Below are 60,948 nucleotides of genomic sequence, written 5' to 3' on the forward strand. Positions count from 1 at the left end.
GAAATGCAGAAGCAATTGGTAAAACATCAGCCGTTGGCACACAGATGCTAGAGCTGAGAGCTTCCACCCACAGGGGAAGTGGGGACTAAAAAAGACTTCAGGAAATCCTTATGGAGAAGAAGAAGAGAAAAGAGGAAGATAGGACAAAACCATGAGTGAATTCAATGCAAAGGTTCAAGGAACAGAAGAACAAGCAGATTAGATAAAGAAGAAGGATTCTAGTTTATGTTGCAAATAGATCATTTCTCTCACAAGTCAATGCTAGAAAAATATACTGCTGATTCACAGGCACTACAATCAGCAATTTTAAGAAGGTGCAATTTTTTTTCTGTTTGAGGTGCTGTGGCTAACACTTTGTGAGAGATACCTCAAGACATTAATTTGCTTTCTGTTAAGGTCATCCAATAAATATAGAAGTCCTACGTAAAGCTCACCTCTCACCATTTGTTTCTGTATCACAAAGAATTACCTGTTTATTTTCCCTATAATATTGTTTTAAGGATAGACATGAAACCATATACTAACGAGAGGAAAAATAATGGTGCCCAACCCCCAAACCCAAACAAATCCCTTCTTGAAACTTTGGACATTACAAGTCTAGATCATTGTATAAATGTATTTCAAATTCACACACAAGCATACTGCGCTTATGTATTTAACAGTGTTTTCCTATACAAAACCTGCTTTCTGCCTTACAATCTGAATCACTAGCTGAAATGTACCTCCTGGCCACATTTAAATTTTTTATTTTAATCATTGATGAAACAGGGAAGCGAACAATCTTTGTATTTAATCAGAATAAATTAAACTAATGAGCTTTCCTGGCAGGTTTATTACTTTTCTTAGGGATGAAATTCCACTGGCTGATCATAAGCTAGCCAAAACAAAATAAAATAAGATCCTATATAAGGGGTGGGTGCTGTAATTTTTTAATTGAAAATAATACATCTCAGATACATGCTAAAGTAAAACTGGGTAAGTACTTTTTTTCATGCTGGTATGAAGACCAGAAAGAAGAGTTCAAGGCAAAGTTCAGAGCTGACACTCAATAATGACGTAGAGAGCTGCAGAATAGTGCTGGGGCAGATGCAGCTAATAGCAGTGCTACCCAACAACAGGACATCTCCCATTTTAGTTCTTTGCCACTGCATTCACACAGTGCCAGAGATTGATTCTTTTGTCATCATCATGAAATATATTCCCTCAGAAGTTTTTTGCACACTCATGTTTAGAGGTGTACATACAAAAAGTATAATGGTTTCTATTTATTTCGTATTTGGTATAACAACAGTAGGAGGGTCCTAGATGCTGAGACAACTCTTCTTTGTAGCACACTTAGCACACTACCTGAGCCCCTTTTCTATCTCTGTCCATTACCTTGTTTCCTAAGCCACAGATATAAAGAACAAAAACCGTGGTTTTCTGTGCCAGTTCTAAAAACAACAACAAAAAAAGAACTTCTGGAATAAGCACAGTTGCTGAAGAATGATGTTCAATAGCAGCTCAGAGCTACCTGATAGCAGAACAGAAGAAGGCATTTCCCAGTGTGAGGGGCAGACAGTCCAGGAGTGTTTTGATCATGCATTAACTTTGATGGGCAGTAGTTAGCAATGCATGTGCCACAGATAGAACTGCAGATGTTATAGCAATTAACTAAGTTCAAGTCATGAGAGGACATATATACATACATATATGCATACATCTGAGAAATACTCATTCTGGATTACAATTTTTTCTGCTTTCCTCTTTCTCCTGCCAGTGAGGTAAAGAGTGGGAGGCCAGTTGTCCATAGGGGGAAAGCTCTGCAGTCCTCAAAAGGTCACAGTGTACAGAGAATCACAGGTCTGAGCCGACTGCTGAAGGATTTATACACACTACACAGTTGGTTCTGTGTTCTGCTTGGGTCGGAAAGCATTTTGCAATGAGATTCTACAACTTTGCTTTCAGACTTCATTATCTTTTGGCTGTACTTTTAACGAAACAGAAAAATGTTGCTGATGAATACTTCTGATATTTCAGTCACTGATACTCAGTCCAGCTTTACTGTCACTTTAGACCAAATAATGCAGGTGCAAGGACATGGATAAACTGCTGACATGCCTTTTACACGTACTTAGGGTTGAGGGCACCTCAACTTAAAAGAAGTGACTAATGTTTTCTTCTATTGCAGGTAGCATTTACTCCAGATGCTGTCCTCCAGAAGTGAACCTGGGCATCAAAGGATTTCTGACCCAGGGGAGGCCTTGCAAGCCTGACCAGTAAACCAACTGGGCACTGCCTGGTAGGGCACTATCTCTGTAATTATTTTCTTCTGATTTTCTTCTCACCTCATGAAATACTCCTCTGATGACTACTCCTGGGTTCTCCTTAAGAAATACAAATGAAGGGGCTTTGAACACACTGTGCAAAGGCAAACCTAGTAGAAAAAGGAAGAGTAATGGTAATTTCATGGTTTTCCTACTTTCCTTACACCCAGGTGTGCTCTTTCTGGGTAACTATGGTTTCAATGTAACAAAAGCAGGAAATTTAGTTTTAAGAAGACCAAAGGAAGAAAATTCTCCCCTGCCCAGGACATGTATTCTGATTTCAGTTTTAGAAGCTCATTTGACTAATAAATGAAGCAGTTACACAGAAAAACAAAACTTGATTGTTCTTCATTCTCAGACCCTGTTTGATTACATCTGGTAAATATTGTGCCCTTAAGTCATTTAATCATTCATCTTTTCCATTTTGAACTAATATTACTGGTGTATGAAATGTTACCTGGAGGCCCTATTCTAATTACTGAATACATTCAGTATAAATGTTTGCCCACCAAAGCTTCCATAACGTTATTTTACAAGGGCAGTTTAACTGAGGTGCATCCATCTAGCTTCATTTATTTTTCTGATTTAAATGCTAGGCAACTGTAGTGGTGGATTTCTGGATTTCCCCAAACAGGTGGCTGTTAAACTACGTTCTGGTTGAGAGGATAGTATTAATCAATATATTGAAATTTGCAAGACACTTAAGGCTTGAATCTCCTATTAAATCCAAGTCTATCCTCACAAGACACTTATTATGGAAATGCATTCATATATTTCAGTATTACATCCAAATCTGCCTCAAACAGACAAGTGATAAATTACATCTCAAAGTTAAACATACGAAGGTCGATGCCACAGTGCAGCCTGCCAGCTATGGCAACAGAATTTCATGTACATACTATGAAGACAGTGCACAGTTCAGCAAAGTCATCTGAGAAAGGCTCTTGTGAGTTTTGGGAATGACTGATCAGACTGTGACAAAAGCACTTCAGTCAAATATAAACAGAGCTCACATTCATTCTAATTTGGTACAGCATTGATGGTTTTAAAGATAGAGGTTTCTGTCTTATAAAACAACAACAAAAAAAGTATCTGCATTGAAAGTCTTAAAAACCCTTACTTTTAGACAGATCAAAATAGATTTTCACCACACTATTTGGTCAGAAACTCCTGACAAATTAATGTTTCTATTCCACATTACAGAAGCACTTCCCTGCTCAACTTGCTAGGGCTTCACTTTTAGCATTGCAGTAATATAGGTGGATTGAACAGGAGATCATTTTCTTCACAGAAAAGAAGATCTGCTACTGCTCAAATCTCCTCTCAAAAAGTGACTTGACTGAAAACAAGCAGGGTTATAGCAGACTTAAATAGATCTTTCTGAATGAACATCATGTGCAGCCTTAATGTTGGCAGGAGTCTGCTGCAATAAATATATTTGCCCATTTCTTCAGTCTTCACAAGTGGGGCTGGCCCAGGGTACAGGAGCTGGTCTTAAGCTGAGGTGTCTGCCATCTAGAGGTGAGATCTGACTCACAGCTGAGTGTGAGCACTCTAAGACCCAAGATAACAAAGATAAAGTGGCCTCTAACAGAAATGTGCGCAGAATGTGAAACTAACCTTACTTTTGCTGTGATTTTTAACAAAAGGCATTGTATGTGAGGACTGTGTGGTGTGTTCTGCCTGACCTCAACTGTACCACTGCAACAGAAGATCCTGTTCTTCTTTGTGAATATACTGTTAAACTGCACACACCTGGTTCTGTCTACTTGCTGACCTTAAAATGTGCTATAGAAAATACTTGGTTTCCCACAGTTCACTGATGATCTCATCAGCTGAAGAAAATTTAAGCTCACATTTATAAGAAAGAGTAAGAAATAAGAGAGAGGGGAAAAAAATCTACACTTTTTGACTCTGAAATTAAATTTTCTAATGTGATTTAAGGTTGTTGAGCTTCCTGGTTAAAGGACAGACTTTCCCAGAGGTTTTTCTAGTGCCTGTTCTGAGAATACTCAGAATACCCTCATACATGAGGTACTATGGGAAAGGCATTCTCTAAATACATTTCCGCAGAAGACCAAAATGACCAGCATGCAATCTGGAACGGCCACATACACTTCTTCTGAAACACACCTTCTCATATTGACCCTCCCCTAAGTAAGGGACAGTGAAGGAGAATCTTCTGCCATCAGGAACTTCATGTTGGAACAACCTTCTAGCTTTGCAGACATGAGAGAAGACAAACTCTGGGCCTTCTGAGGCCAATCATTTGAAAACTGCATTTTGAAGACATGTGAAATGTCTTCATTGCTTTAAGGCTTCACCTAGGGAAATCAAAAGTAGACAGGGGATGAGAGTGAATAGTGCACTTTAGTGCCTGGGCAGTTTTGGAAGAGATTCCAAACACTCCTTTGTATACCTGAGGTTTGCCGCTGGCACCAAAATCTTGTTTCACAATGATGATGGTTTGCACCTACGCAGGTGAACATTCAGCTTCAGGACATCTAACTGTCTGACTGGTGAAGTTCTTTTTCTTCCAAACAAAGCCTTAGCTTGTGCTTTGATTTTGGTTTCGCTTTTTTTTCCTGAAGAATTTCAGCATGATGAATGTTGGCAGTGGAGGGCACATTAAATAATGCATGAAGAGAGGGATGGACACAAGAAGAGTCGGTTTTCCTTTTTATGCCCTATTCTCCTCTAGCCTCTGGAGCATATTTTATGCGGTTGCTTTATAAGCCGTACATATATATAAAGGCTAACCCTGCACATTAGGCTCTGATGAATATAGTACATACATTCATATGCAAAGCAGATGTAGCCTTCCGGCTATTGGCATATGCCCAGCTGCAAAAGAGGTACATGCAACATTTTGTCGTTTCTGGCAATCCCCCTGAACTCAAGTCATGAATTAAACTAAATGGAACAAACAAAGGCAATATATTTTACACTCTACACGAAAAGCACAAGCACAGATCAGTATTTCCTCTCGCTGGATTTTTAGCTGTCTCCAAAGTAAATAAAGCTTCTGTTGCTATTATTTCTTCCCTTCTAAAATATCCAAAGTTGTGTCGATTATTTGGAAGTAGCTATACAATAACACACTGTCTTAATAAGCCTCATTCCATATGGATAACAAATGACATTTATTACATATAACTTATATTACATATAATTAATACATATAATTACATATATCTTATATTACATTAACTTATATAACTTATGTACATTCGTATTTCTTGCTCAGAGCTGAACTACAAGAAAGTCTTCTTTCTATTAATATTCTTAGCATATACAAAGAAAATACATAAACATACTTAGAATCTGCTGTAATGCTAGTGTCAATTTGGAAGTTAAAAGAAGCGTTTTGAAAACATTTGTTATAGCATGATCCAAAGCAACTGCAATTGGAGACCTCCACAGTCTTTCCTGAACATAGTTCACTAATCCACTTAAGCAATTGCAGTCCATCCATCATTTGTTGGTACTCCCACCTAAATGAAGAAGCACTATTTGCACATCAGAAAACAATTAGTCTGAGAAAAGCAAGAACAAAATGATTCTTTCAAAGAACAGTTTCTCCTAAAAATGTAATATTAATATTTTACCAGTAGGCTAAAACACCAGAGGAAACAGTATATTATAACCCCGAATGCTGACATAAGAAATCCATTACAATCCTAATTAAAGTGGATTCTGCATAACGGCAATATAAGTCATCTATGAAACACTATGAAATGCATTTGAGATTTTGAAGAAACATGTGCAATGCTTTTTTTTTAGGGAAGATATAATTTAGTTCAAGAGATGAGGAAGATTCATAGCATTTGACTTGCCCAACATTTAAACTTTCTGGAAGATACCATTCATCATACAATCTGATCCTTATAAACATTATTGTTTATTCTACTACTATCAGGCTTGGGATCTCTATAGACTGATACTGTACAGACAAACCACAGCTATTTCCAGAAGAGTTTAACACTTGCAGCTCTGATCCCACAAATGCCTTCCACCATAATCTCTTTGGCATTAATAATTTATTATACTTAATGAGACTTCTAACATGCAGAAAATTAGACAAGTCATTATGTCTTCAATAGACCATTTCCTGTCAGGATAAAGAAGGAAGCAGCAGACACAACGTGGAGAAATGCCCATTCTGGCTCAGAAAAACAGATCATGAATTCTTTTTATGTCCCTGTACAACCACAGAATATCCCAAGTTAGCAGGGAACCAAAAGGATCATTGAGTCCAACCCCTCGGTTCCATATAGGACCGCCCAAAATGCAAACCCTAAGTCTGAGAGCATTATCCAAATGCCTGAACTCCAGCACTGTGCCCACAGCCCTGTGCAGCCCATCCCTTGCCCACCGCCCTGTGGTGCAGCACCTGTCCCTCACCCCCAACTGCCCTCCCCTGACGCAGCTCCATGCCCTCCTCCTCGGGTCCTATCGCTGTCACACACAGCAGAGCTCAGCGCTGCCCTCCGCTCCCTGCGAGGAGCTGCAGCCGCCATCAGGCCTCCCCTCAGCTCCTCTGCTCTGAGCAAACCCAGGGAATCGTTGAATGGTTTAGATTGGAAGGGACCTTTAAGATCATCTATTTCCAACCCCCCTGCTATAGGCAGGGACACCTCCCTCTAGACCAGGTTGCTCACAGCCACATCCAGCCTGGCCTTCAATGCTTCCAAGGATGGGGCATCCACAACCTCTCTGGGCAACCTGTTCCAGTGTCTCACCACTCTCATAGTAAAGAATTTCTTCCTAATATCTACTCTAAATTTACCTTTTCCAGTTTAAAGCCATTTCCTGTTGCTACCTGCCATTATAAAAAGCCCCTCCCCAGCTTTCCTGTACTGGAACACTGCTATAAGTTCTCCCCAGAGCCTTCTCTTCTCCAAGCTGAAAAGCCCCAACTCTTCACCATCTTTGTTGCTCTCCTATAGACGCTCTATAATCGTTTTAATCTTCTATGAATATGCATTAATCACCTTCAGTTACCTCTTACAATAACACTGTGATTTGATTTTTAAATACAGTTTTACCTCTCAAATACTTCATCAAGTGCGGAACGCCTGTCAATTAGCATTAATGTAACACAATACTGTTAAATGTTTGCTCAATAAATAGGCATTTCAAAAGCTGAAAGTAGTTAATTTCCTCAGGTTGCTCCTTAGTACCAACCTAAACTCCTCTCTCTCTTAAAGCGTCTTTCATTCATCTCTTTGTCAGCAGTAATTCTATTCCTTTACACAAAACCTTCGTATTTCTTACCACCACGACAGCCAACTCCCACAACAGTAAAATTATGGCCCTTGTTCTCTTCCACTGCTTCTTCCCTATTTACTGATTATACAAGCAACAGACTGGAGGTAGACTTCAAGAATTTTCACCAGAAAAGTTTTCCCCAAATACATTTCCAGGATAAAGTTGACTGGTTTAGATTAAAACCTCATATTGAGGCATGCTCAGAAAACTTCTTTTACATGACCCAGCACATCTTCGTCATGCATAATCAGAAAATGACATTGTTCTTTCCAAGCAATAAGGGCTATTTCACCATTGTGTAAGAACAAGGAAGTTGAAATGCATGACCAAAGTCAACACCTATGTATATAACCATGAATATAAATTTTCTTCAGGCTCCAAAAGGAGATGTTCCTAAAGGCTGGCAGAGAAGCAAGCACATGAGCTGCAAAGCCCACTCTTGACTTCAGATCATTCTTCCTCTGAAAAACAGAGAACTGAAGACATTCACACTATGGATAAAGCTGAGCCACAAGAGCTTCCACAACATCTCTGTAATCAGTAGATTATCCTTGCAGGACAGATCTGAAAGATATGCCGTCAAAGGATTCTGGGGGTGCTAACTTTAATGGTTTTGTAAATATATTCCTAAACCCATCTCTGCAAAAAGTAAATCAGCCTATGCATTCATCATGTTGTCTGGTTTTGGTTTTAGTCTTAAGCTAGAGTGCAGCATACATGATAAAAATGGAAAGGTGCCAGAGCTGAGGTCATGAAAGTGCAGAGACAGATGTGTGGATGCCCTGTCCCTGCAGGTGTTCAAGGCCAGATTGGATGGGGCCCTGGGCAGCCTGGTCTAGTATGAAATGGGGAGGTTGGTGGCCCTGCATGTGGCAGGGGGATTGGAGATTCATGATCCTTGAGGTCCCTTCCAACCCTGGCCATTCTGTGATTCTGTGATTCTGTAAGAGGGTAGACTAGTTCTGGAAATAACAGGATATGAATTAACACTAGGAAAATAGAGTACTGTGAGTTTAAATAAGGCAGACTGGTACAAGACTAAAGTGGATCGTAGATTTTTAGCCCTTCCTTACTCCCAAAAGTGTCTAATTTTCTGTTTTTTCATTCAAGTAGCACAGAACCCATATCCCACAGAATAGCGTCTGACGTGTGCATGAAGCAAAGATGCGTCAACGAATTCCTCCATGCAGAAAAAGTTGCCCCCACTGACATTCACTGACTTCAGCTGGATGTTTCTAGAGACCAAACAGTGAATGTGAGCACAGTGAGGTGGTGGGTAGTGCGTTTCAGCAATAGCAACGGCGGGTCACTTCTGATGGTGTAGATTGTTACACACACAGCATGCAGGCTCTTGCTTATTGCTGACAAAAATACATGGCTAATGGTGGTGACTATGCTGAAAAATAGTGTTTTGTAGCTGAGAATTTGCTCTATCAAATAGAGTTTTTGTATTCATTGTATCTGTTGTACTTTCTACAGAAAAAAAATAGGAAGCATTACTTTCAGAGCAACCCACTTGTGCATGTGTGTCTCGCTCCGATTTATAGGAGGGAGAGGAGGTTCTTTTATTATCTATATACCCGGCGTGAGATTAAGAAGCAACGGTTCAAATGTTGGTCCAACCAGTTTATTACAAATTTTAATCAGGGGGAATGGGGAAGGGGAGAACGGACACTATTATGATTAGGGTTATGGGGGAAGGGAAGGAGGGTGATAGAAAAGATAGAAAAGAAGAAGCAAGGAGTCTCTATAGGCAGCAAGAGGGAGATAGTCACCAGCATGGATCCAGCGAGGTTCGTAGTTCAGTCTTTTGATCCTCAGTAGCAGTGGGTCATCAGGCAGAGTTGTCCTGTTGCCAATGACGACGACGACCATGGTGATGATGGCCCTTTTTCAATGCTTCAAAGTGGTTGAGTCAGCTCTTTTTGGAGTGACAGCTCAAATCCAAAGTGGTCAAATCAGCTCTCCTTTGAGTGACAGCTCAAACCCAAGGTGGTTGAGTCAGTTCTCCTTGCGGTGGCAGCTTCTGGCTCTGGGATCTCAGCAGGAACCTCCTTTGTTCTTATCTTTCTGGCCTTGCCAGCAGATAAGAGGAAGCAGGGAGGCACCAACTTGCATCTTGCCTTCGCAAGATACAATGGTATCATCCCCCAACCTTCCATACTTAGCTGGAACGGTTTGGCCACAAGCCAGATCTTCCGCCAGTGAACACTGATGAGCACTCTCTTCCGCTCTTCTACAGAGCAAGCAGCTCTGGGGGAAGGGGCTTGCAAGTGTTCCCAAAGCGATATCGATTGTCACACAGTTAGCACCCATCAGTTGCCTCCTTGACAAGTCACTCAGAGTCTTATCTCAAGAAAAACCTCAGGAAGCAAGTTTTGAGCCAAAAAAAACTAAGAAGGATTCTCACAATGTGGGTGTACATATATATTTGGGAGTAGGTGTGTATTTAAGATCTGTGAAGTTTCAATTGTGTTTTGGTTTTTTAACTGCCACATTTTCAATGTATCAAATAGAATGCAAATATCAGTGCTTCTTGGGATTTCTTCCACATTTACCTTTTCTCATTAGAATTTATCTTAATAATTATACATTGCTTTAAAGCAGCAAAAACGTGTCTTTGCTTCTGTTAGAAACATTGCTTTTAGTATGCAAAGTTGTTTTTAATCTTCAGATTGGTCTGCATACATATAGATAATGCCTTACAGCATTGTTTTGGCAGTCTTAATGGGGGAAATGTACGCACTGGGGCAAAGTAATTGGATTTCAGCTGGGAAGCAGCATTTGAATGAAATCAATAAAGATTCTGTCATCTAATATTTTAAGTTTTGTACAATATGTATACTGCAGGTCAGTGTAAATTCATTAAAAAGATCAATGCGGTGGAATTTGTCTTGGGTGCCTCAAAGTATCCTAGGGTGACTCGAGAGGAGTTGCCTAGGAAACAAGAGATGCAACTCAGAGAAACAATTAGGTGTTTTAAGTTGATGGCTGAATTCTACCAAGTTTATAAGATATTACGGTATAGAAAGTTGTCATGGAAACAAAATCCAACAAATGGTTAATGAACAGCCAATCTGAGCAATTACTGCAGGTGCCAGTGTCAAAACAGTTTGGGCTAGAAAACTTAAAGTTAACTCTTCACAGGCTCTTGGGTTTTGTTTCTGGTTTGTTTTTATTATTTTCCTCAAATAAAAAGAGTAAATAATTCTTTGGTACCAAAATGGCAGCTGCATTAGTGAAACTATTAGAAGAAAGACATCTTTAAATCTAGGTTCATTATGGATGTTATAAATCATAACTCCTTGAGCAGTGGCTATAAGCACTTCCATAGATGATTAAACACCTTTGAATTTCAAATATGTTTCTTTGCATTATCGTTCACATTAAATGAAACATTTTAACTGGAAATACTTTTAAAACTCCATTTTTGCTTTGATTTGTATCTTTGCTATCTGTATTTTTTGCTTTGATTTTTATCTGTGGTGATGCATTGTTGTTTTTTTTTTTAATGGGTTTTATTCCCACATCTACTTTTCTTTAGTAATAAATCCTCAGTGAAGTTATTTTAATTTCTGTAACAGAACATAACAGTCATTTTCCAGAATCGTGCAGGCATCAATGTTTTTCTTCCCTCATCATTCTGTTTCAGCTTCTCAATTTCCTCTCTTTATTAGGAATGATGCATTTCTTTTTGTACAGTGCTTTAGGGTCTTAGCAATGATGTGAAAACTTTATAACTTTCAATCAAGCTGAAGAAAAAAAAACAACCAACCTATGAATGTATATACTAATATGCAATACATTTTATTTTTTTAAGCATTGAAGTGATCCATCATAAGTGATCCATTGAAGTGATCCATTATTGGCACTCTGAGGGACATTACCTGACACACATTGTAACTGAAGATGCAAACACTGTGCTTTGACTTATATATAGAAAAACCACATCTAACAGAGAATAGAAACATAAGGTAACAAGAAAAGTGTAGATGTGGCAATGAGGGACATGGGTTAGTGGGTTGATGGACTAGATGATCCTAGTGGTCTTTTCCAACCTTAATGATTTTATGACTTCTACGTGGAAATTCCTTTCCCACAGCTACTCATATTTTACAACAAATTTACTTCCTCAATTAAATACTTTTTCTAACCTCAAATATGTGTTCATGGGAAATTTTCCTTTCCAGCAGCCCCCTGAAGAACATCATGCTGTTTAAGTTGCTTATAAGCTCCTGGCTATTACGATATAGGATCAGCCTGCCGCTTATTAAAATAACAGTTTGCAGAATAAACATTTTTATCTGCCTTAAATAGCAAGGAATTGGGAAAGTAAATGCTGTTATACAGTAGTTATAACTTAAATCTATTGCCAAATACAATTACAAATTTCACACTGTCTTTTCCTCCAGCTTCCCCACATGCACAAATTGTGCACTTTTCAGTATCTATGCTTGCACAGAAATGGGGGTAAAAAAAAGTTTGTGCTGTTTGCTGGGCCAGTCAAGATGTTGTACATTGTTAATGAGATTTAGCAGTGTTTGCTTTTCAATGAACATGCAGAAACTTTCCAATTCATCCATCTACCCCTTCCTCACCATTGTACCCCCAAGAGTGTTGCCTACAGCACTACAGCAGCAGACAGGCTTTGCTCTGCACTAGAAGGTAGGGACTGGATACAGCACTTGTCTTCATTCCTAGCTCTCAGTACAAATTGGTGGAGCATCCACACACTGCAGTTCCTGTCTGCCCTCTGTCTGCTTCCCTAGGATGCCCCTTATTCAGCACTGATAGCTGGAAAAAAAAAACAAAAAACAAACAAACAAACAAAAAAAAAAACAGGAAATTCAGTCCAAAAATATTAAACTTTCTAGCCAGTGAAGACCTCTCTGGTTTTGTGTATTTTCACAAGATAGAGTGCTACTTTCACATTTGTCACATTCTTCTTCATTTGTCAGTCTTGCACAGGATAGGTGGATGCTTGGGTAGAAGCTCTCAACATTTCATTAAAATTTCAGCATTTCCCCAAAACTTTGAGTAACATTTTCCAGAAGAATCTCAGCTTTTACATAAACACTAAGTTTTTAGACATCATCATCACAGGGAAAAGGTGTTTAAAAGGCTTAGCAAGAAAGAACAACAAAAAATCCCTGTAAAAGGGTTTCTGTGATATTAAAAACATCACCACATTTTTGAGAGGCTTAAAGCATAAAATGTGAATTTTGGGACTGGTCAAGAAGCAGGGCTGTAAAATGCAGTCCATTTTTGCATGAACATGTGCCCTTGGAAAATACAATGTCCTTTCCTTCACTCCTCCAAGCAGATAAACTAAATACAATAAGGATTTTACTGAGCACCAGATGTTGTCCCTGAGATACAAAAGGTTCAGCAAGATAGAACCAAGCAAAAAAATTCATTGTCATTTGCAATGCTGTAGTTAAACTTACCTTGCCCTTAAATGTATTTTGCAACCAGTATGATTTAGTAATTGTACAGCTTTGTACTAAAGAGAATGCAATAGCCTTGAATTGTGCTTCATAGCAACAAAATTAACTGCTTACATGTGGACAAATGCTTGAATATATTGTATTGCACCTGGATGCCGTGTCACACTTTGCTTGTATGCAGCATTCAATTAACTCAAGGCTGCTGCTAGTTCCTGAGCATTCTGTAGAAAAAAGCCCTTTAGAGAAAGGGCATTTATCTCTTGTACGTCAACATATTCAAACATTCAACTTGAATGAATTCTCTAAAAGTTTAATTTGAACATTAGAGCTAGAAAGTATCTCTTTAAGGCTTGCTTGCAGTCTAAGGCAGCTGAGGAGACAGATCATCCCTGTCTCTGTGCTCACTGGCCAGGGATGGTGTAGTCAGCTGGATAAAGGCAAAAATATGGTTTTTTTTCCATATTTGCTATGATGTTCTATGCCAGATGTTCTCTGCTTTTTTTCTTATAAATTCTAAAACCTATTAAGAATTCAATAAATGAACTAAAGAGGCATACGTTTTTTTTCCCTTCAGTTTCATACTGTTTTCTCAACTGTTTGTATAAAATAAGAAGCAACAAAAATGCTAAAAGCTCAGCTGCCAAAGCCATGTTGGCTCAGCAGCTGATTTTACTAGATGTTATACAAACAGAAGTGGAAGAGATATTGATTCCCTGAGAATCCTGGGATACACAAAGTTACATGGCTGTAAGTTGTCTTTAAATACGCACACAGGTTATCACTGACTTATGCAAGAATTACTGGCATCAGTGGAGCTATTTGCATACATTGTGATCACCAGGGTGACTAGATTCACTCCAGGATTATAAATAGGGATCAGTATTTCAGATTTTGACAGGTCACAGAAGGCTATTTCATAGATTCATAGAATCCTTGGAGTTGGAAGGGACCTCTAAAGGCCATCTAATCCACTCCCCTGCAATGAACAGGGACACCAAAGCTAGATCAGGTAGCCAGGGCCTTACGCAGCCTCACCTTGAAAGTCTCCAGGGATGGAGCATCCACCACATCTCTGGGTAACCTGTTCCAGTGCCTCACCACCCTCACTGTAGAAGACTTCTTCCTTATATCCACCCTAAATTTACTCTCTTTGAGCTTGAAACCATTTCCCCTTCTCCTATCACAACAGACCCTGCTAAAGAGTCTGTTCCCTTCTTTCCTCCAGCTCCCCTTTAGATACTGAAGGGCTCCTATGAGGTCACCCCAGGGTCTTCTCCAGGCAGAACAGCCCCAGCTCTCTCAGTCTGTCCTCATAGGAGAGGTTTTCCATCCCTTGCATCAATTTTGTGGCCCTCCTCTAGACACACTCCAACAGGTCCATGTCTCTCTTGTATTGAGGACTCCACATCTATATGCAGTACTCCAGGTGAGCCTTCACCAGCATGAAGTAGAGGGACAGGATCACCTCCCTCAACCTGCTGACCATGCTTCTTTTGGTGCAGCCCAGGATACAGTTGGCTTTCTGAGCTGTGAGGGCACATTGCTGGCTCATGGCCAGCTCCCCATCCACTGTACTGCCAGTTTTTTTTGGCAGGGCTGCACTCAATCCTTTCATTCCCCCCAGCTTACATTTCTAACAAGGGTTGCCTCGACTTAGGTGCAAGATCTTGCATTTGGATTTGTTGAGATCATGAGATTCATCTGGGCTCACTGCTCGAGGATGTTGTGGGGTACTGTGTCAAAGACCTTACTGAAGTCCAGACAGACAACATTCGTGGCTTTTCCCTTGTCCAATGATGCAGGGAACCATCACAGAAGGCCACTACATTGGTCAAGCAGGATTTTCCCTTGGTGAAGCCATGCTGGTTCTCCTGTATCTCTTCCCTGCCTTCCATGTGCTTCAGCACAGCTTCCAGGAGGATCTGCTCATGATCTTTCCTGGCACATAGATGACACTGACAGGTTGGTAATTCCCAGGGTCATCCTTTTTACCCTTCTTAAGAATGGGAGTGATGCTGCCTTTTTTCCAGTCACCAGAGATTTCACCTCATTGCCATGACTTTTCAAATGTCATAGAGAGTGGCTTGGTGACTACATCAGTCACTTCCCTCAGGATTCTGGGATGCATCTCATCAGGACTCACAGACTTGTGGATGTTCAGGTTCCTCAGGTGGTCACAAACCTGATCTTCACTAACAGTGGGAGGGACACTGCTTCCCCAGTCCTTTCCTACTAAACTATGCATTTGAGGGCTGCGTGACAAGCAGTTAGCAAAGAAGACTGAGGCAAAAAAAGTTAAGTATTCTTTTCTGTTTGGCATCCCTCAAAACATATTCTTGTAGAAAAACTTGCAGAAGTTTTCATGAATGTATTGAGAAATTTCTAGCAGGTCTGTATAGGAAAAGGCAAAACTCCTGAAACAATCCCTTACAAATGATCTTTCAAACACTGAACATGGAATCCGAACCTTTAAAAAAAAATCAGCAGACATATTTCCATTAATGTAACTTTAAAAATGAACAGGTTTGTAAGCTTTTTGTTCTTCAAAAACACAGCCAAACCAACTACAGGCCAGATCTCTCTCTTCCCTGGAGACATCCAATAAATAATAAATATAAAAACCAATATCATTGAGGCACTTCAAACCAGGCACAAAATACAGAAAACTCACAGTTGTTAGTCAGTCTATCAGAACCAGGGCTACAGGCCATTTTTTATTCACTTGTGCAACAGAGCAGTTTGTTTCTCACTGAAGTGCTGTTCAAACAAAGCATCCACCACAGAGATATACTTTCAATATCTTATGTAAGTAACTTCCCCTTAGGAAAAAGCAGTTTGCAATACAACAATTAAATAAAAAAGAAATTAAATTTGTAAATGACCCTCTCAAAGGAGGAGCAAAGTAAGTTTTGATCACTACTGTAGTCTTTCCAAAGCTTTGGGGAAATTTCTCCCATTGCGTACAGATCCTTTAGGCATTTTCTACACTTTTTTAACCTGTATGCCTTCTGGCATCCCCCCAGTATGTACTAAAGTGCAAATTTAAGCCTATGGGCAAAAGCCCAAGGGCCCTTCAGGAGGGCATGGTTTGGGACAGAAAAAACCACTGTCCCTCGAATATCACCAAGGTCTTCTGTCGCAGGAAGTAAGCATGTACAGCCACCAGCTACATCCATGGTAACATTATCCTGCCTTGGCAACAAGCAACCGTGGGGAGGGAGCATGGTGGTGCCCATCTAAGAAATGGCCTACCAGGAAATGGTCCACCTCCTTCTCTGATTGGAAAACCAGAGCGCCTTGTCTGATGACTATTGACACTGCTAGTGCCATCCTTCACCTTGGCAGGAGACATGCCAAGACACTGCAATTTGCAGTCACTCCCTGGCCCTGTGGTGAGTGGCCCATCTGCATCACCCGACTGGATACTCAGAGGCCACCTTGAAAGCACCAAGGCTTTAACCTGTGGTTAGCAAATGCCTTTTCAAAACTCAGATAAGCCTGGGTGAAAGGTTTAAGTGCGCTGCTGACACAGAGATTTGTACAAAAATGTTGGGCAGAATCTGCATTAAGCTTGCGGTGAAGACATGCTCTTAGTCTAGATGATCCATCACAGGAGTGGCAGATCAAACATGCATCAATGTGTATTTACTGTCCTAAATCATACTGTTCTGGGCATCAGGAAAGAAAAACATAAACAGCATAGAGAAGATACCAGGTAAGAGCACAACATGATGACTGAAAATGCATACGTACATCCATAAGCAGACATGCACATGTATAGTGAAGCATTATTGCATTTCCTCTGATTACACTTCAGGGAGATGGTTCTATTTCAGGCATAAAACAAAGCTTAGCTTCCTGGCCACGTCATGGACTTCAAGACTAGTTTCTAACTAACAGTTGATAGTTTGGGGTTGAAAGAATCACCTTCAGTCATTTCACTGAGTAATGGTGGTGTGCAAAGCCACTAATTAAAGTGATATCCTAAAACAAGGCCAAAAGGGAGAAATAACCTCTCCACCCTCTCCTGTCTCTACTCACTTCCCACTCAAGAGTGCTAGATTCCTTAATCTTTGCCACAACTTGCTGTTAAATAGTCTGGGCTAAAATTAGGTATACGGCAAAAGGTAGGTGTTACCATCTGCTGCGTGTTGTTAATTCTTGATGGCCTGATAACATCTATTTTTTATGTTCTTTATTAGCTTTCTGGGGAGGAGGATAGAGGGATAGGCCTCTAGTGCCACCATCAGTAGTTTTTAGTATTTGCTGCCTTTTTGTTTTTTTTTCTCCATTTGATTTGACAGCCAGCTTTGGCACAACAGAGGATTTTATAAGAGCATGCTGTGTAAGACAGGAGACTTACGTACATGTGTCTCAAGAACACAATAAGAGAACTAGATCTGGATCTGCATTGAATCAATAACCAGCATGTCTTGTTTCAACATAAACATAGACTGTTCTCTCTGTTGTGATCTTCTTGTTGTTGTACTTAATAGTCAAATTAAAACTGAGCAATAGACTGACCATCCATCTTGGTTGTCTGGCAATACAGAACTTCCCCCAGGCACTGAGTACATTTGATACCACAAATACCTGCTTAGACCAGCAACAGGTCAAGCAAAGAAAATACCTCTGTTCTGTTAATTAGCTGAGGAAGTACCAACCATACCCACTGAGCATTTTTGTTGTTTAGAGCTAAATAAACACAACTCTCTTCCCTCTACGTGGACTTTCAAGAGTCAGATGGCCATGTTAAGTGACATTGAAAATCATGTGAAAGCATAAATAAATCTCAAACAAATGTAGGGATAGCATGACATAAGATCTATAGCTGTGACCAGTGCTGTGTGTTCCTTTAAATGTTCCTTTAAATCATGTTATATCAGGCCAGCTTTCATTGCAGCACTTTGAAGTCATCTCCTCCTTCTCTCATCCTGTGTTTAAGCTTCTATTTTCTTTTTTTCTCCTACAAACATCCTAAACATAGATTAAGTAAAACAGAAAAGTGACTCTGAGCCACTTACTTGACAATGCACATGTAAAAGATGGTTCTTCAGATACAAAACCTGAAGACCTGAGCTGTCTTCCTGATTTTTCTATTAGAGAGGGCAGAGCATTTTACATCACACATGGCTAAGCACACTGCCAACATAAACTAGGAGAAGAAAAAATTCAGAAATGAACTCAGATCTCACAGGTTAAATGCAACCTTCACCAGAGGCAAAGTCCTCAAGAAACAAGAGAGATTCACCAAATCATTACAAGATTAGTAGTAAAGACTTCCTTTCTTAACACATGCTTGGCATGTCCTTACCACTTTCCACCACAAATCCTCATCTCTGACCTGCTGTTTTGGAATTTAGGCTCTGGATAGGCTTCATACTTCTCTCTTGGAGGTCCTGTTATGGTTTAACCTGGCGGTAGCTCAAAACCACACAGCATTCACTCACTCACTCCCGAGTGAGATGAGAGCAAGAACTGGAAACAAAGTAGAACTAAAATAGAACTTTTGAATTAAGATAAAAACTATTTACTAAGACAAAAAAAGGAAAATAAAAAACACAATAATAACCATAATATATATTGCAATCACTCACCACCTGATGTCCTACCAGCAATGCAAGGTCTCAGTACCTGCTGATCATTACGCAACCAATCCTCAAGCAGAAGCTAACCTGTGGCCCCAGCGACTTTATGGCATTTTGTATGGCGACGTGGAATAACTCCTGGCCTAATTCAGGTCACCTATCTTGGCTCTGCCTGGCCCCTGCTGCTGCACCATATAGGCACTGGCTCTTCCCTGGTGAGGAGCCTTCAGCACTGGGTGTACTCCTATCACTTAGCAACAATCAAAACTTCAGTGTGCTATTAACACTGACCATCTCAGCTGAAACCAGGACAGTCCTCATAAAAGCTCCTTCACTTCATGCGACCACTTGTCTCTACTTAGACTCCCCGTTTATTGTACTCAGCAATTCTTTTACTTCTGCTAGGTGCTGTATACTGTCTGACACCATCCATGATCATTAGTTGGTTCCTCCTCTAATGAATCAGATGATGAAGCAGCCCAGCTCCTGCTCCCATTGAGCTGCCACCCTGACCTCTCTAAACCGCTTCCGAAAAGTCTTAATTTCACCCTTTCAGTGGCCTGAAATGGCTGAGCAACCAAGCACTGCAACAGGACTGCCAAATCCTGTTTGTTTTCAGCTTCTCTGTGGTGACTCAGTGAGACAGATGTACTCTTCAGGGCTGGCAAAGCTGCACTGCCTTTTTATGAATAGCTGAGGTATTTGAAACTGCAAAACAACTTCCCAAAGGAGACAAGCAAGCCTCAGCCTGAGACTGTTCAGACCCTCCTGGAAGACTCTGCCTGGAAACGTTAGAGGGTACGAAATGGCAACAGCAGCTGTAAATGTCAAAGAAGAAAACTTTTGAGCACCAGTGATACATTAAAGATATCCATCCAGAGGGAGAACTCCATATGATATTAAGCTCTCCCCAGGCACAGAGCTGTATTAGATAGAGCTGGAGTATTTTTAACCAAAGTAGATAAATGCTTTAGCTGCTTTTAGAAAGCCTCCTGAAATATTTGCTCTTTTTCAATCTAAATAGATTTATATCACAACATGAGCAAGTTATATGAGGACAGGTAGATAAAAGGGAATGTCTGCTGGTGAAAGCATTACTGTAAAAGAGCATAGCTTCAACATGCTATGGGACTTAAGACATGAGAATTGTTAGCTACTTAGCTCAGCATTTCTAAATCTGTGGTTTGTAGTGTTGGTAAGGGTCAAAAAAATATATAAAAGATGTTAAATGTTAGATAACAACAGCAGCTGTAGATCATTTCTACAGGCGATGGGATAGGACGACTCATTATAATGCCAGGCTGCACCATTCACAAGACAGGGACCTGAAAATGTCTTTAGCTGCCAGCAGCATCTCAGCTCCTTCGAGGCAAAGGATTAGGCATAAACACATGCAGCCTCTAATTATGGTTTGGTGCCCCTGTGATCCATGGAAGGAGCTACTTCTGACGCAGAAAGCAAAAAGGCTGGGGTCACATGAAGAAAGACAAGTCAAAAAACAGTCACAGATGGTTTAGCAAATGCTATGCCTGCCTTATTGAAATCTGTTTGTTGTTTTTTGCAGCTTGAATAAGCTGAGAAATTCATAGGAGGGTTCAACAGTGATGGTGAAAATGGGCACCAGTAATTGTCAGACAAAGGGCTATGGCTTTCCTCATGTAAAACAGCACAATTTCATCAGTTTCAGCGAAACCTCCCATGTTCATACCAGCTGCAAACTGTCATTTGTATCTCCGGAACCTGCTATGTATAAAGGTGAGAAAGAAAGAAGGTATGGCAAAAATGAAGTCACGCAGTACGCACTTCAGTACGCACTGGGAGGAAGAAAACTAAGTACTTGTATCAGTATGTCTTACTCTCAGAACCCCTTCTGTTTTTAGAACTCACAAATACAGACAGCGTGCAAAAGGATAAGCATTGGTTGCTAATCCCTGCATATTATAAAGAAACATAAGTAATCCTCTGTAATCAGATCTGCATGAGACTTCCATTTTTTCATAATAAAACATTAATGTTACAGATGCCCTGACAGATTTTACCATCTTGCCATTTTATTGATTCTTAAATAGGAAAGCTATCATACTTCTGACTGCTTCTCATGAGGAGACTAATTAGATTATTTCATCATTTGGTTCATCAAAGCAGGAAATACTTAAGTGTCACAGCTGGTCTCAGACTAAATATCTAGTACCAAGACTTAAAATGAAAACTATTGCATCTTCACAGGGTACGCATTCCATAAATGGCTAAACAGTAAGAAATGATGAAGAGAACATATTATTTCACATTTTGGGGCTGCGAAGGGAGTCTTAAGTCTATCAGTGCATCTGGATTTATTTTCAGTTGCTACCACTGCCATGCAAAGAGGCTTTGCATAATCATCAAATCTGCAAAACTCAAAGAGCTATTTAGATTTCCAGTGAAGATTTATAACAAAGAATTAAAAACTCAGAAGCGAGTTCATTTTAGATAAATCCCTTGTTCTCGATGCAATCATTCTGAGCAGAGTGCTCACCATTACAGAGGGAAGCGCCCTCCCCAGAGACGGTTGATCCCATCATCTGATCACTGTTCACCACCTGTCTTTCCTCTGCACATCTGTGGGATATCGTTTGTTTGCACACATACCTGTGCACGAAAATCAAATCCTCCAGAAAAACAAATATATGTGCCAAAGCCTCAAAGCCAGACGTGCACTCTTACTGTGCTTCACCTTCTCTTGTATGTGTGCAGGGACAAGAACAGACAAGCTATTCCTCTGGGAGGAGAGTTCACCATAGCAATTTGAAATGAAAATGACAACAATCACCAGAAGACAGTTATCAAAAGGCCTAAGCTTCTGAGGTCTACTTAAGATCACAAAACCAGCAGCGTGATAACAGATAAATCATTTCCTTTAAATAGCATTTTCATGAAAATTATATGTAAAAGCAGAGTCTTAGTATAAGTACAATGCCAATAGCTCGGTAACTTTGTTATGGAATAATATAATCCTGTTTCTCTTAGAGACCTATAATGCTATTATGTAAATGGCTATACAAAGCCATGATTATATCAACAAAATGAAATTGTTGGGTAAGACAGTCCCCAGCCTCCTTAAATGCAGCTCTTCAGCACTATAAAAATAGAAAATTTTGTTCTGTAACGTTATGTCTTGATAATGTTGATTCCTTCTGCGTTTTTTACTTTGAGAGTTGTGTAACAACACAACAAACCTTGGAGATCACTGAGAATATATATAATGTGTGTGTGCGCATGTGTAAGTTGCATCCTGTAGCAAGAATTCTATTAAGATTTACATTCCTTTTATGTTCTGCACTTCCTTGGACTTATTAGAAATTCTGAAATCCTTGCTCATCTGACTGCCCATTAGTTGGTAAAAATTGCTTTTCGTAATCTAAACCCTCTTGTTTTTGTTAATGAGTTAGGTTGTAGGCCTCATCAAATTTTTCGATGAAAACTTTGATGTGGGGAAATGTAATTTTTATGTCAGAACTGTCCCTTTGAAGTTCTATGAACCAATAGACAAACTGTGAACCTTGGAAAAGGACACCTGCTTTCTTTCAGAACCCAGCCTAACTTCTGAAGTGCACAAAGGAATGATGTAAACAAAGGCCACATAGATAAAATGACACATTGAACAGTTTGAGGAGAGAAATGGGGTCATAAAAATATTTCCAATGAGCTGCTTCCTGAATTAACATGTAACTGTTACACGACTATACTGTTGAGTAAAACACTAAAATTTAGCTACAGACTTCAGTTAATGGTACTGTAAAAATCAAGACCTATATTGCTTATTTTTAGCATATCACATTATTAGCAAGTCTTCCAATTTCTAGCATATGTATAATACTGTGCCTCTCCTGTGGGTATATGAGAAAACTATGCCACCTTTCTCTTTGCAAATCTTATCTTGCAATTTGCATGAAAAACACAAATGTTTATGTGGATCCCTCTTTGAGCAAAATCATCTTTTTTGATTAAGAAAAAAAGTATTACAGGAAAAAACATTGGGAATCAAGTTCAGATTTTGTACATTCTGCAACTGGCCTTTAACCAGCAGTATGTAACATCTATTGTGCAAATGATGCTAGCCATAGGAACTACGCTCAGACTTTTGTGTTGAAAATGCTACCATCTCTGAAAGGGCTGAAAGTTGGATCTGCACATCTTACAAAGACTCAGATTTCTTTATGATATGGTCAACAGCAGCGCCTTACAGAGACACAAGCAGTGCAGTGACACTAGCTGTAGAACCGAATATAAAATTGTGCAATTAGCTCTCCATTATTTCACTGTGTTTTGGGTATCAGTTTCCACTTAACCAGCTGTTTTCTCCTTACATTCCCTCATTTTCTTACACACTAATTAGTGTCAATGCTCTTTCAAGAGGGAAAGAGAATGGGAAAAGGAGCAGTTCTATAACAGGCCAGGGTGAAGAACATCACACCAGGCCTGGGTGTGTACGGGACTGTCAGCTCCACAATGGTCAATATAAGATGGATAGAGGGGCACCGTTAAAGTCATAATCGGAATACTTGACCTCCCTATTCCCCCAGGAGATGTTCAGTTTTTATAAACAAAAAGGAAAACTGAATAAGGGTGCCCAAGATTCCAGCTGGAGATAAGCAATGATTGCGATAAGTATTTTATTTTAACAAAAAATTACTGACTGGCTGTAGAAAAAAAGAAGACATAGGACTACATGCTATGTCCCATCCTGGAGGTGTTCAAGGCCAGGTTGTATGAGGCCCCGGGCAGCCTGCTCTGGTGCCAGACTTAGTGGTTAGCTACCATGCCTGAGGCATGGGGTTGAAACTAGATGATCTTCAAAGTCCCTTCCAACCCAAGCTATAATTCTATGACACTTAACATCAGAGGGAACAAAAATTCTCACTAAAATATTTGATTTCTCAGCATTTTGTTAATGTCTTAAACTAGGCTCTTGTCTCCCTAGGCTGAGCTGAAATAAGTCACCTACAGTCAGAGGTAGGCCTATCATTTTCTTTAGCATCATCAAATAAGGCCTCATTCTGTTCTTCCACTATCAAGTACATAGTGGAAAACAATCTGCTATATTACTATTGTTCAATTTATCTTACTTGCTACTGATCCTTTTCTGTCCTTATCTCTACAAGTTAGGCAACATAAAGATTAACAGGGAATTAACAACCCTCTCTCACCTGTCTTGCACATTTTCATGTCCTTATGGCAGCAGCCAGTTCTGCTATTGCCAAAATTGGATTTCCAACTGCAAATACCAATGTGTAGCCACGTGGTACTTCAGATGCTCTAGGTATTCCAAGATGCCTAGGTACCCAATGCTGGCTGCCATTCAACATGCAGTGACACTGTTGCTCACATTTACTAAGCAGCCCCTCATTTTTCCCTTCATCTCAAACTTCTTTCACTCACATACTGCCCTCTGGTACATAGGACTGTTTGTGAGGACAGGTATAAAATCAACTCAAAAAAAACTGATGTGGCTGAAAAATTACCTGCTGGAAAGAAAAGGCTTCTTTATCTGCGAGATCTGGATATAAAAGCAGCTTCAGCTCACACTGCTGCTGGAAAAATAAATAGATAGATAGATAGATAGATAGATAGATAGATAGATAGATAGATGGATAGATAGATAGATGGATAAATAGAGGAAGGGAGGAAGGAAGGGAGGAAGGAAGGGAGGAAGAAAAGGAAGTGTGTAGATTGCAGCTTAAGAGTCTGCAATCAAAGGAATTCACACTGTAAGGCACTGAGCCTGCAAAAGCACATGCACTTTTAACTACGGTGCCACAAACTGTCCCATGTGCAGGGTCAAATCTGTTACAACACCAGGAATTCTGGAGGTAAGCTTTTGAGGGCCACAGACAATCCACCTTTTGAAATTCTGTATTTCAGTAAATAAAACTTTAGAAAACTTCCTTGGGTCTGTGCATGCAGAGAAATATATTGATAAAAAAGATGTATGGGTTTTCCCAAAGTGCACCACTTTATGGCCAAGCCTTCTAAATGGCTGCACAAGGACAGCTGAATGATGCCAGTGAGGTAACAAAACTAAGTTACTACTAAGTGTTTAAATCCAACAAGCTCCAGCACATGGTCAGACCATTCAGAAATTACCCACCATCAGGTACATCACAAGAATCCTTTCAGCAACTCAGACAAACCTGATCCCTTGGCTGTTCACTTAGCAACCTTTCCTTCACCTAATGTTATGTTCAACCCAAAAGAAGCAGTAGGCAAATCTTGAATAGTATACAGAGATTAACAAACACAACTCTCAAGGCCTAGTAGCATTTCCCTCCTGTTATTTCATAAATGTCCATGGTTTAGAAATCACTTTTCAGAGAGTACTCTTTACTGCTACTGACACCTACCTGAGCTGAACATGACAAAGAACAATTCACTTTCCTTTTTAATAATGCTTGATTTTGCAAAAGCAACTCCTGTTTCTAGAGGACTTCACACGTAGCAATCGCTATTCCAAAAACATATCTTACTGGTATAATTCTTTTTACTTCAGAAAAGTTTAAAAATATAAGTAAAGGTCATATGCTAATTTGATATTTCAAAATTGTACTCCAAACCTGAAGCTTCATAAAAGAAAGTTTGATTATGACAACTGATGTATTCAACATCAACATTACTTACCATCCTTTTATGAACTGAGCTTTTTGCAATAAGACATAAGTGTAAAAGGCCTTGAGTAGAACACCTTGCCAAAGAACCTTTTCTATTATTGCCCTGCTAAAATAACAACAGATATACCAAATAAAGTACTTCCATGTATACTCTTGAGCAGTTACAGTTCTCATTTCACCAAAATGTCATAACGGAGAGAACTTAGACAGAAAGATATTTTTTTTTCTATTCTATGTCATAAGTCAAACGCATAACACGTCACCTATTTTTCCTTGAAATGTGTGAAATTTAATGTACCAGGGTAGAATAGGCTTTATATATATTTTATTCTATTTTTAGAAGGTAGGAAACCTGTGATTTCATAGAAGTATTGAAGATGTGCATAATACCCAGGCCGCAACTTAGCAAATTCACTTCAGCACCTCATCACTACCTTGTATTCCTTTGTCCTTCTCTCTTGCTCTTTCATCATTTTTAACAAGTCTGTATCCCCTTTACAGAAGCAGGTTTCCTTTTTTATACAACTCTTGACACAAGAGAGGACAGATTTCAACTATGAAAGTAATATAAAGCCATTAATATGGATAACATCATTCTTTTATAAAAGAAATTTGATTTGGTCTTAAATTGTCCTTTTATATTAGCAGACTTCACTCTTCACTGATTCATCAGCGTGCTTTGTATTGTGCCTCAAAGGAACCATACCACCGACACTGAAAGATCTGATGTTTGGCTGAGGACAGCTACATTTTTTTTAAAACATCTAGAAACAAAGACTATTTCAGTTATGAATTAAGCACAACAGATCAATAATTATGTTTAAAAGATGACCTCAAAATTATTAGCTGCTAATACTATCATGAGATTTCTGAGCTGGCAACAAACCAACAAGATGTACTAAACTCTTAGAAGATTGCAAAGAAGATAGCAAAAGGGCCAGAAGTCTGCAACTTGTAAAGGGATACCACAAGACAGACAGATTAAATAGGTCATCCATTCTTAACAGGCTTGAAGAAGGTCATTCCTTTAGAAGAGTTCTGCTGCTTGGCTCACAGGGGAAGAAAGGTAGCTTACTCATCTCCAAGACTGTTCAGCCAGTGTCTTTTATTTGCAATTAAAAGGTAGTCTGGAGCCATTCATAGTAGTGGTTGTAGAACAGACACTACTGCAATTTCTTGTGTGGCTTTACAGAGTACAATGGAAAAACAAAACATACAAACAAGATTTGTTCTGTATTTAAGGGTCATGCACTCATTTGATTCTTGATGAGACAAACCTTATGGTAAGGGAGGGGAATTCTTCCCACCTGGAGTTTCTGAGTTCCCAGGTAATGTCCAGTAAAATGGAAAACAAGTAAGGAACCTTCCTACCCCCTATAGTTTTAAAGTAAGGTGCTTATATACTGACAGTTTAAAATCGAAAAAGAAAATCATGCAGCAAGGAGTGCTCTTCCAGGCATCTACCTTCACTGACACACTGTTTACTTAAACATAAGTAAACACAGAATCATAGAATCATAGAATCACAAGGTTGAAAACGACCTATAGGATCATCTAGTCCAACCATCTCCTCATCACCATTGCCACCACAAGCACTAAACCACATCACGCAGCACGTCGTACAGATGCTGCTTGAACACTGCCAGGGACGGCGACTCCACCACCTCCCTGGGCAGCCATTCCAGTGCCTGACCACTCTGAGAGAAAAAGTCCTTCCTTATTTATAATCTAAACCTCCTCTGATACAACTTGCGCCCATTTCCCCATGTCCTGCTCCTTGCCTGGGAGAAGAGGCGAATATATGTTTAAGTTAGTTACACACACACACACACACACATAAATATATACACAAACAAATATATGTGTGTGTGTGTTCCTTGTTTTGTCAATTCTATTGATACAATAGTTTAAAAAGAAAACAAAAAAGCAGTGGTAATACAGCAATTGGGCCTGCTAATAAGACACCGACAAGTTTTTATTTTAACTTTTATTATAAAATTAAAAATAAAAAAAAAAAAATCAACTGACATTTGAAGTTTAAATTTAAAACCGTAACAGCAAAGATTAAAAAAAGTTTAATAAACATAAAAATACAAAAAGAAGGGTGTAGTGCATTTTGCTCCCCATTATAAACAGAACACAGGAGTTTGCTGTCAGGAAAAGCAGATTGTCCAGCTGCTCTGCCTGTACAGCCACAAATGAGGAAAGAGACTTAATGAAGCTCTACTTTTTAAATTTTCCTTTTCAAAGCAAGTTGATGTGCAGCAAAGGACACAAAAATATACTACTACTAAGGAAATATGATCTTTAGTTAAGCTGAAAAATGTAATGCACTTTTTACTCTTTCAAGAATGTAAGAAAAGAAAATTTATAACATACTTAAATTTTGTTAAAATTTCAGTTAAGTCATTTCAGTTAGTTTAGTTAAATCTAACAGCTTAGTATCTAGAAATTGTGAGATGGTTGAGACTTTATCATTTACAGCGTATTCAGAGAATTAACACTATCCACAGAAAGATGTAATTGTTGAATGTTTTAGAAGAATGTGCCCATTTACAACTCATAGACTTACAAGGTAGACAGGCAGATGCAAATATGCAGGAGAAAACACTGTCTTCATAATTATTTCAGTTTCAAATCCACTGTTTTGCAAAGACCAATCGTCTTTCAGGAAATATTTGTAATGCGAACCTATTAGTTTGCTTGCCTGTCTTTAAAAATAATACATGATCACTGTAAAAATAACTCATTACAAGTGTTATGGAGTACTTATGATGCTTACATTTATGATAGTTTTAATGAGAATATCTTTCTTTTCCTGAAGTTTTTTTTTTTTTTAAAAAAGGAAAAAAAAAAAGAAACAGGGATGCACTTGCCCGCTAACATGAGTCTTTAACTATTCCAAGATCTTCAAAGAGGAGCAGCTTGTATAGATACAGATGCTATCAAACAGATATTCTGTCACTGCAAGAATTGCAACTGAAGTGCAGTTGGTTTCATTTCTGAGTGCACCAACCAGAAGAAAAGCAAGCTCCAGAGCTTGCTAAGAAGGATGAATTTCAGAATTAAGCTACAAGAACAAAGTTAGTTTTCATTCCGCAGAAGAGTGAAATAATCAATGTGCTGAAACTTCAGAACCTCATTTCCCCAGCTGGTCCAGCCAGGCTGCAGGTTGCGAGCAAACAGCTCCAAGCACTCCACATCTGGCTTGATAAACTCTGCCAGAACCGCTGTGCAAGATAAGAAAAACAAACAAAAAAAAAAAAGATGAGGATAACAATGACAAAGGTACAAACAACAACAGTAATAATAAACATAAAAATAAATAAAATCTCCCCAGTGCTGTTAGCAAATGAGAGATGGAATGTTTCATTGAAAAAATAAAAGAGACAGTAAATTAATTCTAAGAGTTTAATCAAACAACTGGACCATTTGTATTGAGAAAGTCATTTAAAATGAGTGCCCTTGAGATCCTGAACAATACTGTCAAGGCCTTTAACGGCCTTGATTTATTGGTTTTCATTTAGAGAAAGAGAATGAGGATTTATTCCATCATCTACATGGGAAAGTTCTAAATTTTTTTGAAATATCCACAAAACACTTCCTAAAGGCTCAACTGGCTCCTGCATCACGAGGGCAACATTTCTATAAATAAACAGACAGACACCTTCCTTGATTAAGATCATGCTCTTTTGCTCTGCATCTTAAAGGGGATAAAACCAATTTTTGAGGAAAATTGTTGTAAAAGAAACACCAGTTTAAATAAGCAGACATTAGAAGGGCTATAAAAATGGAGGAACTTCTTTTTCTCCCCAAATAGCAATTTATCAACAAAAGAAACCTGTATATAACTGCCTTCTTTCATTCAGTAATATAAATCTCAAATTCATTGTGTTTATTTGCTGCCTGTATCTAAACAGATGCTTGTCCCTAACATCAACTGTGTCAATGATTATGATTATTCTCCAAGTGGCAGAAAAAGAGATTGGTTATAGCATTTCACTTGAGAAATTCTATTGCGAACACTTAATTACTAAATGTGTCAATTGTTATACAGAGCCATTTAGTTTGTGGATGGGTCAAAGAAATTCTTAACTAGGTTTCAGGAAATAGTCACAAAATAGTACATGCAAAAATGTCCAAAGGAAAAGCAAAGGCTAAAGGAATGCAAAGGATACAAAGGAGGCAAAAAGACTGAAAAAAAAGATTTATAATAAAACTACATCTTAAGTTTGCATTTTTGTGACTGAGGATGAAAGAACAAAAGCTAATAAACTATTTCTTTATCCAAAGTATATCTCGCTCACTCCTGTTCCTTCTTGAAGTTTCTGAATTTCCGTAGCTTAAAAGTACAGTTCATTGTATTGTTTGATTTGATCTCTTCAGACATGATTCATATCAGAAAGCAGAAATGTATCCAAGTAGCATACATCAAAGCATGAGAGAGAATGCTTTTTTGGGTTCAAACCAAGTTCTGACTTTTTGTATCAAGTCTGCCAGTCACAGACTCCCTGGGTGAATCCTCGGATGCTCTTGTCATGGATTGGTCCTGCTGCAGAAAGATAAATATCCACCTCACATTCTAATCAGCGTTCATGAATCCCAAATGCATTCTCTACCTATACAATCCAAAGCTTCAATCCATTCAAAACTTCCTTAAATATTTTGTAATGAGCATTTTCCAACATCGTTATATTTTGGTACAGCCTATAAATTTGTTTTCGTTCTTTCAATCTTTAACAAATGTGAAAAGAGTATTTCATATAGATTATCATCAAAGTAACCTTCCATCTAAAAAAAGACAGCTACCAGCAGGAATCCTAATCTAAAAGCCTATTCCTTTTACAGGGAAGCTAAAATCCTTATACAAATTAACTTCTGCGGAGAAGAGTCTGAAAACATGTACATTCTGATAGAAAACTTCTTGCTCTGAATACTGCTGTTTAGTGTCACACCACTTCAGAGAAGCTGCTTTTGTATCATTTTGCAAAATTTTCTTTTAATTATGTGGTAAAACATATTATTCTTTTTCCATGCTCTATTTCATTAAGGATTTCTTATGCACAATCTGCTGCCAACATTTTAACAAAGGTCTTCCAAAAATCTATTCTTCTCATCATCTAAGAAAGCCCATGGTGCAGGAGGATGTACTTTTTCCATGGAAGAGAAGGGAGAGACTGTGGAATGCAAATCCAAAGCTTTTGGTAAACTCTCTGGGAGCAAATCTAACAGCTGTAGGATATTATTATTTTGACCCAAACGTGCATAAGATCCTGCAGAGTCCAGGTATTATATGATTATTTTTTTCTTCTTCAGATAAAAATAAAATAGAACTGCTTTATGCTAAGCAGAGGAAAGAATGATCTAGGTGACAAAACTTCACTAATAGCACATAACAAGTTTTGAAATTTTTTCTTCAAAGGCACAGATTACAAACGTCATCACAGCACTTAGTCCAGTAAGTCAGAAGCAGGTACCACTAAACACCAAAAACTTCCATGCCTGAGAGAAAAATGTGAAAAGCATACTTAGTTGATTCAGCTAAGACTCACAGCAGACTGGTTTGCCAGAAGCAAAAAAAAAAAAAAAAGAGGTAGCCAAAAAATGGCCAGTTCCAAAGGAACCAGAAGACTGTGCCAATCTTTTGAACAAGTTGGTCATAGAATTTAAACTGGAAGTCCCAAGAATCTTCCTCACTCACATTCCCCGAGAGAAGGTCTTTCTGTACAAAGTGTTTTTGAAAAAAACAAATTACAGAGACAGATTACATATAATACAAGATTACATTATAGTATGATTCTTCATTGCTTGGATGTGGCATTTACATAATCACATCAAGCAGTAGTCTTCACTGCAAGGGAAATTAGCATATCAAGAGGGCAATAATATGGCTGTATTTTGCTGGCATAAGATCTTATTACACTGGTTCCCTTGAGCACCAAGTTTTCACATCTTCTGGTATGAATTATAACCTCTTTGTTAGCCTTTTACGGCCTTTATACCACCAAAAGACTAACTCAGCACATATGGATCTAACTTCCATCCCTTCAGCAAACTCAAGTTCTTCCTGAAAACAGATTAGAGAATCTACATCAGTAGAAAAACTAAATGTTCATTTTTCTGCAGTAGGGACAGATATTTTTTAATTTTTAACAATTACTTCTCTGTGCTTATAGCTGACAAAAAGCAGCTTAAATAGACAATAAATAGATTTTTCTTCATTATCTGCAGATGTCAAACACTGCAGGTGCAACTCAGGTATCTATACGTGGCCATCTAATGCCCACAAAGCTAGCACAAAGCCAGCTTGTAGGTATAACACTGGTTTTATTCTTGACGGCACACATTATCCAAGATGCATGCTGTAAAATCATTTACATGAGAAAAAGAAGGAACCATTTTTGAAACAAGCAACAGCTTCCCCTTCTCTTTTCAACTTCCATTACCTAAACAATAAATTCTGCACAGCAAATTGGATAAATAAGGTGAAAATGATTTTACTGGCTTTTTACTGTCTGATTTGTGAGCCATACACAGCACAGCCCACACATAATTGAACTCATTTCATCGTAAGCCTTCAAAATTTTGCAAAGCAGAGGCCCTTATTGCCTGATTTGTCTAGAAAAAGACCAGAAAAAAGGATGAGAAACTCAAGGCAAAGATGGCTTAATATCTCTGTATCTTTCCTAAACTGTCTGTTTAAGCTAGATTTTGATGTACCCATTGATTAGTCTACCAGAAGAGGGTAGAAGTAAATGCTGTCTGTTTCTATTTCCACTTTCCTAATAGCCTCACAAGTCATAGAGTTGCTACAGAAGAAGTAAGTTTCCAAGATTTTCCTCTGCGTGCTTCTGCTGAAGATCTGCAAAGCAGCTAGAACACAGCCAATAATTAATGCTAATGTTTTTACGCATACTCCTATTTGGCAATAAAGTTTTTTAACAATAAATGTACATGCTACATACTAGAGGAGAAATGCCTATAACAAGAAGAATCTCCAAAACAGAAAAAGGAAAAAAAGTCCAACCTTCTTTTATATCATCTCTATGCAAAGTATCATTTAAGTCTTAAAGAGCAGTAGCGAATAGAATTAGAAAGAAAACCCGCTGTTATTTGAATCAAAACTAAGAGTGATAAAATTTCATTTTAACACATTTGCATAAAGCAGTTTAAGTACACTTACAATTATATATGAAAGCTCTAAGAACTGAACACAGCACATGCATCACCCAAAACCCCTACAGTCACAATTTCATAGTTAAATGCACTGCAGGAACCCAAACATCTCTTTTTTGATGGCTTACTTTAATTTACATCTTTCTCTTCCCCCAGAGAGAGAAACTGTTATAATAAGTCATTAAGTGGCTACATATGTAGGAACGTACAGCCTTTACAGTAGTAGCTAGAAATAAAGTGCCAGACAGCATCAGTAAATAATAATATTTTTGGCTTTGTTACTTCTTAAACAAAGCATAAAGAACGCGTGTGACTCATCAAGTGTCCTTCTCCCCCATTGCCAAATCTCTGCTTCTGCTTAAATTGCTTCTAAACTATTTTAGCATGTAGCTCAACTGCTCTCTACTGGCCACTTGAGAATACTGCCTGATCATGAAAGCAATATCCTTTAAGAATATTGAAGACAAATCAACAGCACTAGTCTACCTTTTCATTCCATAAGCCTGTTCTGAATGAAGCTGCCAACACTGTACATGCACACATAGTTTTATAGGAACTGTATAAACCACTGATTTTGGTTGATAGCAAATTTATTCCTCAAATAGAAACATGAATACAGCACAATGGTATCAAAATCAATCATGTAAAGATTCAAGAAATACATAAAAATTGGTACATTTTCTTTCAAAACCCATTCAGGATCATCAATTATAAAGACTTAATACAGTTTCTAGATTCTGCACCACAGAAAAGAAGAGCTCTGAGGACCATCTGATGCTAGAATTCTCTACAGTGTGTACACAAACTGCTGCTTTTCAGCCCTGGATATATCAGACGTTTTCTGATCATGTCTGAATGTGTTGCTGAAGTATTGGTTTTCTGAAAAGGTTTTCCCTAGGTGGCTGCCTCACAAATCACTGCTCTGCCACCCATTAGCTTAAATCAACATACATACTTCCTGCTGTAGTCATCATTTTTAAGGATGTAGCTTCAGAATTGCAAACAGATGCTTCCTAGAATTGCTCTTTTCAAGTAAAGCTAACCCAAATTACGTCAACTACTAATTTTTTAACATATACAATACATATGCATGTTTTAATAACAAATACAATCCCCAAACATAAATTTCAAAGCCTTCCTGGAAGTGCAACCATCATTCAGATGAGCTTCCTAACTGAAGTAATTCTGTTCCTTGGGAACCAAGAAAAGAAAGCACGTCAGCACAATGGAGGGAACAGGCCAGTGATGCCTTTCCAATAGCAGCATGCATTTCTTCTGCCTGAGTTTTCTGATGTGATTACACTGAACCACGTTTACCAGTAATATCTATAGGTACATCGTGAGTTTTCCCCTCCGGAAGGATGGAACTATTTTTGCAAGAGGAAGTAAATAAGTTTCTTGCCATATAATAGTAAGGCACTCAAGTTCTATAATAATGAAAGAATCTATTGACAAAAGGAAGTTTTTCTCTGGAATAATGTGCAAAATCTGCACATGATGCAGAAGTCTTCTAATCTTTTGAACTAAATCTTGAAAAGTTTAAATGATTCATCCAAATGCTAACTGGCTAGCTGGGAGCTACTGCATCAATTTCAGCAAATTAATGCAGCCCCCTGGAAATAAACAGGGTATGCCTTCTTTGTTGCCTACTGTTAACAGTTTTTAAATGATTCACGTTATAGATTTAAAGGCAGAACTGCACTGCAGGTGTATAAGCATCTAATGCAGAAATAGAAACATTTTCTCTTTCTGTTTTTATTAGGTAAGTAGAAGATATTTCATCTTGTATGTTCCAGAAGTTCACAGCCACCACCACAGGAGCTTTACATCCTTTGGGATAACTTAATAAATACATCATTTATAATTTGTTCCTGCAGGATTTCAAAAGCAAGTGTAGAGAAATGTAGTTCAATTTCTTCATTTTTACTCAGAATATTCACACAATTATCCACAAAGTTCTACTTTTTACAGTGATTTTCTTTTTCAGACCTTAGGTGCCTAAAAGCATTTTTAGAAATGTTGAGGAATCACAGGTCCTGGTGGGCACAATTGCTTAGCATATGAGAAATTAAGATGCATCATTTATAAAGATATCTCATTTTGGCTCAGATGCTTAATATCATCTTAGATGCCCAAATCAAACACCCCACAGAAACACAACAAATCAACAAAAACATACCAGTGAGGGGGGGCTTATGTGAATGTAGACTGCAGGGTATGCTGACAATTAACTTATGTTCTGGAACTGGAAGAACATCTTCAGATTTCCTGCTGTACAAACCAGAACAAGAAACAAAGTATGAGAATGAATAGCATCAGAATGAGACATACACAATTCTCTGATACTTGAGATAGGAGGTAAGAGTGTTTATTCACAATCAAACTTCACAAAAGCCTAAGGGAAATTGAATGTTGCTCCCTGATGATGAGTAAAAGAGGGGTTCCAAAACAATTAAGAATTGAGACAAAACACAATTAACAATGGCCACACAAAGCCATCAAGAACAAACAACATAGTTGTTGTTTCCATCAGCAGCCAAAAATGGCTTCAGCTTATTCTAAAGACTTGGGATCAAACAGAACCTACCAGCAAAGGAAGCCCACACCTTTTACTTGAGCCAGCTCTCCAACACAGACAGACATAAGGAACAGACAAAAAGATTCTGCCCTTTCATCTTACTAAAGCACTCCCTCTTCCTAAAGCAAGTGAGGCCATTTTTAGGTTCAAAATCAGACAAAGATGATGCTAAAAGGAGATCTGGGAACACTATATTGTATTATGGACAGATGACACACCAATAAGTAGAATCCTAGCAGCCTCAAATAAAAATTACCATAGCCTGGCATACCTTAGGGCTTCCTTTATGTTTCCTTGAACTCTCCCCAGTATAAGAACTTCATAGGGCTTTTTGTGGAAAGAATCCAAAGGCAATACAAATTCTCCGTATCTAGTAATCTGACACAGAGGAGTTAGAAATACACAGTGGAAGATTTTCAAATCCAATTTTCCCAGCAAGACACCATCTGATGAAAAGGAAGATATTGACAACACCATACCTTTCAAATACAAAAGCACATCAAAATAGATAGACAATTTATAGAACTATAAAGTGCCACAATGAAAGACCCCTCAGTTGCCAAGAAAGCAATAATACAAAGAACTTACTTTTACCCAGTGCCACTCAGCAAGTGTTTTCACAGACCAATGTGGATAAAGTTCATCCTTAACAAAACGTAAGTGCTTCTGTCTGTTAGTCACCCATGTGACAACAAGACAATCTGGAGCAGCTAGCGCTGATACAGGAATCTGCTTGATTTGCCACAAAGACAAGTAGCTGTATCTGTATACCAATACAGTGAGAAAGCAAGTTAGCATACACCACATAATAAAATTGCAAAGCAACAAAAACAAGGAAATTACACAGCCAAAACGTTTAAAGAAATACCTTCTGTCAGCATAGAAAGCCATAAAAAAATAGGCCCAGAGTGACACCCAGTGGACAGATCCACTGGATTCTGATATGAAATCATTACTCTGTTTACTTAAGTTTTACTGAGCAGAACCTTTAACTATGTATCTTCTTTAGCCATCCACAAGATAATGAACTCAGCAACTAACAACAGCGTTGAAGCTGCCTTCTGGTTTTATTTTGCAAGGGAGAGAAGGTATAGTTGGCTAATTCATGTCTGTGAATTTCATGTCTAAAATTTTCCTGGGAGTAACTTATATTGGTAAAAAAAAAAAAAACAATGTATTTGAATGAGTTTAACTGACTCCCTAGAGGTTTCTGTAGGGCTTTTAAAGTAATATATATACTAACCAATCTCTATCTACAAATTAGATCTTCATAAGAAGCTTAAGAAGTTACAGTAGATATTATTCTAGAAAGTTACAAGGCTCTATTTTCTTTTCAGCCTCCTTTCACATGGATGCAATTCTGTGGTAAACAAGGGAGCTCCACTGGCAGAAACTTAATGTTACTCAGAGGAGAAAGAGGCCCATAAAACTCTAAGTTAATGACTTCATAAAGTACAGTACTCACAAAGTTCCTACTGCACTTGAGGATTTTACTGCTGCATTATCACTTTATTCTATTCATCAGAATAAAGCTCAAAAAAAACCCAAAAACCCTAAAACTTCTTAATTGGACCTCAGCCTTACAAATTTTTTATCTATCTTTATGTAGTATTAATAATAACTATTAATTTCAAATGAGCATCTGTCTGATCTGGGCCATACAAAACAGTTAGCTTCAAGCCTTCCTGAGAAGTACAGAAAAATAGCATTCTTTCATTAATGAGGTAATTTCATAGAATCATAGAATGACCTGGGTTGAAAAGGACCACAATGATCATCCAGTTTCAACCCCCTGCTATGTGCAGGGTCACCAACCACCAGACCAGGCTGCCCAGAGCCACATCCAGCCTGGCCTTGAATGCCTCCAGGGATGGGGAATCCACAACCTCCTTGGGCAACCTGTTCCAGTGCATCACCACCCTCTGTGTGAAAAAAATTCCTCCCAGTATCTAACTTAAATCTCCTTTGTCTCAATTCAAAACCATCCCCCTTTGTCCTATCGCTATCCATCCTTGTAAACAGTCGTTCTCCCTCCTGTTTATACCCCCTTTCAAATATTGGATGGCCACAATGAGGTCTCCCCAGAGCCTTCTCTTCTCCAAATTTAATTTAAGATATAGCCTTGCAAATATTTTGTATTAAAAGTTTCCAAGTCATTTCACTGAAATTCCTGAGACAGTTTTAGAGTTGAACTTTCAGACTTTGGCATGCATCAAAGTATTTGCTAGCTTAAGCTACAACTATGGTTACATCAGTCTTGAATTGCAACAGTAAATTAAAATGTAAATTACCCATTGTAAACAGAGATGACAAGGTAATTTCACAATAAGGTTTACCTGTTACTCCTTTTAACAGATTTGTTCTCCCATGGTGGATCGATCACAATTACATCATACTTTTTCTTGTCTGGGAAAAAAATTACACAAAACTAATTTAGTAAAGAAACCAGTAAATTAATTAATTTAAAAGTTTAAAGTTAAAATTAAAAGTACTAGTTAAAATTGATAAAGGTTTAGCCTAATACATAAAGGTTTAACCTAAATACAGACAATATTTGAAAAGCTAACGAGGTAGCAAAACTGCAAGTGTTCTTTTTTTCTTTTTTTCCCCAAATAATGAAACAAAAGTTTAAACACTTGAGATAATCATATACTTCTCAGATTCCTAGGCTGATTACCCAAGAAAAGGATGTTTCTGTGACTTGTGCTGGATTCAATACCTCCAAGAAATGTCAAACCTCTTGGGGAATTTAAAACAAAAACCTCATACAGTGCCAGTCTCCAAGACATTAAAATTTCTCCAAGCTTCCTGAAAGAAGCCATGTAATAAGGCACCCAGCTGAGAGAACGGCTGCACCCTTGAATCCTTGAAGTTTTCCATCCTGTGTGATCTTTCAGCAGGCCAATTTGTACATGCAGAGCTATGAACCAGTCCTGGAAAACTGTTTTACACTACTAGATGTTAACAGACAGAGCCAGACCCAGAGTAAGAAATAGAAATTAGTGGGCAATAGGAAGGGAACTGAGGCAGTTTTCCTAACAGAAGTTGGGTTTACATTAATGGGAGAAGATACAGAACACATCTATGAAAAAGAAGGACTCTTTAATGTTATTTTCCCCAGGCAACATACTCCTTCCTTTATTGAGCCTGATACTAATTGTTTAAATAGCTAGTGAGAACAACAATTTAACATTTAATGTCCTTTACATCTTATTCCTTTATTAACATTGGAGGCGTTGTCCTCACAATGGACTGACCCTAGCCAGCAAGAAATACTTCTCATTTAGCAGCTGGATCGCCTCTCCTATGAAGAAAGGCCGAGGGAGCTGGGGTTATTTAGCATGGAGGAGAGAAGGCTTTGCAGCCTACCAGTACCTAAGGGTGGCCTAAAAGAAAGCTGAAGACGGAGATTAGATGAAGATTAGAGAGTGTAGTGGTAAGACACAGAAAAAATGGCTTTAAACTAAACAGGGGTGATTTAGATTACATATTAGGAAGAAACTCTTTACCCAGAGGGTGGTGAGGCACTGAACAGGCTGATAGAGAAGCTGTGGGTGCCCCATCCCTGGAAGCCAGGTTACATGGGGCCCTGGGCCCAGCTGAGCTGCTGGATGGTAATCCTGCTCATAGTAGGGGGTTGGAAATGGATGGTCTCTAGTGTCTCCTCCAACCCAAACCATTATATATTATAGTTTATTTCCAATTCAATGCATTTACTTGACTCCTAGATCCACTGTGGCTCAGAATATGCTTAACAACTGCTGCATTCTGTGTTTCATGTAAAAATGCAATGGCTGAGATTTTTGTTGGAGCCTCTTGGAGCCTCCCCATGACATGCATTCCTAACTCCACTGAGGATTCCTTTGAAAACCTTCACCTGTCTGCACAAAGTTACAAATGCCACTTTGAAAGCTTGCAGTAGCATTATCAGCATGATGCTCTAGGTTAGAAAACAGTTCACTGAGTCCTTAGTTATTTTGACATTAACCAGCCTTCTAAGGCAGGAAAGAAGGGATAGATTCTTAAGATAGGGGATAGTCTATCCCTATTCTAAAGAAGGAATAGACTAAAGATACTTACAGTTCAGCAGGGGTTGTAAACATGAAATATCAGATAAAAGGAAACTGCTCTTCGGTGGCACCAAGTACTTCTGTCCCATTAATACAACTATCTTTGCACAGTTTGAGTTGTTCTCTGTAACACATGAAAGCAGGTCATGCTCTGGAGTGGTGGTTTCATCATCTAGCACATTCACAGATTGATGATCACCATCATTTACAGCTGGAAATTGCTTTGCCATTTCACATAATTCAGCCAACCCACAGTCAACGGGTCCAGGAACAACATTCTTCCCACAACTGGGTGCTGCAGCAGCACGATGAAGAAAACCACTTTTGAGTCCCTCTTGGACTAAATGCAAAGTGCCTTCCCAAATGAATTTTCTGATCTGTATGATCATAAAGAGGAGAAGAAAAACAAAACAAGACAAAAAGAGAGAGAAATAATCTTTTGAGTATACGCATAGTATCATCAGGAAATGAAACAGAAATCAAAACATCTTCAATCTGCAGTGGGAGAAGAATCCTTGCCAAACACCAAAACCATCCCCTGAAGAGCTATTTGTGCATAATACTGAGGGCATGCTAACGTATGGTGGGGTTTTTTTTGTTTGTTTTCTTTTAGCAAAGTGGCAATAGTCAGAAGTCTAGAGAAAGGCAGACTGCTGAATGAAAGTTTTCACAGATGATAGTGGCAGAATATTACTGATCTAAACAAACAAATTTCAAGGCAATGTCAACACTTAACTTGAAGTTTAACTTAGTCCCCAAGTATAACTTTGATTGAGTATATACCCAGATCTAAAACCAGTATGTTTTAATTTGCTTTCAAAGTCAATATCACGTATGCATGTAAACCAAATTACATTACTAAAAACTGGTTCTGCAATTTTTTAAAATAACACGTTTTTCAAATAACAATGCCAAGATTCTTGGATCTGTACGCATACTCACTTCTTCAGCAATATTCCCTATACAGAACACAGAGACCTATCTAATTCTCAAATTGTTGAGCATTTATGGGGTTTATCTATCAGTGAATTTTTGCTCATTTAGAACAGCTTTATTGCCAGATTCTGTAGTTTCTAACACAGGTTTCAAATACTTATTATTGTTTCTAAAGCTCCTGAAAAAGGAATGCTCAACAAGATGTCTGTTTGTTGGTTGTTTTTAAACACTCTTACAAAATACCAAAAAAACCTGAATGTGTTCTTTTCTGTAGTAGTACAATCCTTGAGATATCTGAAGGAATAGTGTATTAACTTAAATATTTTCACTCATAAACCCGTGTTTGATGTTGAACTTCAAAGTTCTCTCATTTAAGTCATTGCTCCACATCCATAGCTTATTCAGAACAATACCTATGGGACCCCTACACTGCAACATAACAAACTGCACGTTTACTACAAAATCATTATTGTGTAAAGGAAGAAAAAATATTTCTTTAAGCATAGTCTTAACAGGAATAGTGGAGCAAGCTACAAGAAGAGAACTTATTTACAGCTGTGTTTTGTTCTCCATACATAGTTCAAAATTAAACATCACGTACTTGCAAAATTATCTTCTATTCAAACTTACCTTGGTATGGTATTCTAAAGCATCCAGTTCACCTTGGTTGAACACACATTTTCTTTTACGCTTCTATAGAAGGAGCAAACAGGGTAAGAACAAAAAAAAAGGGAAACATTACTCCATAATAAAAACAACAACAACAAAAAAATACTCAAACATACCTAAATTACAAATAAACTCTTTTAAACTGGAAGAAACTTCCTATCTATTCCTTTCTATTACAAGTATAAAGCCAGTAAGCAAAAATACAATCACAAAATACGTAGGCTGCTGGAGATGGTGTGGCAAAGCTATGTTATATTATTATTCATTTATGTATATGTATATGTATAGCTATAGCTATAGCATGTATTTTATGTATAGCTATGTATTATTATTATTCATAGCACAGGGATCTAACATTACCTAGCATGTGCCTCCGTTCACATTCAGGCCTCCTTTAGGTCTATTCTAGAAGGTGTTTGTTCAGCCGCCAAATGCAGTAGCAGGAGAAAAACAAGTATGTCTTCAAAGGTTAGATTTGTTAGTTTAGACCTGTAACATTTTCCAGTTGTTTGTTGTTTTAGGACTGTAACAAACAGTACTGTATGGTCTATATATTGAAAGTAAATTCAAACTGTTCTTTCCATGTTAATCTGGACAACCACGACAGCTATCACAGTTTAATTCAAGCCCAACGCCACCAGAGATTTCACAAGAAACCAATTGTTTTTGAGTCATAGGATGCAAGTTGCTGACAGAAGAAACTCCAGAATAACATTATGAGTGCTTACATTTTCCATGCATTTTGAAATCTCTTGTGGAAAACCTGCTCTCCTATGTGACTTCAGAAAGCAGAAATAGTGTTAATGGCAGGTTATTTACCTGAGGATGACCATAGGCTACTACACTGTGGAGAACATACCTTCTTAGCACCAGCAACAGAATCCTTGACACCACACTTGGTTCCTTCTTGGTGTTCTTCTGCTCTGCTGCTGGCCTTCATTTCTGTGAAACTCAACTCAAGGCTTCCTTGCAACAGCTGTTCCTCAGGAGCTGCAGCTATATGGGCCTTAGAAATGTGAAAGAACTCTTCACGAAATACATATCTTGTTCTTGCTGTTTTACCTTCTGTTTCTACAGCATCACTGGGACCATCACTTGAAGAGGTGGTAGCAAATGTAGAAGTAGGATGATCGTTAGTAGAACTGACAGAAGTACTGGTAGTGACATCACCAGTGTATGCAAAGGAATCACAGATCTCATAGCCACACTGGTTGATGAAAGACAGATGGTCCAGGAGCCACCCTGCTGTCAGCCGATGTACCACAGACATCACAGGTCCCCTCTTCAGGGAGAAAAATCAACTCCCAGAAACTATAGCAGGTAATAACATAGGCTTCCTGAAGCAAATTACCCCTGTGGGAGTAACATACTTATTTAAGAATTACTTCTCACCACTGTTTCATAAAGTAACACCGTTCTGTGACAGACATTTCCCTGTGCCCATGGACACACCACAGAAAATTCTTGGCTTACACTGGTTTCACTATTAGGACCACCGAAACTTAACTCAGTTTTTTATGGTAGGTTTGTTGGGTTTTTTTGTTTGTTTGTTTGCTCATTTATTTGTTTTAAAATAGCTTTCTATATAATATCATGTTGCACAGAATTACTTATTCTAAGAACCCTCTTTTTAAAAGTTAGCAATTATATACTGTAACACTCCATAACTCAGGATTCAGTAGCAAAAACATAAGTAGTCTTCACGCACTTCTGAAGAAAGCCATCACATTATCATGTATTTCTCGATCACATCCTAGTTTGTCACAGAAAATAAGTTGAGCAATCTGGCCTTCTGTGAAGTAAACTGAGACGTGGCAATCCCAGATATGCATTGGGGCAATCCCAGGTATGTGTACAGACTGGGAGAAGAATTCATTGAGAGCAGCCCTGCAGAGGAGGACTTGAGAGCCCTGGTGGATAAAAAGATGGATGTGACCCAGCAGCATGTTCTCGCAGCCCAGAAGGCCAACTGTGTCCTGGGCTGCATCAAAAGAGGGGTGGCAAGCAGGGTGGGGGAAGGGATTGTCCTCCTCTACTCTGCCTGGAGTACTGTGTCAAAGTCCAGGCCCCCAGCACAAGGATGTTGAGCTGTTGGAGCAGGTCAGAGGAGGACCACAAAGATCATCAAGGGGCTGGAGCATCTCTCCTATGCAGAAAGGTTGAGGAAATTGGGCTTATTCAGCTTGGAGAAGTCTCCAGGGAGACCTCATTGCAGCCTTACAGTACTTGAAGGCAGGTTATAAACAGGAGAGCAATGGACTTTTTACACGGTCTGCTAGTGATAGGGCAAGGTGGAATGTTTTAAACTAAAGGAGAGGAGATTTAAGTTAGATGTTAGGAGGAATTCTTCACTCAGAGGGCAGCGATGCATCAGACTAGAGCAGGCTGCGCAGAGAAGCTATGGTGCCCCATCCCTGGAAGTGCTCAAGGCCAGGGTGGGCTTTAAGATTTCTTCCAACTCAAGCCATTCTATTTCAGAGCCTTATAGTCTTCCAGCCATGTAAGATGATAGAATTCTTGAGTTGGAAAACACCCACAAGGATCATTGAGTCCTATGCCCAGCTCCATATAGGACCACACAAGAATTCAAAACTTATGTCTGAAAGCATTGTCTGAACACTCCTTGAATTTCAGAAACTCGGGGCCATGCCCACCGCCCTGTGGTGCAGCATCTGTCCTTAACCCCCAGCTGTCCTCTTCTGACGCAGTTCCACGCCGTTCCCTCGGGCCCTGTCGCTGTCACACAGAGCAGCGCTCGGCGCTGCCCCTCTGCTCCCTGTGAGGAGCTGCAGTCGCCATCAGGCCTCCCGTCAGCTCCTCTACTGAACGAACCCAGGGAGCTCAGCCGCTCGTCACACTTACTGCCCTCCTCTGGGCTCTCGCTAACAGGAGAGAAACCCGTTGCAGGCAGGGAACAGCCTAGCACAATGAAGCACTCCTTGCGGGCCGCTCTCTCCCCACGCTCGCCCTCAGGAACCCTCTGCAAAGCCCCGAGACCGCGCATCTCTCGCTCCGCACGGTGCAGATCCCCCTGCGCTCCGCAGCGCAAAGGCTCTCTCGCTCTCACTCACCGACGCCGCTCAGCCACCAGCGAGCGCCGCCATCTTGTTGTACGGCAGCAGGCCAGACAGAACGCGACAGGCTGAGCGGGCGGAAGCAGCGACGCCCCCAACTCCCACATCCCTCGGCTGCCGTCTCTCCGCTGTGACGTCGCACTCTTGCGGCGCCGCGCGTGACGTAACGGGCGGGCGGATTTGAAATCAGGAGGAAGGGTTCGGCGCCGCTCACGGCAACGGACGGCTGCGGTTCCCCTAGGACGGTGAGGCGGCTGCAGGCGCAGCTGATAAGCAGGCTCGCAGGTAGTGGTAGAGAAAGGGATCGATGGGAGACCTACTGGGCGCTTCGCCAGCGCGGCCTTCCTCTTCGCTGGTTGCTCTGTCTCTTCTGTTGCGTGATCGTTGGTCTGATGTACAACTTGTGTCTTTTCACCCCTTAGAAAGTCATCGCGTGTTTCGCAAACACAAATATTCTCAGAGCCTGGATTTCCTAATACCGGCAGACTCCGATTTACAGCTCGGTCGCAATGAGGCGAAGCTCAACCACTTGTGGGAGTAGCGGTCGGCAGTCTACGATGGTGCTGAGAGTGCAGGACAGCAACAAGATGGGTCTTCAGACGCCTCAAATGTAAGTGGTGATGGTCACGTCGCTAACAACGTGTGCGCAAACCTCAGCCTCGGTGGCTTTACTGCAGCGAGTAGCATCTGAAAAAGATGGGAGCAGTAAGAAGGAAACCCTCTGCAGCCAAAGACTTCTGCACAAGTGCTCACGTTCTGCGCAAAATATAAAGATAATTAATTTAAAAAAACACCAAAAATCTCTAGCTTAACTTATTGGTTGAGTGAATATGAGTTTGAAACTCTATAGTTCTCAAAAATACTATGTTGTTGTTGTTAGTTGGCTTGGGCTTTGTTTGCTTTTGGCTTTTTTTTTTTTTTTTCTTTTTTAAAGACCTTTAAATGACCACTCTGCTGTCATCTATGTGTTTATGCAGTATGGTCAGCATATAATTTAAAATCCAGGCTGGTTGTGGCTCTGGGTAATCTGGTCTGGTGGTTGGCAACCCTGCACACAGCAGGGGGTTGAAACTAGATGATCGTTGCCCTTTTCAACCCAGTCCTTTTCAACCCTATGATATGATTCTATGAAATCTAAAACTTCACTTATGTGCCTGTGACACATCTCACATTATAATGGTTTTTTTTCTTGCATATTTGCTAGGTGGTTGGCGGGTGGCTGGGTACTTGATGTATAAAATGTACACTAATAAAACTGGCAGAAATGGCCTTACTAGTGGATAAATAATGCATTAAAATCAGCTGATGCTTCTAAGATACTGCTGTCCTGAAGCTGATTAGACTTTAATTAATGTGTTTATACCTTTCTTATGTAAGCAAAAGATGAAATGGTGGAAATAGTAATTTGAATCCTTCTCCCTATCTCTCAGGAAGGACAGAGGAACGTTTGGAAAGCTGAGCATGAGCAAAACTACGTCTGCAACGTCAGAAAGGAAAGTCAGCTTTTTTGGGAAGAGGTATTGATAGCTTCAGATCAATGTGCTGTAAATTAAAACAATCTCATAGCATTTTACAGTTTTACTTTCTTGCTACATTTTCATTACGGGGAAAAATGGATCTGAGGCCCTTAGCATTCAGGTCTGCCTTCCTACACTCTGGTCGCTAAATAACAGTGCTGTGGAGCAGGGTCTGCTTAAATAGTTGTTCTTCCTCTTGGGAATGCAAGAGGAGAAACATGCACTGCAATGCTTAAGAGCTGCCCAAGACATTGGCCTGTTTAAGGAAGAATGTCCCCCTCGGTACAGACCTGGGAGATGTTTGCATTAGCAGATATTGATGAAGCTTTCTAACAATGCTAGTCTGACTTCCTACCTCTATTTTGTCTTTTCAATTCAGAGGAAAAAAAATGAGAAAAAAACAAAAAATGCTAGCTTAAGCTTAAATCAGGTAGTAATCTTGTGAAATTGGAATCAAATCAGCATTACTCTGTGCCTTAGTTTCTTTTTCCCTGTACAATGAAAACCTTACAAAATCATATCATCTTAGTTGACAGTTTTCTGTTTTAATGTCTGCAGGTAGCTTCTTTCATTTCATTCAGAGTTCTGCTTTTCTTCTAAATGTTCCTTGAGTATTTTAATCCTCAGTTTCAACAACTTACATTGTTTGTTTCTTCACCTTTGGCTTATCTTTTTTTTTTTTTTCTGCTCTGTGAAATTTTATTTCAATAAACTGAAGAAAATATTCACCTGTGATGTAGTAATCCCTCTGTTTTATGTGGGCATCATGACTTCTATGGCTGGATGTTGTTCTTTAATCTTTCTACTTGGAGGATTGCCTTCAGTTTAGCACTTTGCATGACATATGCAAAAAATATATAAAACCAGCAAATGTAAGGATCTGTATACAACCAAGAACTCTGTATTTGTGTATTGACACAAAAAATGTATTTATTTCTTGTTCCTAGAACTAGTGGGGCTGGAGGTTCACGCAACAGTCAATATGGTATGTTTGGTACAGAAAAGATCAAGGATCCCAGGCCACTTCATGACAAGGCATTCATCCAGCAGTGTATCAAACAGCTTTGTGAGGTAACTCATTAACTTATTTTACAAAATTGTTTATTAGACATTAAAAGCACTACTCAAAATATTTGGTTTTCTGATGGTTTCAACTACAGATTTTGTTGACTAGCATGCCATTTAATATGTATATTTTTCTTCCCCAGTTTCTTGTTGAGAATGGTTACGCCCATAATGTCACCGTAAAATCACTACAGTCTCCATCTGTAAAAGACTTTGTAAAAATCTTCACTTTTATCTATGGATTTCTCTGCCCTTCTTATGAACTGCCTGACTCAAAATTTGAAGAGGAAATTCCCCGAGTTTTCAAAGAGCTTGGGTAAGATCCTTATTTATATATTGTGCTGAACAGCTGCAGTAAGGCCAGAAATGACAAATCTAAGGATTCTGTATGAAAACCAGGGAGAATGGGCTGACTTCTTTATTCAGATTTGACTGAAAAAAAACCATGCTTTTTTGTAAGAGGCCTTAATTGTTCCTAATCTCTGCATATGCAAAAAAAAAAAAAAAAAGCTAGTTTTGTGAATTACATAATGGGAAACCCATGATAATGGAATAAAGTCCTGTGGTATGAGAACTCTCCTTTTCTTCTCTCAACATACAGTGTAAAGCACAATTGAATTTGTTCTTCCTTGTGTGGCTTGATCTTAATGTAAAAACTTGCTCCTTCTGCACAGCATTTAAAAATGTTTTCTCTTGTAGGTACCCTTTTCCTTTGTCAAAAAGCTCCATGTACACAGTGGGAGCACCACACACCTGGCCTCAGATTGTGGCAGCTTTGATTTGGTTAACTGACTGTTTCAAGGTAGCATCTGAGTTCTTTAAACCAAATATTTCCACATTTCAAACTGGAATTTTAATTGCAGGTGTCTTAATAGTTTTTTTACAGTTTCCTTTATTTTATATGTGAAGGAAAAGGTAGGTATTCTTACTTGCCTCTTGGGGGCTAGCTCATGCTTTTAGTGAATTTAAATTGATTTTTTAATGTTATATTATGGCATTTTTTTATTTATTTTTTTTTTTACTGGATAAATTTCTGCAAGAGGAAAAAAGCTGAGTGGTGCTGTTGACACACTAGAAGGATGGGATCCCATTCAGGGGGACCTGGAGAGGCTTGAGGTGGGCCCATGCCAGTCTCGTGAAGTTCAACAAGGCCAAGTGCAAGATCTTGCACCTGGGTTGGGGCAATCCCAAGCACAGATGCAGGTTGAGTAGAAAATGGCTTGAGATCAGCCCTGAGGAGAAGAATTTGGAGTTATTGGTTGATTCAAAACAAGTTGGCAATGTGCGCTTTCAGCCCAGAAGGCCAACCATATCCTGTGCTGAGAATCTTGACCGGCAGGATGAATGGAGGTCTTCATGCTTGTTCTTTGTATGTACACTTGTGCCTTTCAGTTGTATGCTGCCATGAGGGAAAATCCATCTTCATTTGACGATGGGCAGAACTGGGGAGGAGAAACTGATGATGGAATTGTACATAACAAGGTACTATGAAAAAGTGAATATTGTCAGAACTGTTCAATTGAATTTTGCCATATGCTGTAAGAAAACAGTATGATCTAAATATGGTAGAATAAATTGAATTGGTTGTATATTCTGTTCAGTTTCATAGTTCCAGAGTTCTCTAGGAAACATAGCATTATATAAAAAGCTTTATCAACTAGTTTCCTGACAGACATCCTGACCAGTTGAGGCTGGGTGTTAAACTCAAATGCTGCCTTCTCCTAGTTGCTATTATTATGTTCTCCTTTGCGGAGAAAGGGCTCTTTGTGCTGTTTGTTTATAGTCTTAGCAAAACCTCAGGTTATCTCCATTTAGTACTTGAGTCTCCTACAGTTAACAGCAGTACAGTGTAAAGGTTGTAAAATAAATTATAAATATGACTCCCATTCATATTTATTCTGCTTAAAATTGGTGTTAATATTTAAATTTTTAAGATGCATCTCAAGCACCTTGCTTGCTTTCTGTTTTATTATCTATTACTAGTATTATTTGAGTTTTATTTATGTTTTGGAAGGGATATTCTGCCAGTACACTTCAGGTTTGTTTGTTTATTTCTTACTTAAGAAGGAGAAAAAAATAAAATAAAATTTGAAAGAATATCTGCAGCAAATTATTTTTGAGTAACCTTCATCTAATTGTAGAAGTAATTCTCTAAAATATCTGGAGTATAAAGTTCATGTTTACTTAAAAAGCACGTTAAACAGAGCTGCTGTTTAGATTATGTAGCTTCAGAGTATCATATGTTTCAAGGCAATTATTAAATATTCTATCTACTATATTTTATCAGTATCCCAGAAAAATGTATGTAGTGTCTGTAGAAGCTTGTTAGTTATGTGAATTCTAGATACCTTCTGCCCTGATACTATCTTCTGACTTTGTTTAATGAAATAAAAAAGTTTACTCCTACAAAAAGAAGTACAGCCAAACCAGAGATATGTATTGTATCAGTTGTTTAATTCCATTAGTTGAGTATATTTAGATGAGCTATTTACAACTCTTTGAGCCTTCATGGAATCTATTGAAATTGTTCTCAGCTTTTCATGGACTACATTGTAAAGTGCTACGAGCACTTCATGAAAGGGGGAGATACTTACGAAGAATTGGATGCAGAAGTGCAGTCAAAATTAAGTAAGTTTTTGTGTTTTAATGAAGTATTTGGTTTTGTTATTAGGCTATTTTCTCCTAGCATTAGGTTTCCTCAATTTTCAAGCAAAAGTGATCTAAGATAAAGAAATGTGGAATTCCCAAGCACCTCAACTGTACTGACTTAATTCTCTTTTCATGCGCTGTTAACAATACAGACAGATGAGTCATGTTCTGCTGTCAGATGTACATGTGAAACTATTGTTTTCAATGGTTTTGTAACAGAAAAGCAGCTCCTCAGGTGCAAATTCCATCTGCACGAATACCCTTGTTTCTCACAAAGTATTTGTAAAAAGTAAATAAATAGACAACAGACAGCTCATCTGAAGAGTAAGAAAGTTCAGCTGCTGTTCAGGTTGGATATTAGGAAAACACTTGTCTCAGAAAGAGCAGTGAGGCTGTGGCACAGGCTGCCCAGGGAGAGGTGGTGGAATCACCATCCCTGGAGGTGTTCAAGAAACAGAGAGATGTGACACTGAAGGACATGGTCAGTGGGCATGATGGTGATGGGCTGACAATTGGACTAGATGACTTCAGTGTCTTTCTTCCACCTTTTATAATTCTAAGAAAAGTTCTGAAAGCAGAAGTTCCAAACTCTGTTGTGAGGATTTCCATACATGCTTCAGCATGCACCTGTTTAGCTTCAGTGAGCTGGAAAATTTTTAATGTTTCATCATTTAAGGAAACATAAGCAGCATATGAGAACAAGCAGGGAAAAATAACTCCTGCTTTCAAAGCTCTTCTATGAAAACAGACTAAGAACACACTCGTTGCCAGCAGGATCCATCAACTGGAAAAGAAACATATATTATGAGATGGTTACCAGATATTTGTAGGAAAAAAATTATTTATACCATTGTTTGGAAAAGACTGAGGGGAAGTAAGCAAAATTTCAACATGCGAGAAAGCTCGTGATGAGGAAAGGAGTATTCAAATAAGACAACTTATGAAGCTTAAACAGAGGAAACTTGTCTAACAACTATCCTGTTGTGTGGGTCTTACGAGACTCTGGAATCTAACATTACGGGAATTATTTTTCTTATGTGACAGCAGAACTGTTTGTTTTGTCCTGTTTTTTGCCTATTTATTTTGTAATGATAGCTTTCAGGTAGGTTTGTTTTTGTTTTCAGATTAAAACAATCGGTTTGGTAACAGGTATTCACTGTGCTAATGGTAAGGCAATTACTCAGATTTTCTGAATAGGTGGTGACAAACAGCGGAGATTGATTTATAACCTCATTCTTTCTTCTTTCCCACGCTAGAGGATATATTTAATGTAGATGAATTCAAAATAGAAGGCTTAGCAGCAGAAAACAAAAGACTTCATGAAGAAATTGCAAGACTAGAAAAAGAAAGGGAAAGTGAGCCGGTTAGTAAAGTCTGTCTGTCCTTGTGTGTATGAGGGGTTTGAATTTTCAGTTGTTGAATTTTCATCTCTTTAATGATTTTACAGTATTCTAATTAGACTTGGTTATTACAGACTATGCTGTTGTAGTACAATGCTTTTACTATGGAGTCACTATTTGTTTAATACTAAGCAGATATTTTTCAGCTAAGATCTTGCACTGACTGAAATATTAATAATATACTTCAGACAGTTTATCTGAACTTCAGTGCTATCTTTTCCAAAGATGTACAGAATTCAGTGGTAGCAAACAGTAAAAATATATTTCCGGAGAAGCATTTTGTTTCAGAAAGTGGCTTCTGTTTTTAAAACAGCATAGAACAAAAGTAGTACTGTAGATGTACAGCTAGCAAACTGAAAGTTCTGTCTACTGTGCAAAATTTGTGTGCTGTATTCCTACTTTCCTCACCCTTTTGTCTCGTCTGCCTTTTGTATACTGTATACATGTATAATGTATACTTAAGCAGTGAATTACCTGCAGTAAGAACATTTTATGCAGTGCTTAACGCAAATCAAAAGTTTGAAATACTGAAATACAACAACTAAGTTACGAACCATCTTTTCAGCCTCTTTTGCTATTCTGAAGTCTAACTTGTGTCAGCTGTTACAGAGAATTATGAACTTCTTTTTGTATATTTATACTATTGATACTGACTGTAATCTACCATTCTGTCTGGAAAGGAGGATGATTGTTTTAGATTAATACTGCAGTGATTGTTCTTTGCATTCATTTACTAGGATCGTTTAGTATCGCTACGAAAGCTGAGATCTTCTTTTCAAGCAGATGTTCAGAAATACCAGGCTTATTTGGCTAATCTGGAATCTCACACAACCATCCTTGATCAGAAAATGAAAGGGGTTAATGAAGAAGTTGAAGCAGCAGGTGAGGTGGCCTTGGTCACAAATATTTTGTGAAGGCAGAAATAGATTTTAAAAATAGTTTTTAATTCTTAGCTTCAGGGATGACTTTGTGTATAATGATGCTACAAATAAACTCCAAGATTAATTGCTAATGAGGAAAATTTTTTGCAGATAACTGCTTATATTCTAGAGAAAGGAAATTTCCTCATTAAAAAAAATACTGGGAGGTGAGCCTTAACTGTACAGTTTGATATTTTTATATTCATTTTTACAAATGTTTTGTGAAAACAGAAATGGAAGTAGAAGCAATGAAGCAGGAGAATGCACGGCTCCAGCATATCTTTGATAACCAAAAGTACTCAGTTGCGGATATCGAGAGAATTAATCACGAGAGAAATGAGTTGCAGCAAACCATTAATAAGCTAACTAAGGAACTCGAAGCAGAAGAACATCAACTGTGGAATGAAGAGCTAAAATATGCTAGAAATAAAGAGGCGGTATGTGAAAACCCTACCTACCCTACCACAATGAGAGATGGCTATCAGTATTCATGATGTGTCTTTAAGCTTGGGACTTGCGTTATTACTAACTTTTTCTAAATGATTTAACAACAACATGGGTGTATCTTGATAGTGAAAAGAATGGCTAGAATATGCACCACTGTAAGCTCTGACTCCTACAGCATCGAGAGCTTCAATAACGTTAGACTGAAAGATAGATATGTTGGGACTTTAGAGCAAATAAGTAATGCAAAACTAGTGCTTTGAGTTAATGTCTGCATGTGTTTAGAGACAGATTGGTGCCTTACATGTAAATTATAAGAGTTAAAGAGACACTTACATAGAATGAAGAAATGTGGCCCTGTAGGTGGTGGGATTTAAAAACTGCTGCTCTGCTAGATATTTGAAATAAACAAAAACACATTTATTTCTTTTTCATTTAGCAGAGCTGTGCTTTCTCTTGCTCTTGGTATTAAATTCCTCATACCATACAAATATAAGCACATATCAAGCAATATTTTTCTAGTTATATTTGCATATAGATGGTTCTTGTGTCAGAAAATAGAGCATTTAATAAGCTGTGTCTAGAGCTACACTCAAGTTCAAGTATGTTATTAGAACATGTGACTATGTGATACTTCCTGCGAAAACCAGTCATCAACATGATGACTAATTATTGTTTTGGCAACTTGCTTAGAAATAGTACATGTTCATTCTCCTCCACTGCCAATCCTCAAAATGCTGATGCAGGAAATAATGCAGCAGGAGAGAAAACCACAGGAGGAAACCATTTAGTCTTACCCATACACTTTAAGTAATCTTGCAGAGTAAGCTCTGAAAGAATCAGAAAACATCCATTACTGTGGAACATACAGCACAACTCAGAAACCTATTTGAAGTCCTATATGAATACTTCTCGCAAAGCTTTTCAGTTGTATTTTTTCCATGACTGTTGCCCTTTTAATCTCTGAACAGATTGAAACACAACTGGCAGAGTATCATAAACTGGCTCGAAAGCTGAAATTAATTCCAATAAGTGCTGAGAATTCTAAAGGGCATGACTTTGAGATTCATTTTAATCCCGAGGCAGGACCAAATTGCCTAGTCAAATACAGAACTCAGATTAAGGTAAGTAAAACCAACACTGAGTGTCTATTACCACTCACAATAAAATTTCAGTGTTTTTGGGGAATGTTGGGAACTCCTCATTAAACTTCATTGAGAACTTCTGTGATTGTTATAATTACGTTTGTGGTACAGGGAGAAAATTTGATATTGGTGGGTACAGCAGCCTAAGTTCAAAAGTGTAGAAGAAAAAAAACTTTAGTTTAAGCTGACAAACTGCATTATCTAGATTTTCTTCTATGTGTATAACAGGCTCCTCTTATGGAGATTGTAAACCAAACAGAGGAAGAAATTAGGAAAGCCGTTCAGCGGAAAATGAGTTTAGAGGACACTTTGGAACAGGTATGTTTTTTGGTTAAAGAAGATAAGTACTAAGATCCTGTAATGTTATCTGCTGGACTCATCTGACCATTTTACACAGGCTATTTGTGTGGGTTTTTTTTGGAGGGGGATGTAGTGAGAAGATTGATTTAATTGTGTTGGAATGTAAAAGCTTTTGTGTGACATAAGATCTCCTTCTGTTGGATGAAATAATGTATGTTCCCTGTGCTGAAGATTATGCAGTTACATATATTTGATGATAAACATTGGAAAGACTTGTTTAATAAGTTGTCTATTACAATCAGTGGATTACCACTGATAAGAAGTAATAGGGGAAATTTTTAGCAATATTGGGTTCAGGATGGATTGGAAGAATTTCATGTTGTATAGCATGCTGACATACACATTTCCATGTCAATAGCTTAGAGCACAAAAAAAAAAAAACCAAAATCCTACAACACATTATCAGCAAGTGTTTAATGGTCTAATTTTTATGCTGAACTTAATACAGGGATTCTCAAAAACCCAGTATTTTTTTTTTTTCTTATTTAGACAAAGTCAGTATGTTTTGGTTGAAATTAATGTGAAGTTTGAAGTACTAAAATATGGTTTAGGAAAGTACTAATATAAATAACTTGCATATTCAGAGCTGCATATTCAAAACCCACTGTTGTAGAATTTTCATTTCCAGTGCAAGATCTTTTACACATAGTGCAAAAACTTTTATTGGCATTGTGTGCACCAGATATGGTGTAAGCCTCCCCCCTTTCTCCCCCCCATAGGCAGACCAATGCACTGCCAGTCTCTGAACAGCTGCTACCTTGGAAGCTTAAAAAAGATGAAATTGTTCTTCTCCTACCTCAGTTTTTCTTACAAAGCATTACAGCATGTAGGATGGAATACTCTTTTGGCTAGTCATGGTCAGCTGTCATGGCTGCGTGCCTTCCCAAACTCATGCCTACTCCCTAAAAACAAAATGCAATACAGCCTGCTATGATGAAAGCTAATGTCACCTTGGCCAGACCTGGATTAACAAAGTGTTTCAGGGCTGCCATACGTTGTCTGTGATGGCATGGAGTTACAGGTAGGAATTCCTTTGGAATTATATCTGAAGTCACATTTTCAGGTGAATGCAATGGTAACGGAGAAGAAAAGCAGTGTGAAAACACTGAAAGAAGAAGCAGAAAAGCTGGATGATCTTTACCATCAGAAGCTTAAGGTAGAAGTTTTCTATATTTTTAATAACAGCTTATTGTTGATAACGTTATCTTCAAGGCTTGTATTTACATGTAAGAACTTGTTTTGCTTGTTTGCTTGAAACTTTGCTCTCAGCTCTTGCAGAAAATGAAGTCTTCTTTTATTCAGAAATATTTGAGTGCTATCTTAAGAGTCAGCTTCCACTTAACATAATCTGGTATCATACTTTCTCAGAGCCTGTAAATAAATCATAAGCTACTACAACCAGTTATAAAAGTCGCCATGTCCATCTCCTGACTTCAGGATGTCTCAATGCATGTGTTTTAAACAGATTCTACAGTATCTGCCGTGTTTATGCCCTGTGTGTAACAAATACACTAACCATTTGTAATGAACCTGTTACCACATTTAAAAATTGGGGAAAGCATTATTTAACTAATAGCGTATAAAATACATTATTGATGTAAAGTTGTTTACATTTTTTTTTTCCTCTAGAATGTGCTTCCACTCAGCAGTTACACTGCTTAGGTGGATTGATTTAAATGAAAGCTTTCAAAAATTCTTGAAATTTACCTTTTGATCTAAGTAATTGCAAACATATTTTCTGAAGACAAGTTCATAAAATACTCAATAGCAACTAGATATTTAAAATAGAATACAGTCATTAATTTCTCCTGTAATTTTTCAAGTAATATGCATTAGACTTTATTGCACAGTTATTTTTTAAGGTTTCAGAAATTCACCAGAATTAAGTGTTTAATGAAGGTGGAATTTGGTTTCATTCTGCTAAATATACTGTTATCAATGATATTTGCATTGGATAGATCACAGAATGGCTTAGGTTGAAAGGGACCTTAAACTCCTATCCAGTTCTGACCCCCTGAAATGAGCAGGGTTAGATCAAGCTGCCCAGGCCCTATCCAGCCTGGCCTTGAATGCTGTCAAGGGATGGGGCATCTAAAGCTTTTCTGGGCAGTTTTTTCCATAAGCGCATCACGCTACAAGTAACGAACTTCCTCCAAACATTGAACCTCAATCCCCCCTCTTTTATATTAAAACCATTCCCCTGTTACTATTAGACTGTGTAAAAAGTCAGTTCCCCTCCTGGTTATAAGCTCTCTTCAAGTACAGGAAGGCCACAATGAAGTCTCCCTGGAGTCTTTGCTTTTGCAAGCTAAAAAAGCCAAGCTCCCTCAGCCTTTCTGTGTAAGAGAGGTGCTCCCTGTGCTTTTATCATCTTTCTGATCCTTCTCTAGTCCTACTCCAACAGCTCAGATAGATGATAGCTCTAATAGATGATTGCTTGCATTTTCTAAACACATTTCAAAATCGAAAGTGAAGTCTTTTCCTTTTTTTAGTCAAAAATTATTTTGTTGTTTCTGATGTTTCATTTATAAACTATTTAGAAAGTCTATAAGTAATCTCTTTTTAGATTAATTTTGAGGGAAAATAGCTTAACACGCTGACCTAGAAATATTGTAAGTGAAATAAGGGAAGGTTAGGTTGACTTTGAATAGAGGAAAATGAAAAACAAAACAAAACAAAAAAAAACTTGAGAAAACTTCAAAGTTGAATTGGGGAGAGAGGAGGTAGACTTCTATTGTGGTTTCCCATTTGTTTTTCTGAAGGGAATTTGAGTTCCGTGTGTGAAGCTGCTTGTGTGGTGAATTCCTAATTCAAGTATTGGGATGAATAACATATAGGGGAAAAAATAATACACTATTTCTTTCCTAAGATGTGATCTGTTATGTGATATTTTGTTTTCTCCCTGACATTTACAGGAAGCAGAAGAAGAGGAGCAAAAATGTGCAAATGAGCTGGAATTGTTAGAGAAGCATAAACAATTACTTGAGAGCGGTGTCAATGAGGGTCTCAGTGAAGCCACAAATGAACTGCATGATATTCAGAGACAGTAAGATCCATAATTTCTGTTTGTGTAGATTTTTTTTTTTGGGGGGGGGGGGAGGGGGGGGAGAGGGAGATCATTGGATATACTTAGTTTAGCAAGGCTGTTTGTCTACTATATCAGCACTTCTGTTCTTTCATGTAATTTTTGTTTTTATGTCCATATGATGGAGCCAGGCTTTTTTCAGTGGTGCCCAGTGCCAGGACAAGAGGCAGTGGGCACAAACTAGCAGAGGAGGTTGTTGTGATGTTTTTCATTTTCTCCAATGCACCAGGAAGCATTTCTTTGCTGTCTACATGATGGAGCACTGGAACACTCTGTGCAGAGAAGTTGTGCTCAATGAAATAGCTGTAACTTGAGTTGGCACGGCACTACGCTGCACCCTCCCTGTGTCCTGGTTTCAGCACAGACTGTGCCGCACCAATGTTTGGTTGTTGCTGAGCAATGGGAGTATGCTTGGGGCCAGACCAGGCTGCTTGGCAGGGCAGAACCTCCACCGTGATGACATGGGGCAGAGGTGGCTGCATTATGAGATCTGCCAGGCCACGTGTGGGCTGCAGGTTGGACATGTCTGTTCTAAGGTCCAGGCAAGTTAGTGCAATATGGTCCTTTTTTCTTCTAGGTTAGATGTATTAAAAAATATGTTAAATAAATCTAGCTTGGTTTACATTAATACTAATAGGAAAAATGATGGCTAAAGATAACAATATATGTGACTTGATAAAGAAATTATTGTAGATGTCAGGAAGTTTAGAATTAGGGGCTTGACTTTCAGAATGTCTTTATTTTTCAGATATCAAATTGTTATGCAAACAACAACAGAAGAGAGCAGGAAAGCAGGTGATAACTTGAATCGTCTCTTGGAAGTGATTACTACTCATGTAGTATCTATAGAGGTAAGATGAAGTTCAATACCCAGAATTACATCTTTCTAAAGATATTTACAATTGCAGTTAAGGACATGGACGTAAGAACTTTTCCTGTCCAGTAAAGTATCTGTTAGTTAAATGTGGTCAACAGATCTATGTTCTAGTAGTAGGGCTTGTCATAGGTGGTGTGCCACAGGGGTCAGTCTTGAGACCAATGCTATTGAATGTCTTTATTAATGACACAGTGATATTGATTATAGAGTAGACGCCTAGCAAGCTTGTTGATCACACTAAGCTCAGAGGTGCAACTAATACAATAGTAGAAAAGGATGTGATCCAGAGGCATCTGGACAGGCTTGGGGTGTAGAACTGTGGGAAACTAATAAGATTCATCAAGGCCAAGTGAAAGATACTGCACTTGAGTCGGTACCATACCAGATGTGTGTACAGACCTGGGAGAAGAACTCATTGTGAGCAGCCCTGTGGAGAAAGGCTTCGGGGGCCCTGGTGAACAAAAAGCTGGACATGAGTCAGCAGTGTGCTCCCTTCACTCACTCTGTGAGCAAGTACTTCATCCAGACCTGGGGCCCCAGCACAATAAAGATGTGGAGCTGTTGGAGCAGGTCTAGAGGAGGGCTACAAAGATTATCAGGCTGCTTTGTGTTTATGGGGTAAGATGACTGAATTATAGTCATGCAACTTAGAACTGGTTCTATTGACCAGGTGTCTGAGCGCTCAGTTTGAGACAGCATGGTAGTGGTTAACTGTCTCTGGTAAAACCTTGATTGTTATTAGTCCCAAGGACAAGGTCTTCTGCACCTCATGGTATGACCTTGGGCATCAAAGCCAGGCTGGGTAGGAGGCAGAGACTGCACCATCACACCCATCCCTGGAAGCATTCAAGGGCAGACTGGATGGTGCCCTGGGCAACCCAATCCAGTGGGTAGCAACCCTGCTCAAGGCAGTGACTGTGATCTTAAAGGTTCTTTCCAAACTCAGGTGTTCCGTGATTATGGCTGCTGTACTGAGTTTGTTGGTTTCTGGTATGTTTGCTGACAAAACATTTGGTATAAATAATCAGATGATTAAACGTTACTAGTAAATTCCTTCATCTGCTGTTTACATTCAGGTAAGTGTTTAATAGAAATGATATAACCCATACAATTGCTGCTATGAATGCTTTAGCAGAAACAGTACAATATGGACCACAGCTCTAATAAGGCTTTTGTAACTCTTCTAGAAATATCTTGATGAACAGAATTCAAAAATTGACAGAGATTACGAAGAATTCATGTCTGAAGATCTACTCTCAACCTTGACCGAAATTCTAGACAGTTATAAAAAGAAGGCTGAAAGTATATAATTATCAAAAAGCTGAAGATGAAAATTCTGCGCTTATGAAGCTCCAGTGTGGTATCTCCTAAAAGGATGGTTAATTCCTGCTTTTAGCAGCTAACTTGGTTTTAATGATACGACATTGAACTTGCTTTGCTTTACTGACACAAATATAGTAAAGGATTAAAATATTTGTAACTGAAAAAACAAAAGCTTTGCTTACTCTTCCTACTGCCAAAGTATTTCTACAGAATTACATCGTCTGTGACAAGGCAATTGTGGAACAACTGAATTTCTCTTTTTCTTTGTAAATAGGCACCTGTGCTCTCCAAGAACATTCAGAAAGATGAGTATTGTCAGCCTTTAGTTAACAGTTTACTTAGAGATGTCACAACTGTCAATACAGTTTGTGCATTCTTTAATATTGATATGTACTTAACACGAGTCATGACAGTGTGTGTCCTTCCATAGGCCTTCAGTTTATCAGCAAGACCAAATGTAAATGTCTTCCAGTCTCCTGCCTGTTATCTATGAAACTGCCCAGAGACCCCTCTGGTGTGTAAAAATTTTTGTTATTTTTATTTTAGCAAAGTCTCTTTAGAAAGATCAGTAGTAGTTATGCAGTAATCCTGTAAACTTAGAAAATGAAAGATAGTTTGAAAGCAAAGTTCTGCCTCTAAATGCTTACAGTACCAGATGAAAACTTACTGTACTTCTTAAGTACGTTTATTAAATGAGCTTTAAGTATGACAATGTGAATTCTGACAATACAGCTAATTAGTTGAAGGTATAACTAGTCTTGTGTGCATTGAAATGGTCTAAAACATCTGTGTTCTACTAGATCAGTAAAGCAGACCATACTGGATTTTTCTTCCTTAGGAAGATAAAGTTGGCATATGGGGAGTTCCAGTCCAAATACATTAAAGAAAATGAATCCCCATCTCTTGAACATGTATTTGTCTTTCTTGTTCAATGCCACATTGTAAGCAGAGGCAGTATCTGCTTGTCTACTCTGTTATATACCTTTTGTATTCCTCCAAAAGTAGCCCTGGGTAGTTTAATTTTGAATACTGGTCAGTGATAAATGTCACATTTTAAGTACACAACAGAGGAACTCCACTGTCTTCAAAAATGTTTAGTGGCTGATAGCTAATTAAAATAGCTCCTCAATTTGCTAATTAAAGTATTTGAATGCAACACAGATCCTTTGGGTACAAATTAGAATTTAAGTTTAAATTCTCTGAACACAAACTGCAAATAAAACTAAATTGTGTTTAATTTTTGGCTGTTTTTACAGAGCATACATAAAAATTCTGTTGTCTTTGATGAAGTACGTGAATTTTCTGGCTCTGTTCTGAGTTTTGTTTTGTTTTCAGATACTATAACAATGGTGGTATTTAAATTTCTTTTTGCTCCTTTGTTATACACTGAAAGCTTACTTTCACAACTATAAGAGCTTGCTGACAAGAAGGTAGCATTTCTTCTTTCTTCTTCTGTTCTCTCACCTTTACAAACTCTTACTTTTTTTCTTACAACAGCCTTATTCCTTTCCAATCTCAATTACCTCTTATGAGCTTTTTTTTTTTTTTGTGATCTTTCTAATGTATTTATTATGTAAAGCAATGCTCTCCTAATTAAGCAAAGCTATGGGAAATCCAAAACAATCACGTTCCTTTAAAATAATTGCTTATTTAGAGACTACAGTCTTCCTTGGCTTCCTGATACTTGTTTGTCCCTACTTCTGTAACTGTTCCCATGTCTATTAGTATCTGCAGCCTCACTGCATGTGGAGTAGTCAGTTGACTTAGTAAACACAATTTCAAAGGACTAATGCTAACCCAGTAGTAATGGGTTAAACAATCAAGGTCAGAACGACCTTCCTTTGTATTCTGGATTGTGGCTTTTATATAGAATATAATTACTGCTTGGATTGGTTTTTGGTGTTTTGTTTTATTTTGTTTTGTTTTTTAGTTTGGTTGGATTTTTTCAACCAGAATGTAAAGTCTTAATCAAAATGTACCACTGCCACATGCATATTTCAGTAGTATGAGTAGTTTGTAATTCTGGGGGATAGTGGTAGGGGTACAGTTCTCTCATCTATTACTAATGTATCTTTTGTATAGCTTGCTTAATATGTCTCAAGGCTATGTGTTTTTAAACTCAATAAAATTACTTAAACGTGTTTCTTTGAATCATGGAGTCTTCATGGGCAGAAACTCATCATGGAAAAACAATAGATTTGTATCTCCTAGAGAAACTAGGTAGGTTCATGATTCTCTATCAGCAGCTCAATTTCCTGTTAATCTTCTACTGTGGGGGGAAAAAAAAAAAGCAAACAAAAAAACGTTTCTTGCAAATTGCAAAAGAAAAGGAATATAAATTCGCCTCAACTTTTTAGAAATAGGCTTTCTTAAAGCTTTAAGGAACAGAGTTATTACTTACTTT

At 38.5% G+C, this 60,948-nt stretch overlaps 2 protein-coding genes across 6 annotated transcripts; one reads left to right on the forward strand and one right to left on the reverse strand.

Annotated features, from left to right (window-relative positions):
• Positions 1-27,232: 27,232 nt before the first annotated feature.
• On the reverse strand, positions 27,233-43,877 carry METTL4 (methyltransferase 4, N6-adenosine). 3 transcript variants are annotated; one of them, XM_048939573.1, is made up of 9 exons: positions 43,757-43,876; positions 41,545-42,038; positions 40,647-40,709; positions 39,091-39,457; positions 37,347-37,416; positions 35,599-35,773; positions 35,282-35,388; positions 34,612-34,703; positions 27,233-28,486 (listed from the first exon to the last, which is right to left on the reverse strand). In XM_048939573.1, exons 2-9 carry the CDS (start codon positions 41,953-41,955, stop codon positions 28,341-28,343), a joined length of 1,431 nt encoding a protein of 476 aa, XP_048795530.1. In that variant the 5' UTR covers positions 41,956-42,038; positions 43,757-43,876; the 3' UTR covers positions 27,233-28,340. The 3 variants fall into 3 exon arrangements, with proteins under 3 accessions (XP_048795530.1, XP_048795532.1, XP_048795531.1); XM_048939575.1 differs by lacking the exon at positions 27,233-28,486 and adding an exon at positions 28,493-29,805 and having other exon boundaries at positions 43,757-43,877; XM_048939574.1 differs by lacking the exon at positions 27,233-28,486 and adding an exon at positions 28,493-29,808 and having other exon boundaries at positions 43,757-43,877.
• Positions 43,878-43,924: 47 nt separating this feature from the next.
• On the forward strand, positions 43,925-60,685 carry NDC80 (NDC80 kinetochore complex component). Of its 3 annotated transcripts, none has more exons than XM_048939569.1 (17): positions 43,925-44,044; positions 44,182-44,369; positions 45,190-45,276; positions 46,224-46,347; positions 46,485-46,657; positions 47,041-47,143; positions 47,734-47,823; positions 48,876-48,969; positions 50,247-50,353; positions 51,128-51,272; positions 51,542-51,747; positions 52,726-52,878; positions 53,128-53,217; positions 54,323-54,415; positions 56,175-56,305; positions 57,093-57,195; positions 58,409-60,685. In XM_048939569.1, the coding sequence occupies exons 2-17, from the start codon at positions 44,269-44,271 to the stop codon at positions 58,529-58,531; spliced, it is 1,923 nt and encodes a 640-aa protein (XP_048795526.1). In that variant the 5' UTR covers positions 43,925-44,044; positions 44,182-44,268; the 3' UTR covers positions 58,532-60,685. The 3 variants fall into 3 exon arrangements, with proteins under 3 accessions (XP_048795526.1, XP_048795528.1, XP_048795527.1); XM_048939571.1 differs by having other exon boundaries at positions 43,934-44,004; XM_048939570.1 differs by having other exon boundaries at positions 43,936-44,047.
• Positions 60,686-60,948: the final 263 nt, after the last annotated feature.

The sequence above is a fragment of the Lagopus muta genome, chromosome 3 (assembly GCF_023343835.1).
Source record: "Lagopus muta isolate bLagMut1 chromosome 3, bLagMut1 primary, whole genome shotgun sequence".
In the NCBI taxonomy this organism is placed as follows: Eukaryota; Metazoa; Chordata; class Aves; order Galliformes; family Phasianidae; genus Lagopus; species Lagopus muta.

Bases quoted from the DNA above. Each gene is read 5' to 3' on its own strand.
- METTL4 (XM_048939573.1), bottom strand. From the start codon at position 41,955: ATGTCTGTGGTACATCGGCTGACAGCAGGGTGGCTCCTGGACCATCTG. The intron at 40,710-41,544 runs GTATGTTCTCCA...CTCCTTCTATAG, and splicing joins CTGTTGCTGGTGCTAAGAAG to AAGCGTAAAAGAAAATGTGT. The intron at 35,774-37,346 runs GTAAACCTTATT...ATTGGTATACAG, and splicing joins TCTGTTAAAAGGAGTAACAG to ATACAGCTACTTGTCTTTGT.
- NDC80 (XM_048939569.1), top strand. From the start codon at position 44,269: ATGAGGCGAAGCTCAACCACTTGTGGGAGTAGCGGTCGGCAGTCTACG. The intron at 47,824-48,875 runs GTACTATGAAAA...AATTGTTCTCAG, and splicing joins ATGGAATTGTACATAACAAG to CTTTTCATGGACTACATTGT. The intron at 51,748-52,725 runs GTATGTGAAAAC...ATCTCTGAACAG, and splicing joins ATGCTAGAAATAAAGAGGCG to ATTGAAACACAACTGGCAGA.